At 37.9% G+C, this 72,089-nt stretch overlaps 1 protein-coding gene across 1 annotated transcript; it reads right to left on the reverse strand.

Moving 5' to 3' along the window:
• Nucleotides 1–13,053: 13,053 nt before the first annotated feature.
• Nucleotides 13,054–35,186, reverse strand: oprl1 (opiate receptor-like 1). The gene is made up of 4 exons (XM_058409286.1): nt 34,867–35,186; nt 34,355–34,574; nt 16,305–16,657; nt 13,054–14,759 (listed from the first exon to the last, which is right to left on the reverse strand). The coding sequence occupies exons 2-4, from the start codon at nt 34,561–34,563 to the stop codon at nt 14,230–14,232; spliced, it is 1,092 nt and encodes a 363-aa protein (XP_058265269.1). The 5' UTR covers nt 34,564–34,574; nt 34,867–35,186; the 3' UTR covers nt 13,054–14,229.
• Nucleotides 35,187–72,089: the final 36,903 nt, after the last annotated feature.

Here is a 72,089-nt window from a genome sequence, read left to right on the forward strand (position 1 = left end):
ATTATAATATATGAATTTGTCCTAACACATCCTACAACAGTGCAGTATCAGCAGTAAAAGAGACCTTTTACTTACTGAATGTTTAGTTGAGCTGACAAATCGCATTAATGAAATTCAATTTACTCTCACTGGCAGATGAGTCCCAGTCACTTCAGGAAGATTTGTAGAATATGTGGCAACAGGGAAAGTGATTTATTCATGCATGACATACACATTCTGGCTTGCTAGGATGAAGCAAATAAAATTGAAAATGGATTATTTCTTTCTAATTGGAAAACCGTGTGTAAGGGTAAAAGCAGATGTGCTGTCAAAAGGCTGCCATCTTTAATCAGTGTCAAGGTGGAATTTGATCCATAGAAACTTTTTTAGATAAAGTTTTTGTCGACACACACACACACACACACACACACACACTAAGAGCTGTTCCTATTTTGACCCCTTTGAAAGCTGTAAGAATCGAAAAAATAGAAAAGACAAGATAAATAGTGCCTGTACTGCTGTGCTTTAAGTTCTCTGGCTTGAATTCTCTTCTGGTAAGGTAGGCTTAACTAAGATGGATCTAAAGTTGTGAAAGTTCTCTCAGGTGGTTAATCAAGTAGTTTCAGTCTCCCTTAAGGTATCCATTGTGGACAGAGCTTACTAACATATAGTGAAGGTTAGAAGGATATTTCTATGGCTAGGGCTAGACACATCATTTTTAAATAGGAAGTGACTGAACTAGTGCTGTTTCTGTTACCATTCAATTTAATACTTAACCTCACTCTGTCTAGGCTTCAGACATGTGCCTCAAAACCATCTCTGTTGTCTCAAAGACAGATGCTTTCATCCACAAAGCAGAGGCTGCATTTCCAGTAACCTCGTCTACCCAGTTCTGTTGTCTCAATCTCAAACAGTAGAGGTAAGTGGGCTCTGAAATTGCCAGTCTGCTGAAGGACAGCTGATTTCATCTCAGGTATACCTTCCCACTACTTCTTTGATTTTCTGGCACTAACTAAGACCTGGATACCTTCATAGAACTTACATGTCTGGAAAAACAGGCAGGGCGGTGGTACAGGTCTGCTGTTGTCACTGAGATGATGTTTCACACCCCTCCCCATGTCTTATCTAACCATCTGTTCTTTAGAATTCCATGCAGTTTCAGTTACGTCTCCAAAGAACCTATTCATCACTGTCATTTACCACCCTCTTGGTACCCTTGGAGCCTTTCTGGGAGAAATGGAAACACTTCTCAGAGTTTTCTCTATTGATAGCACCTTCCTTACAGTCCTAGACAATTTCAACCTCTCCTTCAACAAGCTCCAGTACTCTTGCCTTCTGCCCTTCTGAATTCCTTCTCCATGACATTTAACAGCTGCCCTCCCATGCACCATGGAGAAATTTCCCTGGGCCTTGTCTTCTTCTAACTACACACCTGACTGCTACCCTACTGCACATCTCTGATCATTGCCTGGTATCTTTCACCATCACTCTCCCTATCCTGCCTAAAAGCAACTACCACATTTCTCTCTAGCCTGTCTGTTGGATTATGAATCAATGCTGGGGTTCTGTTGCAGAGATTGGTAGCAGAGATGAGAGTGGGAGAGATGAGAGCCAGAGAGAACCCACCCCCAGCACCCCCAGCCTTTTCCTCCCTAACTGCTGCCTACCTCTGCACTACACAACCAGTATTCCGCTTCTCCTTCACTGTCACGGTCAACCCTAGCAACAGAATAGGTCCTACAAGTCATCCTGTCCTGCAATCCTACCACCTGCCTACTTAATCCAATACATTTCACAATGCTCCAGACCATCTTGCAAGACCTCCTGTCCTTCATCACTACAATCATCAATGGCTCCATAATATCTAGTCATGTACTAACTACCTTCAAGAGAGCAAGGATTAGTCCCATCTTGAAGAAACATGCTCTGGATCCCTCAGACATCAACGACTACAGGCCAGTATTACTTCTCTCTCTCTCTTTTAACAAAAAAGACCATGTGCACAAACAATACCAGTTTGCCATCTCTACTGTGTGAGTGAAATACCCAGGACATCAGCAGTTTCTAAAATATTCAGACTCACTCACCAGCAACTATGCCATGGTCAAATCCAACAAGATCACGTTTTCCCTCGGTCTAACGTTTAATGTTAACATGAACCAGAATGAAACTCTTGAACTGTGTGAGCAGGATTTTATGCATTCTGCTGCTTCCATATGATTGAACAATCAAATATTCAGGTGTTCCTAATGGTAAGTAAGTGTATGATAACTCATTTTCTCTCTTGGAGCCAGATGAGCTGCAAAAATATTAATACATTAAGTTGGGAATATCTCCACAGAGTCACCCAAACCCAACTGATGAAATATGCATACAAAATAATACTTCAGTAGTCTCACACACACACAAACTGAGAGAGAGACCATTGTCTGTGGTCACAGTTCAATAGACTGTGGTCAATTATGTGAATTCTAACTACTATACATAATATAAAATAATGCTTTATAGCAGGTAAGCCTTTCAAACAGGATCTTTATCTGAGTCCTAACAACCCCTGTTTGATTCAGATTGTGGGACCAAGGCAGTTGCAGATTGAAGGGCTATTTTAACTCATCTCTACTAAACCAAGTTCTAAAAAAAAAAAACTGAACTAAGACTCTACAGGATTTACAAAAGTTTCAGAAACATTGATTTTTTAAATTAACACCTGAGTGCATACAGTACAATGAACAACCTTAAAGTTCAAAGCACATTTCTCACGATTATTTGCACAGAGTGATGCCCACAAAACTCTAAAAATTCCACAGGCAGCCTGTGAGCATGAACAAAATAGTTTCGAGGATAGAATTGGAAGTTATTTGTGATGAATTAAAGCAGCATTTCTTTTGTCATAATTCAACAATTAGTTTTATTTGTCTTAATTTATGGGCTTGCTTTCTTCATTTTTATAGCATATTATTTAATCAATAGTAATAATTATGAAATGATTGGGTTTCTTAAAGGCATTCTTAATCCATGATCTAGTGAATGTATTTCAGATAGCGATTCCAAAGCTCTTCTATGGATAAGGATGTAAATGTAATGAAATAAGCCATTTAAACTTCTGTTTCACCTCTCTATTTCCAATTTTATGCTCTCCTCCACCATTCGTAAACACAGCAAGGAGTACAAAAGTGTCTAGACAGGACATTACAACAAGGTGGAAACTGATCTATCACAGCTTGAAGTGGTGAGCTAAATCAATAAAATGAACCCCCTACCCCATTTGTCTCTCAAAATGAACTGTTTCCCCAATATTAATGGGGTTGCAAACCCTACAATGTTGCTTACAAACTTTGCTCTTGTATTAGCCTATATGTCACACTACAATAGATGTTTCCCATACCTGAATTTTTATTTTAGCATTATGCAGTTTTCACAAAATTGAGTTCATACTCCTGGTCCAGACAGGAAATGAATGCAGACGAGAACATAAGTCTTAGTCCAAATTTGGTGTGTGTGTGTGTGTGTGTGTTGATAGTAAGTAATCAATCCTTTCACATTACACATCTAAGGCTGAAAATATTAATGATCCAGTATGCTAGAACACTGACCGATTAAATGGCTTTAAATGAAAATTGAGCTGTTAAATAATGAAAATACACCGATCAGGCATAACATTATGACCACCTGCCTGTTTTGGAGATGCTCTGATCCAGTGGTCTAGCCATCACAATTCGGCCCTTCGTCAAACTCGCTCAAATCCTTGCCCATTTTTCCCGCTTCTAACACATCAACTTTGAGGACAAAATGTTCACTTGCTGCCTAATATGTTTATTTACACAGTATGTCAACATCTGAAGGTGCCATTTTGTTATTGTGATATACTGTGGTATTTTTTTATGAGAATTATTTTTGCATTGCTTAATTAGCTGAAGATATAATGCATAAAGGATACCTCATTTTTAAAACATCATTATGCCGATGGAATGGCACTGTCACAGACATTGCATAATATAATGCATAAAGAATATCTCATTTTTAAAGCATCATTATTCCCTATAGGAATAAACATTGGGCATTTTTTATTAATTCTAGTGCTGTCTATTAAAGCATGTAAGAATAATCGTGAATCTTATTAGCTTGACAACAAAACGTATTTCATGATAAAAATTCTTACCAGTGTCCTGTACCAGGACAAGATGGCATTTCCTGTATCTACTCCTCTAGCGGATATGAATACATTAATTTAGGTTACGATTATGATAGGAAACTGGCACACCTTAATAATGTAATACCCCTTCAGTGACCCCGTGTCACTGGTGGCAGTAGCCCTGAGCACAAAAACAATTATTGAAAATTTTATGTAGATTAGATGGGAAGACTTGCTTTATTTTAAATCAGTGAGCCATACTGACGGTCTAGTATGATAAAGAGGTTTTTCCCCTGTAACCCATAAACATCTTCTACATTCCCAATCCAGAGAAAACATCTCAAGAAGAACACTCACTCATTCGTCATTTTGAAATCGGGCTCTCTTCCCTACAGTATTTATTTGAGCTGTAAACAGTTTAAGACAGTGAACATGACAATAATTAATTCTCACAAAAATAAAAAAAGGAAATAATGATTGCTTGAACTGATTGGACTTCCACATGAGCCGATCAGAAGAGGACCTTCCTGCAGAGATGCACATATTCTCTTTCCTTTGTTAATGGTTAGTGACAAAGTTAAAATTAAAAGACTCGAATAAACTTGAATAAAGTCATATTAAGTTAAAATTACTACAGCGCACAGCACACACACCGATCAGCCATAACATTATGACCACCTGCCTAATATTGTGTTGGTCCCCCTTTTGCTGACAAAACAGCCCTGACCCATTGAGGCATGGACTCCACTAGATCCCTGAAGGTGTGCTGTGGTATCTGGCACCAAGATGTTAGCAGCAAGGATTGGATTGAGATCTGGGAAATTTGGAGGCCAAGTCAACACCTCAAACTGGTTGTTGTGGTCATCAAACTATTCCTTTGAGCAACAGTAGCTCGTCTGTTGGATTGTGGAGCACATGGGCCAGCCTTTACTCCCCACGTGCATCAGCGAGGCTTGGCCACCCATGACCCTGTCGCTGGTTCACCCCGGTTCCTTCCTTGGATCTCTTTTGATAGATACTGACCACTGCAGACCAGGAACCCCCCATAAGAGCTGCAGTTTTGGAGATGCTCTGATCCAGTGGTCTAACCATCACAATTTGGCCCTTCGTCAAACGCAAAGCTCAAATCCTTACACTTGTCCATTTTTCCTGCTTCTAACACTTCTTGCTTCTCACACATTTTGTCCTAACTTTGAGGACAAAACATTCACTTGCTGCCTAATATATCCCACCCACTAACAGGTGCCATGATGACTTCACATATCAGTGGTCATAATGTTATGCCTAATTGGTGTATGCTTTTATTATTAAATTAATATAATTATTAAACAATTCTTATTTCTATTAAATATAAATAAGAATGGATGATTGTGATCTACAAGCAGTGATACAGAGATGTATTCACAGTGGCACTTTTATGTAAACTAACAGTAACACGTTCAGCATCCAATGCTTTTTTGTTTTTGTGACTAGCGGACACCTACGTCCTATTTCTGTAAAGTATTACCAAATGTTTTGCTACAACTATGCCCGTTGTGCTGATATCAAACAACTAGAGTATCTTCAGAACAGGGACCATGGGTGAGAAATGCATTTAGACATCAGAGTGGGTAGGCATCCAAAATTCATTCACTACGTGGTAAGGATCTAGGAAAAAAGAGTAAGTGGAAAAAAACACAACATTTTTTTCCCTGCAATGGCAGCTTTTATGATTCTGTACAGTAACCTTTCCCACATCTTACAAAAGAGGATGCCAGTTAAAGGTCTCTACCTAAATTCAACAGAAAACACAGCCTTCTGAAAGTCAGGCCAGCATAACAGAATCTATAATATCCAACTTCTGAAGAAAAGAACCATGTTCACTTTATTTTATAAACCACTGATATTTCTTAAGTACTAGAATATGCATTATAGATAATTGCCAATAACATCTATCTATCTATCTATCTATCTATCTATCTATCTATCTATCTATCTATCTATCTATCTATCTATCTATCTATCTATCTATCTATCTATCTATCTATCTATCTATCTATCTATCTATCTATCTATCTACAGGGGTTGGTCAAAGAAACCTGGTTTTAGACCAGAATAATTTATTAGTATGGTGCAGGGCCTCCTTTTGCAGACAATACAGCATCTTGGGAAAGACAGACACAAGTCCTACACAGCAGACAGAAGGATCCTGAGCTATTCCTGTTGAAGAACAGTGTCCAGGTCACTACGTGTTGCTGATGTTTCCCTGACGCGCTCCTCCAAAACACCCCAAAGTGGCTCAATAGATTCACATCTATTCTCATTCAGATCTGGTGACTGTGCAGGCCATGGGAGATCTTCAGCTTCACTTTTATGTTCATCAAACCCATCTGTCCCTAGTTTTGGGATGTATGTCATCAGATAAGCACGCATTAGGAGCGGCATAACTTGATATGAAGTGTAACATGAGAGCGGTGATTTGCACATTTAGCTGTAATTCTCAGCATATCCACAGGGTGTCGCTAATTCCTACAGATTTTAAGGCTGTGTCTACCCATAGGTCATAACTTGCGTAAATATACATTCAGTTTCTCTTCAAGAACTTCTTTTTCAAACAATTGTAACTGTAAGCTGCTTTGGATAAATGTTGTCAGGCAAATGAGCAAAAATGTAAATATACCACTTAGTATTTCCACTAACTAATGAGAGTTCCTCTCATTTAGAGAATCAGTAATCAACATGCGTGCACACACACACACACACACACACAGAAATACATCTACTTTGATTAATGCTCAAAACTGTGCAAGTATCATTTTGTTGCAGCCATAAATGTGCAAACAATACTAGTTATTACTGCAGTTACGCTGGTTGTTCCACCTAGGAATTATTGGAGATAAGCGATCTCTCTAATTCCTAGCATGTTTGTCTGCACATGTCTGCTTGTCTTTAAGAAAATGTCCATAATGACCAGGATGTTTCTCTAAAAAGATCTAAATGTTAATGGACTCATGGTCCCTCTTCTAGTTGTACTAACCGTGAGAGTCCCAAAGACAGGCATTACAATAGAACAATAGCCTTTCCAGTTACTAAATCAAACAAACCTTCTTACAATAGTTCAAGCAGTAAAAATAGTCCACTTTACCCTTCATGCACAGGAAGCACACCATTGTTCCAGTAAGGATGAGAAATCTGAGTAACTAGGCAGCAGGAACTAGATTGTAGGGCCTCATTTGTGTGTTTAGTGTCCTTGTAGTCAAAAGATATTGTGGTGTGTATAATCTAACATATATTAAGTTTGTTGTGGATGCAGGAGAGTGCAAGGGATTGTGTTTGTCTGCACCAGAGATATGTCCCTTTCACATGGATGGGGCATCTCAGGTGGGAATCTGTTCTTCTCCCATATTCACCATGATTTGGTTTTTGCATTAACTTTTTCTAAGTGCTTGGTGATTATATAAGATTTTCAGGCAGATGTGCTACATAGCACAACCTTCAAATGCTGATAATGCCCCTGAAGACAATTAAACCTTGTCTTGGCAGGCATGTCAGATTGCCCTTTAGCATTGCTTAGTCTCTGCACAGTCAAGCCCAAAACTGATCTTGGTGGCATTACAGATGTAAATTGGAACCTGTAGATTCCTCTGATCGTCCGCACAAATGTGCCCTCAGGTTGCATGACTTGGAGATTATTGTGAGTATGACTGCGAGATGTTTTGTTTCAGATTCTACACATATATACACTGTATCCTCAAGAAATACGAATGGCAAGAGATTTGGGTCAGGAAAATTGGTGCATGATGTTAGACGTCCGCAATAACATGATGTTGTGTAGCAGACCCATCCCTGTGTCCAAGAAAGTGAAAGCACGTTTGTAGTGTGATCACAAATGTAAGTCACATGCAGCCAGATACTTCGAAAATGCCCAGCATGCGAATAAAGGCGAGAGGAAGGAACGGAACAACAGCCTTCAATGTCGCCATTTTATAGCTTCATATGATCTTACTACACACTGGGACACTGATGACTGATGAGATACATACTAAAACATCAGCACTGGCATTTTATCAACAAGAGACTACTTCAGCATTAAAATGTGATAGTATAATGTTACTCACTCCCAGCCATCTCTGCACTCTTTCGACTGCCAGCAAGCAGTCTTTCTTGCAGTTGCCTTTTGTCACGAGACTCTACATGGTCACCATGTTATGCCATGTCATCATGTGGCAGCGTGATTTAAGCAAAGCCGGAAGAGAGACAACGGAAGGGAATGTACTCAGCTGTTCACGATAGCATTCTGGAGGGCTACTGTCACACTCACTCAGGCACGTTACTGCTAAGGATTTCTGGTGGGACCATTTTGCCTTTTTACTTTTAGTGGGGTTATTCGATCTGACCAGTTAGGATGACCTGTCACCATGGGACAGATTTTCTGGTGATCTGGTGAGGATTATCCATTAAGACTGTATATATTTATCAAGCGAGACTGTGGGAGCAGGGGTTTATTGTTATTTTTGTCTGAATACGTACATACATAAATGTTTGGTCCAGGTCACTTTTACACAGACTGTGGGAGAGTAGGGGATTTTTTCAAATATTTGGTGGCATTTTTTTGTATTATACACTACAGGAAGGTATTTAGTGATTTATTGTGTTAATAATTTGCTCTTAATTGCAAGATTATTCTGTAACAATTAGAACTATAAATAGTGCTTCTCAGGGGTGAGTTGTTATACAAAGTTGTCCTTTTTTATTTCCATTACAATGATAATGATGTAGAGATGGCTGCGTTCATTGTATCAGGGAAAACATTTGTTTTAAAAGTAAAGATAAATCACGCTCTTATTTACCAAAGCAGGTCATTAATTAATTATATTGCCTGATGAATTAGGAAAGAAAAACAAATGAGATTTACAATTTTTGAGGAGCTTATTCACAGAATGAAATTTAAGGGCCATGTGTTCAGTGTTGACATAGTCATGAGTTCCATAACGCTTAGCCAGCCAGCCTACCAAACCCTTTTCCTGACACCAAGTAAAGAAAACACAATAAAAGTCAATCACCCATTGGACCAACCATTCATACTCCAAAATCTCTTTACCATCAGAAGCAAGTTCATGTCATTTTAAAATTTACATAGATGCACACATAAACCGATCAGCCATAACATTATGGCCTAATATTGTGTTGGTCCCCTTTTTGCTGACAAAACAGCCCTGACCCATTGAGGCATGGACTCTACTAGATCCCTGAAGGTGTGCTGTGGTATCTGGCACCAAGATTGTTAGCAGCAGATCCTTTAAGTTCTGTAAGTTGCGAGGTGGAGCCTCCATGGATCGGACTTGTTTGTCCAGCACATCCCACAGATCCTCGATTGGATTGAGATCTGGGGAATTTGGAGGCCAAATCAACACCTCAAACTGGTTGCTGTGGTCATCAAACCATTCCTGAACCATTTTTGCTTTGTGGCACGGTGCATTATCCTGCTGAAAGAGGCCACAGCCATCAGGGAATACCGTTTCCATGAAAGGGTGTAGATGGTCTGCAACAATGCTTAGGTAGGTGGTACGTGTCAAAGTAACATCCACATGGATGGCAGGACCCAAGGTTTCCCAGCAGAACATTGCCCAAAGCATGACACTGCCTCCGCCGGCTCGCCTTCTTCCCATAGTGCATCCTGGTGCCATGTGTTCCCCAGGTAAGAGGAACACCCGGCCATCCACGTGATGTAAAAGAAAACGTGATTCATCAGACCAGGCCACCTTCTTCCATTGCTCCATGGTCCAGTTCTGATGCTCACGTACCCATTGTTGGTGCTCTCAGTGGTACACAGGGGTCAGCATGGACACTCTGACTGGTCTCCAGTTATACAGCCCCATAAGATCAAGCCCTACACATCATGCAAATCTTATGGATAGTCCTTTTGTCAGTCTTTTTTTGAAATTACTTTTGCAGTAAATTACAGCAGGCTACTTCACAGACTCTCACCTCGATATTGCTTTGCTTACGATGTGGCTATCTCACTAACACCTTTTAACCAGGAATGGGAAAAAATGACACGAATTTGCTAATCCTGTTTCTCATCATAGCAGCTGGATGAAATTTGAAGGGATGCATTCATTAAAAACAATAACAACAACAAAACTTTGATTATAATCAGTAGACCTATAATACGTGTTGTTTCCTAATTTCTGTTAGCCCTTCCTTTTTCTAAAATTCTACTAATTTCAGAGCATATGTTACAGATGGTAATTGATAGAATATCTTAAATAAGTTTAAAGTGTAAAGGTATAGTCAAATATTTCAAATATTAATGATAATTAATGTGAGTTGTGGATTATTTTATGACAGCTGGATGCTAGGCTTTTGACTGGATGGTCATTATGGTATGGTAGCTTGTTATATGGTGGATGCTAGGGTGTTGTTAGGTGGGCTCTATGGTATTTGCTCACTTGATTTTAAGTGGTTGCTAGGGTGTAGCTGACGGGAAGTCTATGGCAACTCAAACAACCACTCCTTACTTCTCAGCCTTGGAGCGCAGAATAAGCTATTCCCTGATGCCCTGAATAAGCTATTTCGCATAACAGATGTTTACATTTAGTTCACAAGACAAAATAATAACTGAATTTTAATGGTGTGTGTTACCTGGATGATCAATGACTTTTTATGTTTTGGGATAGTTTTTCGTGAGTCCCTTGTTTGTCCTGAGCAGTTTATCTCCCCACAGTGCTTTAGAACAATCCTTCAGGTCCTGCAGATTCTTTGCTTTTCCAGCATGTTTAACTGCTTCCCAACAGAGGCAATATGATTTCGAAATCCATCACACTGAGGACGACTGAGGGACTTGTGCACAGCTATTACAAAAGGTGCAGGACGAGATGGACTGCCTGAGTAGCAGGTACTGTCTAGTGACAAGAATGCTAACAAAACACAAAACTAGAGACAACTGCTTCACAATCACTACATTTTGTGTGTGTGTTTTGTGTGATATGTATCTTAAGTTAGGTTTCATTATATTCCATAATGGACCCGGGTAAGACATTTGTCATTTTTTATTCATCTAACTATGATTCCTTAAAAATCTTTATTTTGTGGATTAACCTGAACGCTAGACTCCTCTGCAAAGTATAAAGTCACACATTAGAAGCACAACAATAAAAAGAGGCATATGCTGAATGCTAGGAAGCATTTGGCCCTGCTGCATTCGCCTATCAATATTTTATGTTTTCATTTTTGTTGCTATGGGAACCTCTTTCCCCGGCCCCTCCTTGACTCATTTTTGCATGTAGATCTTACAAAATCTGTGTGATCTAAAATTAGAATAGTGTGTTCCACAATTTGCTGTTTCACTAGTGACAAAAACATTAAATTAAACACAAAAAGAAACTAATGAAATGTGCAGAGATTTCATCAGATAAAACTAAAGCATTTATATAAATGATAGCTTTTTCACTTTTATAGTATTACAAAAAAACGGATGTTTATGTGACCTGGCCAATGTGATGTGGAATAATATGAAAGATATAATAAATGATATATCATACACTCAAATCTAAAAATGTTCCACAGCAAGGCCTTGTTAAAAATTTATAGGCCATTCAGGACTCCAGCATTTGTAGAGATTCACTGGTTTAACAGATTCATAGGCACAAGATTCTGTATGCATGTGTAAAGGTAGTGGATCTCTGCAAAGCTAAAACTATTTCCTTAGGCCATGTTTTTGTGATTATATACACTGTGGAGTTATAGAGTTTTATACTGCAGATTTTTTTTTTCTTTGTATTTTCATGGAAGCCTGTCAAAGAAAGAAAGAAAGAAAGAAAGAAACACAGAAATTTCAGATAAATGTAAATGGAACAGGGGCTTAGTGTTTAGCACTGTTGCTTCACCACAAGAAGGTCCTGGGTTTGAATCCCAGGTTTGTGTGTGTGGTTGTCTGTCTATATGTGTGGCCCTGTGATGGACTGGCTACCTGTCCAGGGTGTACCCCTGCCTTTTACCCAGTGTGCGCTGGGATAGGCTCCAGCAGATCCCCGTGACCCTAATTAGGAATAAAGTGGGTATAGAAAATGAATATATGGATAAATGAAACATCAGAGGTCCATCAGGCTAGAGTGCCCTTAACGACTATCCACATTACTGCCACTACAGTTAGCCCAATTATCACATTGCTGCCTAATCTAATTTTAAATATACTTCAGTTTATCATGCAAAAATGAGGCACAGCATACAATAAATTAAGAAATCTGGTTTTGTTGTAAACTGGCCTAATGCACACTGAGACTGTTTTAATGTTGCTGTAGAAATTGCAATCAACAGATGGGAGGCTGCCCATCTGTTCTTCTTGGAATTTTTCAGTGTTAAAGGCAAGCACTGGTGTGGAAATGTAAATGTGGTTGTGTAGACTTCAGACAACAGACACCTCTGCTAAAGAAAAGTCTGGCAAGATCAGAGTATTTGACTTCATACTGATGACTTGCATTTTAATGGGGCACACAGACAATAAAGCATAAGAATGTTCATAGCCAGATTCTGAATACTTTCCTAATGTATATATTAACAATACTTTTGGACTTCTTCCTACCTTATGTCAGAGAAAAAAGGTCTTCTGTCATATTCAGGTAGGTGAGTGAAGTGAGTTACATGGTACACACGCAGCAAAAAAAAATAAAAAAAGACAAGACTTTTAACCCTATTTAAAGGAAAACACCATTTTAGTATTGTGTTTATACAAAGGCACTGGTATAGACCCCATGTGCAGTAGAGGCAGTAAAGTGTATAGTTGTTAAGAGCACTCTAGCCTGCTGGACCTCTGATGTTTTCTTTCTTTCTTTCTTTCTTTCTTTCTTTCTTTTTCTTTCAGTTTTGTTCATATGTCGGCCACACAAAAGCCTTCATTTGCTCTTTGTTTTTGCTGCTCAGTGGGTAAAAAGAAAACCAGCTTTATAAAAAAAAGTGGAACAGATCTTTGCAGTACCATTTAATACGTCATTTAATGCACACACAGAGGAAAAAATTGATAGAATTTGCGATATTAACCTCAGAATATAGTAACCGTTTAGACCCCAAAGCGATAACTTACATGATGACGTCAGCATTTGTTTGTCCAACAATTCTCTTGATCAATAAATAATTCCATAAATAAACAAGTAAACCAATACGTTTCAGCAAGTGAACAAATCATTACAACATTAAATACAGCATACATGAAGAAGCTTTTACAGTGTCTTGTCTAGACTACTCTTCAGAGAACCTTTCTACCTTTCTATAACTTTTTTGTTTTGTTTTTTGGCTTCTTTAAAAAAGTCATTTGACATTCAGTGGTCATTGATGTAAACTGATGAGAAAGCTTACTCCTTGTTTCTGACTCACCGTGACACGAGGTAGCGAACCAAGATGCTGGGTACACTCAAAACATTCAAGAATATCAGAGGTATGATTGACAGATGACAGTAGGAATACTAAGACTCATGCTAATTAACTCCATTGTATGCACTGATTAATATAACACTGTATGCACTATATATTTTTTTTACCTTCTGTACAAATTACGCTAGAGCACAAAACTGCAAAAGAATATCTTTTTTCTTTATGTTGCAGGAAAAACAGGCTTTTCATCATAGCGATTTTAAAGAAATATACATCTGACTTTAACAGTGAAGTCTCTGTTTTATATGTTTTAAATGGAATGTGGTTCAATCCGAAGGTAACAATTTTAAAAGCATGTGAGTTAAGCTCCACCCATGTCACTCAGGCTTCGACTTGACTTTGACAGAGTTTATAATCTATTTAAGGCAAGGTAGTCCCATTGAAATAAACACTCAATGCTGACAATACTCAAAAGCATCTCTTTAGTGTCACCAGCAAGTGACAAAGAGATGATTGTTTAAAAAAAATCAAGCAAAAAATGAAGACTTTAATACCTAATCAGCACAAGACTAAAAAGTGAGCCCCTTTGTCCCCAAGATTAGGTGTGTCACTGATTTTGACCCCACCCTGGGTCCTTGTCCATTCCATTCCTCCACTCCACTATGCAGACAGTGCTATAGAACGGTGATCTGAGTGAGCTCTGAGTTAGAGTGTCCTGTCCCTGGATTTGGTGGCTGTTCCGGGCTGACCAGGGGCAGCTCCACGCCTAGTCATGCGGCATTACTGTTCGCCTCTGTTGTTTTGCAGTTGTAGGGGATATCTCTCGCCACGCTGTGCATGCGGCCTGACTGCTGCTGCGCATCCAGGCTGAAAGGTGATGGTGGTTGGCAGAACTCACGGAAGCAGCGCTTGAAGTTCTCATCCAGAAAAGCATAGAGCACTGGATTTAGGCTGCTATTGACATAGCCAAGTGCAATGCAGAAGTGCATGAGCACCACAGTGTGCACACTGCCCAGGTTGACACCCAGTGACTGTGCAAGTGCCATAATCTGGATGGGTGTCCAACACACCACAAATGCTGCCACCACCACCAGCACCATGCGCGTGATGCGCCGTAGGTTGCGATCTTTCTCCTTGGAACCAGACAAAATGCGCACATTGCGCAGGCGCTTCACCATCAGGCTATAACACACACTAATAATGGCCACTGGGATGAGGAAGGAGAGCAGGAACACACATGTCCCGAACACTGGGTCCCAATAACTGCGAGGATCTGGCAGGACCAAGATGCACTCGATTCCTGCAGAATGTAAGTCACATGGAAAAATCAATAAATATATAGCAAACAAGCAAACAAACATTCTTAAAAAGGTTGTGTTATGACAATGTAGTGTTTCAGAATATGACTAACTATATTATATTATTTTTTTTTAAATTAGGAAACAAAATGCATGTTATTAATAAATACACTATTGCAAGGTAATAAAGTGAAACCTAGTACAGTTTGTTATTTTCAATTTTCAATATTCCAAAATGTTTATGTTCTATTTTAGGGACAAAACAATATCAGCTACACAAACAGCTGTGGGCATCGTGTTAGAAACATGACCAATTGACTTACTGTCTGTTGAGACCCATTTAGCACCTTTTGTAAAAGAGCTTAAGTGAACAATGGCCCAATGTTTAATTCACTGTTTAATTTAATGTTGAATTATAGAATTAGAATTAGCCTTTATTTGTCACATATACATTACAGCACTGTCAAATTCTTTCTTCGCATATCCCATCCTTGGAGGTTGGGGTCAGAGCGCAGGGTCAGCCATGATACAGCGCCCCTGGAGGGTTAAGGGCCTTGCTCAAGGACCAAACAGTGGCAACGTGTATTATACTGTATGTAACCACATAAAAATAGGGAAAGCAGAAAATCAAAGTCACCAGAATCTGAACATGAAATTGTAATGCTTTGTGAGGAAAAATAGTTGGAAATTTGTAATGCCTTGGTGGAAACGATGCAAATTTGAGGTTTACATTTAAATGTCATTCAAGCTGTCAGAAATTCAACTCAGGTGAAAAAAAATTCAAGGAGTAAAAGATTTGGGTCATGCGATTCAGAGCATTCAAGAATCATCAAGCCGTTTTTTCTAACCAGAAATCTTGGACTCCAGGCCACAGAAGGCTCTGGTATTAAATTTTCTGATCTCATTCTGTGATTTTATTCACAAAAAACAATCCAGTCATGAATGAATAATCAAATACATCATTGATCTTTTTATACAATGGCCCTACAACACTCTTGCATGTAAGAATTCAGAATGCTACAACTCATGATAATTGACCAGGAGGAAGAAAATCAAAAGGAAAAGAAATTTCAATAGCACTTCATCAGAAGGACAGTCTGAGGTTGTCACAGGTATACCCAAGTGCTGTTCACATGCCCTATAATGCATCTGTTTCAGCTGGTGCTACGTTAAATATAACCCTTTAAACATGAGACACTTTGCAGTTGATGTACTTATGACAATATACACTATATTTCTGAGAGTCGAGCCATGCTTGATTTACTACTCCACACAAAAATAGGCATGATTTAAGACATGCTTAAAACAAAGACTGAAGAAAAGAAGCACTACGGTAAGCAATAAGAGCCTTAGAATTCTGTTGTTGTACTAACTCTTCTTTAACAGTCTTAGCGTTAGCATGACAGTTCCCTGACCTATTTGTGTTAGAACATATTTTTGATGGAGAAAGCAAAAGTCACAAGTTAAAGGTATGCCGTAATTATATAAATGTATTTCTACTCAACACAGCTGAATTTATACACAAACACACACACACACACACTTACCATGGTCATCCTCAATATCTCCAAGCACCATGGCTGGCACCCCAATGGCAGAGGCCAGAAGCCACACGCATATGTTGACTACCTTGGCCTTGTGGGGCGTCCTCATATCCAGAGCTTTGACAGGATGACACACAGCCACGTAACGGTCCATGCTCATCACAGTGAGGGTAAAGACGCTAGTGAACATGTTGTAGTAGTCGATGGATACCACTGCTTTGCACAAAGTATTGCCAAAGGGCCAGAAACCTAAAAACACATCTGTGCCCTGGAAAGGGAGTGTGGCCAGGACCAGTGCGTCAGCCAAAGCCAGGTTAAAGATGTAGATATTGGTGGCTGTCTTCATCTTTGTGTACCTGATAGCCAAATAGATTGAGATAAAGAGTAAGGACAAGAATTATGCAGGTTCCATTAATTCACAATTGTCAAGCACACAAAAATATAAGCAGATATTGCAAAGGTCCTTGTAACGTTGTGTTTAAATGATTGCATAAACCAAACCAAACTAAATTTCCACAAGATTTAGAAAAGTTTCAAACTTTCAAAGTGGGAAATGGCCATTTCAACTTTGAAAGACGATACCATGGCAAATAGAGCTGATTTATATACCAGTTTTCGATGGATGGATGGATGGATGGATGGATGGATGGATGGAAGGACGGACGGACGGACGGATGGATGGACCATCATTAAACATCGTTTCCTTCATGAGTGTAAGCATCCATCAGCATTTGCATTTATGGCTTATGGCTATGCAGAGACCAGCCATCATGGCATTTCTTTTATTATAACTAAATAAATGATTTAAATATATTTTTAAATATATTTTGCAGCCATACAGAGCTTAGCTAATATATCCTTTCAATATTATAATTCTTAGCTTGAATATATAATTTGCGTTAACCTTTTGGCTCATTCTCAAGTCAAGTCAAGTCAAGTGGAGTAGCTTTCATTGTCATTTCAACCATATATAGCTGACGCAGTACACAGTGAAATGAGACAATGCTTCTTCCAGGACCATGGTGCTATATAAAACAATACAGTGCTACAAAACAACACAGAGCTAAAAGTAAGTTGTCCTAGCCATATAAAGTGCAGCAACGTGTGCAGGACAAAAAGACAACGAAAGATACAGTACAAAACATAACATTACAGGACAGATACACAAGATGCTGACCAGTATACATTCTGTATAATATGTTATACAGTGCATTCTGCATTTAAGCAATGGATAGCAACATTCAGGTATGAGTAACTGGAAAAGATTGTGAGGCTTTCATTACAGTCAATTGGCATTTAACAAGATAACTCTATTTCATAAACCAGTTGCCTGGAAAATCTGCTTTGATTTCCAAGTAATTTCCTGGACTGACTCTATTTGGCATCAGTCTCTATGAGTTGGTGGAGTTCTATTCTAATGCAGATGAAAGCTGAGGAATCACATTTTTATGAGTAACTTTTTATGACTACATCATCATACACGTTTTATTGTTCTCATCCTCTCTCTTCTCTACTTTTTTGTTCATCCCTTTCTCACCTTTAGCTTCTTGGGGAAGTGTGATTGTGAATTCAAAGGACATCATCAGTTATAGATGAGCATCTTTCCAATCATAAACCATCTTTATGAAACAAAATGTGACAGACTAGGAGAAAAAGGTGGACATGGAATTTGTCTATGTGTCTAAGTGTACGTGTACATGTCCCAAACCATTGGCTACTCTAATGTGCAATATAATAATAATAATAATAATATTAAAATTGTAACTTATGTGTTCTTTGGGGTCGGACAAAACGGACTAGCTTTTGCTCCCTGAAGCATCAATAAACCAGTTCACCAGTTGTACTTTCTTGGACCACTTCTAGAAGGTACTATCCATTGCACTGACCACAAGAACTGCTATTTGTGAGATACTCCGACCCAATTGTCTAAACTTCACAATATAGCCCTTGTCAGATCCTTACACTTGCTAAGTTTTCCCTCTTCCAATACAGTGATTTTAATGTTATGCCTGATCGGGGTGTATTCTATACTGTATATTATTTAACCTTAATGACAATCTATTAAATTATACAACGTTATATACTAAAAAATTATACAGGTGTATGCATATGTTTACAGATACTTCCTAAAATATAACACGGTAAGGTTTTCAGTTTAATCGATTATTTATCCATCAGAAAATAACAAACAAGAACAGCTCTGTAGGAATATACAATATACAGATATATCTGATTATCATGCTACTACTTAACAATAACCTTGTTAGTAAATGTAAACAAAATACAGAGCAACACCTACGCAAAACACCTTTCTATCTCTCTTTGAAAGATTTATTCCCAACATGCTTCTTGGGTATCTACAGACATGGTCTGCATGTGTGGGCTGGTCTAAGGTCATTAGCGACTGCTAAAGAAGGAACAAAAGGGGGGAGCTGATGAAAGAGGATATGAGATCTGAATGATCTACTGGGGTTATAATAAAGAGCCAAGCTGTGTCCAGAGAAACCTAATCAGCAAAATAAACAACAAAAGCACAAGGAACCAATCTGGGTTAATGTTTTTAATCCAATTCATATCCTTTTGAAAAAATAAAAGTCTTCTCATATGCAAAATAAACCTTAGCAGTAAATTACAAACATAAATAAATGCAATGCTCCTGTTAATGTTCATCAAAACGAAGGAAAGGTGTGATCTATATGTGATATATACACTTTGTCTCACATGTCTAAAAGAAATAAAGAAAGTTATAAAAGAAGCAAGATTCTAAATAATACACAACCGCTCTGATCAGAATACACGTGTCAGATACAGTTACTGCTTCAATTGAATAAACGAAATGCTTAAAATTCGCACGCTCTGTTAAGCTCGTTATGAAGGTGGGAGTTATTCTGAGTGATCGGCTTTATCCGATAAACGCACTTATTTTAATGAGCAGACTAAAATCCTTCATCAATATGACACAACCTGTTGATTCATCAAGCTTAAAATGTCACAAAGGTTTAAGACAGTAGACAAATCATAATGCTTTAGAGCTGCTTGAAAAGAGAACATCAGTATTACATTACTGAACACTAATCAGCAGCTAGCTAATAGGCTAATAAGTAGTTGAATGCAAGCCATGTCAAGACAGATAGTATTCTCCAATAAACAAAAGACAGGCGCTGTGTTCGTGATCATGGAACACACACAAAATAAGAGTCTCACAACCATGTGCAAAGGTGCTAATATTGTGGAGAGGGAGTGCAAATGTAACAAGCTGTTATGAGGTAACATTATGAGGCCCATAAAAGGAGAACTTTTTATTGGGCATCTTTATTAGAACTCAATCAGCTGTTAATGAATGTGACAAAAAAAAAAAATCGCATATACTTCATTATTTATAACTGATTTATTCACACACTTACTTCACACACATCGGTTGTGTCGTGAAAGCAACTTGTCCAGTAATCAATGACACACACATGGCCCACACATTGACAGTGACGATGATACTGTGATTCATTTTTTAATCACAGAAAACTAATAAATGTACAACTGTATCAAATAACCATGGGATATGAGAACAGATGAACTTTTGCCAGCTGTAATTACAGCAAAGCTTAATAAAAACACTGACAGTGGGACATTGAACAGATGCCGTAGGCTTCATTTTAGGGTTTTCCATGAGTATTATTCTTGTATAACTCTGCGATGCAACGGCATGCTGCACAATCTTCATACACTGATAAGGTATAACATTATGACCACCTGCCTAATATTGTGTTGGTCCCCATTGTGCTGCCAAAACAGCCCTGACCAGTCGAAGCACGGACTTCACTAGATCGCTCCATGGGCCCCACCCTGCAACTTACAGGACTTAAAAGATACCAACAGGACTTACTTACAGGACGTAATGAATACTTTTGATAGATACTGATCACTGCTGACCGGGAACACCCCACAAGAGCTGCAGTTTTGGAGATGCTCTGATCCAGTGGTCTAGCCATCACAATTTGGCCCTTCGTTAAACTCGCTCAAATCCTTACGCTTGTCCATTTACCCTGCTTCTAACACATCGACTTTGAGGACAAAATGTTCACTTGCTGCCTATTATACCCCACCCACTAACAGGTGCCATGATGAGGAGATCATCAGTCTTATTCACGTCACCTCTCAGTGGTCATAATGTTATGCCTGATCAGTGTATATACAGATTGTGATTTTAATCGCATTCAATAGATAATCGATTTCAATATTCAATACAACAATTAAATGCAGCAGTGAAACACATTGGATCACATTTTAAACACCCCAGCTACCGTGGATTAAAATGCAGTGTGTGATGTGCATTGCAAAAAATGCTTCAGTGAGAAAATCAACAAATTATAACAAATGATAATACAGTTTCTGACCACTTAGTCAATGCTCTAATAAATTTCTGAAAGGAAAGCAAAGTATAAGTGTGGAAAGTGTGTCCATGATATAAAGAACTATTTTTAATTTAAGAAATATAGCAAAGACTGGAAGAGAGAACGCAGGATTACGAGTTTTGTGGCAAGTTTTGAGATGAACTTAAGTGGAAAATTTTGCTGTCAACCCAATGATACTTGCTTTCACCTTTCACATGAAACAATGACAAAGAGGTATTTCTAAAACCACTCAAAACGAGCTGTTAGTTGCTGGATGACTACATTCTTGAACTGCACATTCTCAAAATTCTCCATATAGTAGTCTATAGTCTATAAAGTGTGAATGCCTATTAATGTCATTTTGTTTGTAAAATAATAATGCTGCCCCAGCAAAATCTATGTTCACGAGCCACACATAAATGCAGCCTAAGATTTCCCTCTTGGCATAGTTACAGCTATAAACACTATAAAAGGTTTTTGCTATGTTAGAAATATGGAATTTCTCTACAAATGCAATTTCTGCCACCTTTTTTTCCTCCATACTGTGGTGAATTTGTGCCCCAAACTCCAAAGGATTACTATCAGCTCCTGCAGCAAAAACAACTTTACACTTTAAAATGTTTCTGTAGTATTTGGTGTCAGTTATCAGGTTCTAATTCCGTGTGTAAGACAGTAATCACTAGAAAATTGGTATGCATTAGACATGCATATGTAGTCTGTAAACAGTGGATGTTAATAAATCCTTTATTTTCTAAGTTGTGCACAGAGATGTGCTTTTAAAGCTCCTTTTAAAATGGATGATTTTATGGCCATTAGTTCCCAATTACAGGTGAAAATCTGCAACTGCATGAAAATCCCTCATAATTGCAGTCAATTTGTGCTGTGCTTTGGAATTATAATGTGCTGCAGCATGAGCTGTATGAATGCATGTAAGACAGGTGCCATTGCCTGTGTGACACATGTACATGGTGGAAAATATTTCCACATTTCTCGTTGCAATGTGCCCATGGTTAAGAATCCAAAGTAGAAAACGCATGACATGATATTGCTGTGTTTTGTTAGCCTGCTGGCAGAGATGAACTAAAATTGTACAAGGCAAATGAAATCAACTGTCAAGCCAGTCATCGCTCTCAGCACGAAGACGTTGAACTGTTATTCCTTGCACAAAATCTTCAAGCCTAGTGGCCAGTTCTTGCCAAGAACCATAAAACCCTAAAAAGTCTGTACATGAACATGTATAGTTTATATGTTTTACACTTATATAGCTCAATGCTAAACACAAAGACTAGGATTTAGGGCTATGGGAGACAAAATAACAGCTAGGTGTTAACATCAGCAGTCACTAGAGAAAGACAGGATGAAACAAAGGACGTTAAATAGGGTGACTAATGACATAACACAAAACAGATGAGCATGCTAATGAGGGGAAATGGAAAACAGAAGAAGAATTTCAGACGTGTGTATAGGGCTGCCCTCTGGTAGTCTGGCTGGGAAATGTCTGGTCTCCGAAAGGAACGGCAGCCATAACATTTATTGATTACCACATAGAAGCTTAACGTTCTTTTTGCCAAAAAACTTTGTGGTAATAGGTTATCATGGGTAAACTGATTATGAGAGAGTCTTGAACGAAGCATTTAATTAAGTATTTAATTAATTAGTTAGCTAGTTATATTGTTCGTTTGTTTATACATACCACGATTCTATTGCTGAACCTATATACACTTGCCTTTTGTATGATTCAGCTAACAAATTTTTGATAATTTGCATAGTTTGCTAAATATACTTCATAATATTGATGTTGAACTACTAGGGAGAGAGTGTACCTCTATTATTATCAAAACATGTTGTCATTTGTACACAGTATAAGTGTCCCATATCAATCAATTCAGAGGGGTAGAGCTAGTTTACTGAAATTTGTAATTTATGATTTGTCATATAGGTTTGAAGCAAACTGGATATATATGTGCAGGTTGGTATGTACAGTGGTGCTTGAAGGTTTAGAATTTTCTATATTTCTGACCCAAAACATCATCTGATTTTCACACAAGCCCCAAAAGTATACAAGTATACCAGTATTATCTGTGAGTAGCAAGAGTATGTGAACCTTTCCTTTCAAGGTTCTGGTATCTGGTGTGACTTCCTTGTGCAGCAATAACTGCAAGAAATTATTTGTTGATTAGTCCTGCACGACAAATTCTTGGAAGAATTTGATCCCATTTCTTCGCACAGAAGAGCTTCAACACTGGGATGTTGATGGGTGTCCTCACATGAACTACTTGCTTCAGGACCTTCTACAACATTTCTATTGGATTGTCAGGACTTTGACTATAACTTTGTTCCTCTTTAATCATCCTTTGGTATTCTGACGTGTGTGTTTCAGTCGTTGTCTTGGTGTATGACCCATTTTCCCTTGAGATTCAGTTCATGGACAGATAATTTCCTGTTCCAGATGCAGCAATACAAATGCCCAAACCATGATACTACCACCACCATGTTTCACAGATGGTATAAGGTTCTTATGCTGGAATACAATGTTTTAGTCTTTGGTCTCATCCGACCACAAAATATTTTTCCAACATTCCTCAGGCATGTCCACATGATCTCAGACCTCAGATGGGCAGCAGTGTTCTTTTTGGAGAGTAGTGGCTTTCTCCTTGCAACCCTGCCAAGCACACCAAGGTTGTTCATTGTTCTCCTGATGGTTGACTCACAACCTTAACATAAGCCTACATAAGAGAGGCCTTTAGTGACCAAACAAATGTCTTGTTTTTGGAATGATCTTTGTTGGTTGCCCACTTCTGGCGAGAGTAGCAAAGGTCTTCATTTTTTTTTCACATTTTTATGCAATCTGTTTGACTGTGATTTATGAAGTCCAAATTCTTTTAAGATGGTTTTGTAACCTTTTCCAGCCTGATGAGCAACAACAATTCTTTTTTCTGAGGTTCTCAGAAATCTCCTTTGGTTGTGCCATGATAAACTTCCACAAACACATGTTGTGAAGATCAGATCCCTATTATTTAAATAAATAATTAGCAATGCTTGTCAGATATGTAATATTGGAGCATTTTTCCTGATAGAATATTTTTGTCTGATTTCTTTGATTGGGTTCACTTGTCTACTTTTAGAACTTAAGTGAAAATCTGATGATGTTTTGGGTCATAAATTTGCAGAAAATCTAATCTAAGCGCAAAGCAATATGCAATGGCAACAACATACAAATGGAAAGAAATAGGTTTGTGCCCAATCAAAATACAGTATATATATTTAAAAAAGATCTGCAAAACACAGGTTTAAAAAGCAGATTTTACTACTGTAAAAAAAAAAACAAAACATAGATACATCGTCTATTTCATAAGATCTATTTCCACATTTAACGTGACATAGCAAGCAACAAAATTCAAGTGAAAAACAAATAGAAAATACAAAAAGAACAAACACAATAATCTGGTTGCATAAGTGAACAAACATTCTTTTTAATACAACACTCTATTTTGGAGTCTACCAGCGTAGCACATCTTGAGTTCTTAATTTTATTCAACTCTTTATTGCGAAATTGTGAGGAGATTGCATGTGCACAGCCCACCTCAAGGCACTGCACAGGTTTTCAGTAGGATTTGGCTTTGAATGGAACAGACATGTGAAAATTCGCAAAATAAGCGATTGTTTGCACATGACCAGGATTTGCCAAATATTCCAATTTTCTCTTCTTGTTAATCAAGACCTTCACAGTGTCCCATGGTACATTTAACGTTTTGGAAACTTCTCCACTCCTGATCCATACCTTTCCAAAATAAGATCCTGTTCATATTTCACAAGCTAAGAAGATGTCAAGAAAGTCCTATAGAGATCTTGGTTTGGGGTTAATCAGCAACAGCCAATTAATAACAGGTTATGGTAATTACTTTTGACATGAATTTCTCAAAAAACCTGTAATATTAAGGCACATGTACTCTTTTTATATCTACTTTAGCAACACAACAGTATTATGTAACCAGCAAAAAAGCTTATGCTGGCACATAGCCCAGTATAATCCACTATAACAATATTAGTTTAAAAAAGTCTTTATGCCTCTTCTGAGGTAGAAAGCCCTACGGGTTCCTCTTCTTTCACCATTTAATGGTAGTAAATGTCTTTATTCTATTGCTTCATCACATTTGACTTGAATAACATTTTGAAAAAACCACAACAGAAAAAAAACACGTGACCATGCCAAATGAGAATAATTGACCATGCTCTGGGGTTGGGATGTATGACATTATGCACCCTTGTCCAGTATAGCAAAATTGCACATGCTTTGGGCTGTGTATTGTCGCAGGCCATGGAGCAGTTTGAAAACATGTTATCATAGTGCTACACAGATCTTAAAGCATGCATAATTCAGCTTATGGTAATTACTTTGACATGAATTTAAGTGTGATTGGGTCATTCTCAGCACAGTCACATGCCCCATTATACCAGGCTTATTATTCAACCAGGTTATTGTAATTAAAAATTTTTTTTTTTTTGCTTGGATAGTTTTGTTGGTTGCTATATCACACTAAAAGTAGAGCAAATGTAAAGGTGAAATAATTTAATGAATCCCAAAAAACCTGTAATATTAAGGAGCATGTACTCTTTTTATGTAGTAACACAACAGGCCATGGAGCAGTTTGAAAACGCGGTGCTATTATCGTAGTGCTACACAGATCTTAAAGCATGCACAAATCTTTTAGCAAATACTCTTTTAGTAAAAAACCACAGGAGTAGTTTCACATGATGCGTAATTGATTATTTTCCTAATCAGAGCACAGTATGTCCTGAATTGTTCCATTTGTCATATAACACAGATATTAGCATTTGTTCATTAAACAAAAATAACTTCAACAATTTATATTTACTGTTATGCATCATCCATTACTATCCTTTCTTTTTATTTGTTTAGAACAAAAACATAGAGCTTACACAGGCCCCGTGAAGTCAATATCCTAGTCCTCTCTAGTAAAGGCTTCTTTACTGACCATTACAAAGCTCTGATCCCTGAGACATCCCCATAAATAAATGCAATCCACCATATCATTGGCCTTAGATTATTTAGAGTATCCTCCAGATAAGTGGACTGCACTCGACAGAAAACAACACTGCTCACATGCTCCCAATCACATGACTATTAAGCACATAGGAACCTTTCCCTACACTCAACCTTTTATAAAGAGACTTTCATTCCTTGTCCAGTTGCAAAGAAAACGCTCAGTTTTGTCAAGTGTACCTGAACTTTACCAAGTCTTCTCCGGGATATCTGATCCCTAGCCTGTGTCTTGATTCATGTATTTTGCCTTTGTCTAGCTAAGCTTGTTTTTTGACCTTGATCTTATTAAAGCTGATTTTTATTAAAGCTGTTAATTGCAACTGCATCTGAAAAATATCACCCACTCCTATACCATAACAGCTATAAACAGTCTCTCACCAGTCACTTGTTCTTGTTTTACCTTGAAGCTAATAGAACAAAAAAAGTCTTCTATGTTACTAAGAAACCAGGAAAGTACATGAGAGTCTTTCTATAAATGCTAAGCAAGGATCTTTTTACAGAAAACATAAGTATACCCGTTAGTACATTTTAGTTAAATAACTTGTTTTGCAATCCGCTACAAAACTATGCCCCTCCGATTATTTTCATTGTCCGCATTGTAAAGTTTATAAGAATGCGCCGTTGCTATAACAACAATAATATATTAGATTTTTTTCATTTGTATTTAGGTTAAAATAACTGCAATTCCCCAAAACAAAGCAAACCATTTACAATGAAAACAGGTTCAAAGTGGTTTCAGGTCTGTTCGCAGAAATTGTACGAATGTGATTTTTGTATTCTGAGTATACGGATATCAAGTAACGAGAATAAAATTATAATTGTCAGGTATTTGAGGATGAACAAAACAGCAAAAAAAATTCCACTAAGATGAATACTTAGTAAGTAGTACTTAGTAATACCTTAGTAAGGTGGGAAAAGAGCACAAAAATATTAGTGAACACTTATCCAAACATACGCCGAGCAGTTTAATTTTAAGACATCCCGATAGCTCTATCTCATCTGTAATTCATTCATCTTCCAAAGTTCTTCTGTGTTACTTTGAGGCATGAAGAGTAGAGAAGAGACCAAATGAAAATGTGCAGCTGCAGCTCCAATCAGTTATAAGCTTCATGAGGGGATGACTTTTAATTCTCCACCAGCAGTGAGCAAAGAGATTGGGTGGCAGCAGGTGGCAAGAGAACTTGTGTCGTGAGCAAAGATTATGGAAAGCTTTGTTCTTTGTGTTTTGCTAGGTTCAAAAATAGCAATCACAAAAAAGGGGAGGAGTTTGTAGATTTTTTTTTACCGCTGCGTCACTACTTTCACACTTACACGAGATATAAAATACATATTGCGAAACTTCTGGCTTAGATATATAAATAACAGATGGAGCACTTCAATTGTGTCTAGAATCACCTGTGATGAGATTGTTGAGATTGTATTTGTTCGTATCTATTAGATGAGATGCAGCAGATATACCGCTGTGTTAGGTTTTGGCTCGAGTGGCAGAATGGAATGGGCCTAGCATAAGTCTGGCACAGGATAGATTAGATAAACAGAAATATCACAAGGACAGTGGGGAACTGTAAGATTATATAAGACCCCTTAATGACATGTCCGATGCAAGCAATGATGGGTATTTGGTCTTAATGGAGTTAATGTAGAAACTGCTTGACAGAGGAAAATAGGAGTGCATGTATATCCATTGGGTGGTAAGAGTACATATACTACAATACTGGAGCAAGCTTTTTGTCTTAATGTCTAATAATGTATCAACAGTCTGATGAAGAGTATAAAGCATAAAAATAAGAACCGACTTACAGCATTGCTTCAGTTCTTTACAACATTGCTACAGTTCATACGTTTGAGGGCATTCATTTATGCACAGCTCTTTTCAGATCCCACCAAAGCATCTCACAGGGATTGAAGTCTGGACTTCGACTTGGCCATTTTTTCTTCTAGCCATACAGATGATGATATCCTGTTTTGGGGGGCTTTTTTTTGCCAAATAAGGCCCTGTGAATGATGACCAAACATCTCCACCTTGGAGCATATTTTTGATCAACTTTTGGTGTTTGTTCAGATGCAAATCTGCAAACCTAATTTATACTGCTGTATCCTATTTGGGGAAAAAAAAAAATTTCCCTCCTAACCACACTAGCATTTTATGTGCTTAAAAGCTTTTGGGTTCTTCTTTACATCTCTAAGCATTTAGTGGCCTGACTATGGACTGAATTTCCTAGGATGCTCAGTCTTTAAGGCGCTTCAATTATAAACAACCCTTCTCACTGTAGAGTGGTGAATTTCAAACTGTTTGGAGATGGCCTTATAACCATTCCCAGATCAATGCGCAGCAACAATTGCTTCTCTAAGGTCATAGTGGATGTCCTTTCTTTTTGGCATGATGAAGACACACACATAAATGCTCCAGAATACCAAATTGTCAAAAGCTCTGCTTATATAGAGGTAGTCACACTTCTTGATGATGAACTAATCTTGTGCATTTAACACGAGGCTGCGAATTTCACTATTAATGATTCTCACCTGGTTTTTGCTTTACTTTTTGGGGAAAAACGAAAGCATAATGAAATCTTTGTTGTTGTTTAGTTGTCTCCTGAGGTAATTTATAGTTGGGGAGAGGCGCAAAATTGTTATTACGCCTTAATAAGTAACACAGAATTGAAGGAAGGTACTGTATACTATCTCTCTACCATGACCATGATAATATACACAATATCATAAACAGACATCTAACATTGTCTTGTTAGAAGAGTCTAATGCATTTTCTATTTTGAAACAGGAATCAAGTGTATATAACTGTTTTACAATGCTAGAATGTAATTTTAAGAATGGCCTTGAAGAGTTTTCTGTGAGATTTGGAGAACACAGTGACACTCTGAAGATGTCATTTACTATTACTGATGCCATTTGGTTTCTGCACATAAACAGCTGTGAACACCAAATACAATGCTTGAATGCCACACAATTTATGCATGGACACACACAAGCTCACACACACACACACACACAGCCGTCTAAAAGCAAGAATTGCGCATTATAAGCATGTGCACTGGGTCCTGTGAACGGCATGGGGAAATTATCCTTGCAGACATAAATCTGCAACCCCATAAAACACCATCTGAGGGTTCATTAGTGCAAATGGTTGTGATGTCCTGGTGAGAGCAGCAGCACTATGAGCTCTTGTACACCAGCCATTTTATAGATGCAACAGATGCACCATAACCATCTCTGGCAGAAAAGTTCATAAATCCACAAAAGTTCATTTCAGACGTAAGAACCGTGAACAAATCTTGCCCTGAAATCCAATTCAAGTTGTTTCATGAAGCTGTCAATTAAAAAGAAATAAATGCACTACCGAGCATGAACTAAGTAATTAGCTACATTTAAGGTTTGCTAAAGCGAGGTTCTGTCGCCACTGCCGTTTTACACTTCAGCTACTTATGGTGAACATGTTTTGTTTTCACTCTTTCTACTTTCTTTGTAGTGCAAGAAAAGCCATCTGGAACATATTTTAAAACAGACACAGCTCACTGCTGTGTCCAGTCACAGCAGTGCAATAGAAAACCAGACATCCTTCCAAAAAGAATTTGGCTAATTGACTATAAATCTTTATGATCTGGTTAAAATAACTGCTAAGAACAAATAACCCACAAAAAAAACACTGAGTGTGAAACTAGAATTAAACCAAAAACTGCGCCTTTTCAAGTCAAATACAGTTTTATATGAAAATGCAATTAAGGATTTATTGATTTTGATATGCGACCTACTGAAATAGATAGTATTGTCTGTAACAAAGACATGTAATCACTCTGGATTTCACTGGGTTTAAATAGGTTTGACAAAATGTCCTCTTTTTAAAAAGACGTGCAGAGACAGTTAAAGCACAGAACAGGCTTAATGATCTCTGGCTCACGCCGCTTTCTTTTAGAAAACAGCAATGAAATGTACCAATTAAAGTTTGCTAATGTAATAGAAGCATTAGTAACTGCTCCCATTGCAAAATCAGTATATAATGCACAGGCTCTATCAATAATCTTATGCAACTACTGACACCACAGTGCCCCAGAGCCAACCTACAGACACCACCCGCCCCCACTCCTGCCTGCCACTTAATTGGCAGCAGGCAGTCTGATAACAGAGGGATCACCGGATGAGCAAAACAAATCATCATCTATATAAGAGGCAAGACTGTGGTCAAAGTTAGGCCACAATAAGCAAGTGCTCCCATTACTCATGTCACAAAAGACATAATATAATAACATAGTAATATATTTTGTCCTTTTTTTTAGTAGTTAAGACACAAATACAACAAAGCAATTATAGCATTATTCAATCAGGCCAATTTTTCAACTGATCATGTTCATAAAAATCTCAAACAGAACACAGTAATGAATAGTAAATATGCATTCATTATGTTCGTAATAATCATGATAAAGACTTTAAAGGTCTTCAGGAGTGAATAGCTTGAAGGGTCAGAGCTATTATGACAGCACAGTGGGGTCTTACACAAAATGGCCTATATGGCTCATCAGTATGTGTTTCCCACTTTTATAAGTGAGCAAAAGACAACTGGTAGATGTTCCAAGATCAGGTATGTGGTGTTTCCTCATTTTGTCACTTGTAAGTTCGTTACAGAGATCGTTGAGGCATTAGCGTTTACAATCAGCTGCTATTAATGCTCAATAAATCCAATGAAGTCCGAAGAGCTGTCAATACCAGATATGGAGAGATGGTAAAAAGTGTTGCCAAATCAACTGTGTGAAACATGCTTATACAAAAAAAAAAAATGCACTGGTGCGCCCAGGAGCACCAAAAGACCTGGACAACTACAAAGACCAAATATGGTGGGTGACAGGAAGACAAACACCTTCACAACAGTTAGCCAGATCGAGATCAGAATACAGAATCAACAATCAACAAGCCTTCATAAGAGTATATACAAAGGGTTTTTCACAAGATGTAAACCACTGTTAAGCCTCAAAAACACTAAGTCCAGATTAGTAAAAAAATAAAACTGTACCATTGTAAAATCAGTAAAAGAAACATGGAAAACCTTGTACCAGAATGAAGGTAAGAGAAGAATGCAGAGAAGCTTTGAACATGCTCATGACCTGAATGCTCCACTTCATGGCTGCCAATGAAATGGGTTCCCACGTATTTATTGATTATGTGGGGAAGGGTGAATTCTGAAGTATAAAGGGCTATATTATCTGCTCAAATTCAGCCAAATGCTCCAAACCCATTGGACTGGTGCTTCACAGTGCAGATGCATGACCTGAGGCATGCTTCAAAAGAAACCCAAGAATTCTATATGATAAGGAAGTGGAATGTTCTGCAAATGGCCAAGTAAAGCACCTGAACTGAATCCAACTGAACATGCTGAAGGCATTCCTGAAGGCAAAATGCTCCAAGAACAAGCAGGAAAAGCTGGAATTGAGAACAACCGCAGTAAAGGCGTTGCAGAGCATCACCAGGGAAGAAGCACAGTATCTGGTAATGTTTATGGGTTTCAGACTGCAGGCAGTCATTGACTGCAAAGGATTTGCCACCAATTATTATAATAAGCCAATTGAATTATGTTAGTTTGTCCAGATACTTACGGTCCATTAAAAAGTGAGGTTGACACACTGAATGTCTACACTTTGAGCTAAAATCCATTATTTAATTTCAACTCCATTATATTGTATGAAAGACAGCTGAAATAACAATAACTGCCAATGTCCAGATATTTATGAATCTGACTCTACCTTGAATAGTCTTATTAATAGATGTCAGTCATGTAATAAATGTTTTATTCAATTTCACTTGTGTTTCCTGGTTTTTTCATCATTACCATCAATATTTTTTCAAGCAGTAGCAGTAGTTGATTTGGTGATGCATCACATCAAGATTACCTTAAGTGACACCAATTAATGCATTCGTTAACAAAGTAAATTAAAAAACAATGGAGAATCCACTTAAGGTAAATAGTCCATTAGGAAGTAAAGTATGTTTCCCAGTGCCTAGAAATCTCACTCCACCTTGTGCCTACAAAGAATGTCTCTCAGATTAAATGCTTTAATCACCTGTGCCTCTGATCTGATTGCATAGGATGCTCAGAAAACAGTGACAAGGTTTGTGTGGCTTTTTATCCAGATTGGTCTGGAAATACTAGATACACCTTTATACCTTTGGTATATGTGCCATTCTGCTCTGGATAGAATTATGGAATAATGGAATATATTGTAATGCATGAAAAAGTATACTGAAATATATGTAATTGTCAACATAGGTTGTAATATACAGTATATTCAATATAGTAAACACTTATATGTGTATAGTCGTTCATACCATAATGAGAATTTTTATGACCAACTTTGTTAGTATAACTTTCCTTTCAAATATATATTTCTCCATCACTCCTTTTGAATACAACATTATTATATTGTATTATTATATTATTATATAATACAAAATAATTATTATTTACTCAAAGACATATCCATAATACATAATGCATAAGCATGCTATGTCAACAACTGTAAGGAACATGTATACACTCGAATTAGCATTTCAATTAAATACAACCGTTAGTGAAAATAAATGAGTGATTAAAGCCTAAATGAAGCAAATCATACTTCGCCTTCGCTCCCCACGTGCATCAATGAGTCTTGGCCGCCCATGACCCTGTTCACCAGTCACCACCCTGTTGGACCACTTATGATAGATACTGACCACTGCAGACCGGGAACACCCCACAAGAGCTGCAGTTTTTGAGATTGGCCCTTCGTCAAACTCGCTCAAATCCTTACACTTGCTCATTTTTCCTGCTTCTAACATCAACTTTAGGACAAAATGTTGACTTGCTGCCTCATATATCCCACCCAATAACAGGTGCCATGATGAGCAGATCATCAGTCTTATTCATTTCACCTGTGTATGTGATTTACAGTTAAACCAAAACCTTGCAATGAAGTGTTAACTCATGCATTTACACGTCAAATATTATGACTGTGTGAAAGTTTGTAGCAGCTCTGTTTCAGAAATAAAGAAACTTCAGTGTGATGTTATAAGAAAACCACATGCCAGTGTTTGCTAGGTACCTCACATGAGTCCGTTTTGAATTAGAAAATAAATTCAATTTATTTTCATATCTGCATGTCTAAATTCTTTCTTTCTGTCTTTCTTTACTTACTTATTTATTTATTGCATATATTGCAGGTACACATTTATATGCAACAAATTAACAAGGAAAAAGATGGGTTAGCAAAGAACCACACAAGACAGATTTAATGAATCCATACAAAAAGACCAACGTCTGTATAAGCACACATTTCAAGGCAGGATGAAGAGGTTGCAGCCTTCGACAAAATAGACAAATGTTGTGTAGGTGGGGGCGAGGGGGAATCGGGCTGTTTGCTGATGAATCATTCATAAGTCTTTGATAACCACACAAATGAATCAACAAACTGTTACTCTTGCACAACATAACTGTAAACATGGTCAGATAAGTTATAGGGTGAGTAGCCATGTAGTAATGAAAAACATTTTTTTTTATTTAAATAGAATGAACCAAATGGTAAAGAACAAGATCAGATGAGGCCTTGATAAAAAGGAAGCAGGTCTTCTCATACATCATCATTTATTTTCAAGTTATTTAAAAAAAAAAATGGAGGGGAAATATACACCAACCAAGCATAACATTATGACCACCTGCCTAATATTGTGTTGGTCCTCCTTTTGCTGCCAAAACATCCCTGACCTGTCCTGCACTGTGTATTCTGACACCTTTCTAACAGAACCAGCATTAACTTCTTCAGCAGTTTGAGCAACAGTAGCTCGTCTGTTGGATCGGACCACACGAGCCAGCCTTCTCTCCCCATGTACATCAACGAGCTTTGGCCGCCCATGACCCTGTCGCCGGTTCACCACGGTTCCTTCCTTGGACCACTTTTGATAGATACTGACCACTGCAGACTGGGAACACCCCACAAGAGCTGCAGTTTCGGAGATCCAGTTGTCTTAGCCATCACAATTTGGCCCTTCGTCAAACTCGCTCAAATCCTTACGCTTGCCCATTTTTCCTACTTCTAACACATCAACTTTGAGGGCAAAATGTTGACTTGCTGCCTAATATATCCCACCCACTAACAGGTGCCATGATGAGGAGATCATCAGTGTTATTCACTTCACCTGTCACTGCTCATAATGTTATGCCTGATCGGTGTACATTATATTCTTCAGTTTATAAGCAAACATAGTACACCAGCTTCACTAGCTTGGCCTGTGTTTTGGTAGCTGTTCAGACCAAGCTGGATTTCTTTTCTCACCAGGGTTGGCTTATACACACAAACACACACACACTTAATGGGGTAAGAAAAATCATTTTGGATTTCTGGATTTCACACACACAGACACACACACACACACACATATATATATATATATATATATATATATATATATATATATATATATATATATGTGTGTGTGTGTGTGTGTGTGTGTGTGAAATCCAAAATGATTTTTCTTACCCCATTAAGTGTGTGTTGCATCTTGTCAACTATTTCATTCCAAACAATTATTAATTAGCCATGTGGGTACACAGATAGGCTTCTTACCTGATAATGACATACATCACCAGGCAGTTCCCCACGAGTCCCACCGTGCACACGATCATGTAGACCAGTGCGATGGTGATCCTCACGCTACGCGGGAACAGGTCGTCCGTTTCATTGAACCCACTGAAGTTGTTTTGGTACAGGGAGTCGTTATAAAGGCGAATATGCCTCGGATCCCCAAAGCCCAACGACTCGTTTATGAACTCCATTTGGGGGACGCCTGTGGGTTAAGAGTGAAACAAGAGGGCTCTGAGATCCTGAGACCTTATCGTGTATAACGAATTAAATCACTCGTTCAGCATGCTCATATACCTATACATTGGGCTGCTGTCAATTCACCAAAGGCGTCAAAGAGACTAACAGTACTGCGATACACGGGCATGCAAATACACTGTAAACTAACATGCATGGAAGCAAACGTCGACGCTACACCATATTCCAAAGAATCATTCCTGATCGCTTTCCAGAGGAATGTCGCTGCAGTAAGATATTTTCATTTGAACGTTACATACCGTGAAGCAGGAAGGAAAAACAATGTTAAAGCTGTAGGATCTCCTGGAGACGACTACAAACACGTATGTTCATGCGGATGCATCTGAGTCCAAGAAGGAGTGGTTAAATGGCTTAAATGCATCTGATATCAATCTCGTGAGGTTTTCAGACGCTTGTAATTTAGCGGAAAGCAATCCCGAGATTACTGCATACGACTCAAGGATGGGAGCAGCGGTGTGTGGGGTTTTTATTTTTTTATTTATTTTTTTTTTGCCCTCTCTCGCGCAGCAACGGGTACCAAGGGGAAGGGGAGGTGCAGTAATGGGTTTTTGCTTCTTCTTGCGAATCTCCAGTCGCGCCTCGGATCTGCAGTCAGCATCTCTCTCTCTCTCTCTCTCTCTCTCTCTCTCTCTCACACACACACACATTTGTTTGTTAGATATTTAGTTATAACCTGTAGCTACATGTGACTCACAAAGTGCCTAGACAATTATATGGGGGGAAAAATCAGACCTTCTCTTCCTTTTAACCAACCTCTGAAAGAAACCAAAAAATGTCTGCGTTAAAAACCTCAATCTCAAATCTATCTCATTGAATCCTGGCATGGCAGATTTGCACTTAAAGACATGACGCGCAGGATGCCTTCACTATTATATTCTCAGTGCATCCGTTTATTGCAGTGCATCTGAACATTTCTTTTCAATACTCGCTCATAATTTATTCTCAGCAATATATTCTACCTGCTTCATCTACATATATGTTGAAAACCCGAAAGTAAAACCCTGCTTCCTGATGGAGAATCTACAGGGGGTGCTCGTGCTCAGCTATTAGGGATAAGGCAACTAAAACACCAACAAATTCCATAAGTGAGGGATAATAAACCCATCAGTGCTGTCTGAAGTAAAGTGCCATGTTAAGAGCCACTCACTATCTTTCCACAATTTTTTGGATCAAACATAAAGGAAAGGATTTTCAAAGTTCAGGTGGGTCTGAGTAAGGCTATGTTAGATGAAATAAAGACAAGAATTCATGCAAACGTGCAATAGTGGATTTTTAATGTATTACTTGTATATGTGGAGCATTAAAAAAAATGATAGTAATTGTTTAAGCGGCAACCTTTGCAAAAAGTGGATAAGAAAATCCATTTGGAAAACTGTCATGGTCTGGAATGATTGTATTTATGTGCCTCTTGTCAGTTTTCTTGTTTTCTGCACCTGCTGAAATCAGTAAGTGCCCAGAACAGTCAGATAATTCTCTGATTTAAAAAAATAAATTAATTAAATTAAATAAAAACATGCTGTGCTTTTACAACACGCGTTGAATGATAGAGGTGATCGAAATAAACACACAAGCACATAAAAAATTCAGCCTTTTGTGAAACCTTTTGTACTTTTGTTTATCAAGTACTAAGAAAAACAGGCACTCAACCACTCTCAAAAATCAATATGATCTGAATTTTTATGTATTTACTACCGTATTTACAACAAGTAGATGATTGGCCTGTCATGTAACTAACAATGCAAATAATGCTAATACTAAAGCTTTGAAGTTCATAGACAAAACAGGTCAGTGAAAACACTTTTGATCGTTCTTATGAACTAGTTTGGCCTGATTTTTGTGTGTTTATCGTATTATAACTAGGCTTCAAAGCACCCAAATTACCTGGCTAACAGTGTTAATGATGCTAACAGTACTGGTGTTTAAATGTCATGAGACCTTACTACAAAAAACAAAACAAAACAAACAAAAACCCAAGATGGAGACGGCACTCGTGACTATAATGTGCAGAATTTCATCTGTTTATAGTGTTACATGTTTCCAGCAGCCGAACAGTTGAGTGTGCTTGAACGTGATGTCGTAAAAGTCCGTGCTAATTTTATCTCGCATGTGGTGTCCGATCTTATCCACAAAGGCCTGGTTTGGGTGTAAGTTTTAATTCCAATCAATCATTCCGACAGTTTCATCACTTGATCTTTGCTTTCAGTAGACTCAGGTGTGGCTTCTGCTTGGTCGGGAATGAAAACCTCCTGCAACCACACTGGCACTTTCCAGATGAGATCAGACATCCCTGCTCTAGTTAACATGGAAGGGTTTAAAAGTTCTTGAACCCACCTACTTAACCTTTATCGACCTCTATTGTGCTATTTTTAACCTTCAGAGAGATTACAGACTTTAACAGCAACAAGAACCAATTAAATGTCTTTCCTTTTAGTCTAACATGGAGGTTCACTGGTATATACAGCCAGTATGGCACCTGTTTGTTTTTTTTGTTTGTTTTTCACAGCATATTAAATGGTGTGTGAGGAAAATCCCATGTCAGCAGTTTTTGAAATACTGAACTCAGCCTGTCTGGTGCCATTAACCATGCTATGATAACTGATATCATCTTACGAACATTAACTCCAGCTCTTGACCCATACCTGAATGATTGTGTACACTGTGCTGCTGCTACATGCTGTTTTCAGTCTGGTTATTTGACAGAAGTTTGACATTTGATCCTTTTTTGAAATTCTGGACAGTGCCATGGGCTGATACAGTATGTGCACAGTTCATATAGTGTAAATTTCTAGGTTGTTGGTTGAGAGTAGCACACATGGGGCTTGGACTCCCTGGAGAGCCTGAAAGAGCTAGAAGAAAGGTATCAGTAATTATAGTTGAAGCCCATTGTACAAGGCACTCAGAGCTGTCTTCTTTATCCCTCTGTCTCAGAAGAGGGAGCAATACAACAACAAAGGTTTGAAATTTTTAGAAGTTACAGAAACTGTATTTCCCTTTTGTCACATGCTTAGAGATTGATTTAGGAACAGCATCAGAAGAAAAAGAAAAAGTGTGAAATTATTAGAATCTCAGTGAAGCAATAATAGACATTGTACTTTTAATTTCTCATTCGTTTATTTGTGGCAATCTTCCTACCAGTGTATGACTTAACATAAACACAACCATGTGATCATACATTAATTAAGATTGCTCACTTATCAAAGCTGCAAAAAGAGCAGCTGTATTTAGTTAAGTGCTTGAATTATACCCATCAGTTTTTAAGTACCACTTTGTCCAAGGCTATTTTTTTTCTTTTCCATGTGGTGAAATAGTACACAATTTTGTGCTCACAAGCAATTAATGTGTGTAACACAACAGACAGTAGCTGTCCTGTGATAGGGAAGAGCTACACTCTATTGCCAAAAGTTTTGGGACACCCCTCCATATCATTGAATTCAGGTGTTGTTTTTCAGGGGTTGGGCTCGGCCCCTTGGTTCCAGTGAAAGGAACTCTTAATGCTTCAGCTTCATACCAAGACACTTTGGACAATTTCATGCTTGTAGAAAGCCTTCCTAGAAGAGTTGGAGCTGTTATAAGCTGCAAAGGGTGGACCAACTCCATATTACATTCGTGTGCATGTCAAGGCAGACGTCCCAAAACTTTAGGCAATAGAGTGTAGCTAGGTAGCAGGTAGGAAGGAAAAGAACAATGGGGGGAAAAATGGAGTAAAAATACTGAACAGAAAAATAAAAAATCAAAGGTTTGAAATTTGTTAAAATAACTTTAACTACCTAATATGTTACCTAAATGGCCTCATAGCCACCAGGGGGCCTTATAACAAACACTGGCCTATGACTATGATTGGCCTATATATACTGTAGCTGTGGGTATGTCCTGAATCCATTAAAGATGCTAATCACTGTCAATTGTATGACATACCACCATTATTATTACTTATAATGGTGTACTATTTAAACGTACTGTCCAGTGCAATCCTTTGGGACATTTCTTGAAAATAAGCACCTGGAGTAGAGACAGTTTAAAAGATAATATACTCAAGCCACTTCTCCTGTGTTTTACCAGGTTGTTCCAAAAGTAATGTCTTTAGCAACCTAAAAGTCTTTTTGGTCATTCAAACATTATGAAGGTGATACACTAGGAAGCTTTTAATGTAATGAATGGTTTCTAAATTATTTTTAATTTAAAAAAAATAGGAAAATGTTAAAACCGGTACAATAAACTGTCTATTCCAGTTAGTACTCTAGCTGTAGTGGGGTTTTTTTTTTAGCAAGCTATGTTTATGCAGGAAAAATAAAAGCATAAGAGGCTCAGTTTGAAGCAAACTGAAATTAAATATGTGCAGTAGTCTAAAACAACAAACTGGCTTAATGCAAAAATACAATTAGCATACTGCATTATGCTAATTATGTTTAGCATCATCACAAATGGATGCCACGTTGTAGTGTTCTGCAAGACATCTTGATGAATGATGAGAGAGTGACTGACAGACAAGAAAAACAGCAGATGGACGAATCCAAACTGACACTGAAGACCAAGAGTGAGAAGAAAAGGTCATTATAAACGCCTCTCCCCTATCCACATGGGGATGATGATCTGCCCAGTGTACAGAAGGCAGAAATTGCTCTCTGATGAACACATGCACTACCCCCAGTCCTCCTGTAGACAGGTCAGGACCTGTCCATCTGGCGGACCTACAACTGAGCTGTAAAATGGAAGAACCCTGATAAATATGAGCCACTGAATCCATTCACGGCTTTGACGGAAAAATGCTATGACATTATGATCTGTTAAACATATAACCCCACTCTTTCCAGAGATTTACATTTTCCACAGTGCAAACTACCTACAGGGCAAGAGTGTTACAGACAAAAAATAATAAAGTTAGTCTTATAGAGCATTACTAGCAATATAACAGGATAGGAGGCCAAGCTGCCTCGGGTTAAGTGTCATACCCAGGGATTTATCTATCACATAAAGGATTTAGAAGTGGTTTGAGAACTCTAATTTGATTTGTGAGGGAACAGGCTTTACTGTGGTATGCAAATGAACCTTTTCCCTCATGCCCACCTATAACCAATGAGGGAGATAGGTGCATATAAAGGTTAAATGCTTGTGTTAATCATGGTAATTTATTATTCTGACTCCAGCTTATAATTTAGTTTAACCAATTATTTGCTTCAATTTCTTATAGAACTTATAGGACTTAAAAGACCTGCTGCTAACATTTTGGTGCCAGATAATACAGCACACCTTCAGGGATCTAGCATGTCAAGGCTGCTTTGGAAGCAAAAGGGGGACCAACACGATATTAGGCAGGTGGTCATAATGTTATGCCTGATTGGCGCACATACAGGTACAATATACATAACGGTATCCATATACAGTACACATGAATAATCATATTACGAGATCATACATCTTATTACGATCATATTACGAGAATATACAATTACGAGATCATTTTGTTACTTGTTACTATTGTTCCAAAAAATAATAATATAAGGTCTTTCATTGCACAAATATATACCTAGTGGCATGGACTTTTTGATTTTCAATTTGCAGTATGTGATTTGGAACGCAGCCTGTGAATATATAAGTGTACACTGGACAGATGTGTGCACTGACATAAAACTTGTTTATAGCTTCACTGATTCTGCTAATATCTACTTGATCTACTGGTGGAAGTTAATATTATCTAGCAACAGGATGGATCAGGCAGATATGGAGGAGCCACAGCAGTGGAAGTAAGTCAGAATCAGCTACTGCCATCACATTTGACAGCAGGCATACAACATAAAGCACGATAGAAATGGCATGGAGTGTTATGTACCGTTTATTGATTTGAGCCATGCCCCACCGGAGACACGTATGCTGGATGAATCACACCTGGCTTATTAGTTTTTATTTTGCTCTCTGGTTTTTGTTGTGTTATTAGTTATACACAACAGGTGAAAACAAGCTGATATGAAAACAGATATGAGGAACTGATATGAGAACACAAATGATCATTATGTGTATCTATAAGAAACGTATCAAGCTACTACTCGTGAAAACCTTCAGGCACCTTCTCTCAGCTAACTGGCTAACAGACTGACTATCAGTTGTCAGAAAGACTTACGTCCATCTACCACTTCATCCTGATTATCCTGGTAGGCAATTCTTTCACATAGTCCTTGAAAACTGCCACTGGCAGCCATCAGATTAACTTTGTGGGGAAGGAGAACTCATGACTGACATCGAAAGGAATCATTAGCTAATTTGTTTATCAAATGAAGAGAAATATTGCAGAAAATGCAGGTCACATGCAGCCAGCTGAGTCGAGAAGTTCTTAGTTAAAATGGCCTTTACTGATGGCACAACCCACACATGGAATGAAAGCTGGTGGAACAAGATGTAAGAGACTTACTGTATTTCACACTAACAAAAGTACATCAGCCTTGAACTTCATAAGTACACGTGGTTTAGCATGCACCGAGACAGGAGTGTAACGTGCCGTCTGATCATGTAAGCAGATGAATGTGATTTATGGCTCATGGCTGAAATACGCCGTAAATCAGATGAGAGATGACACAAAGCATTTGTCAGCAAGAGGTAGCCAGGGAAACAGGGTCCAGTAATCTGTCTCTCCCTGAGGAGCAAATGCTTCTATTAGCAAGTGTCAGCAGCATAACAAGGGCTTTCTGAAAGTCTCTAGATAACAGTATCATGTTGTGAATAGAGACTTGGGTGCTTTTTTTTCTGCTGCACCGAATTCTCTATTATTAACCAAATATTTCAAAACATATATGAATATATTAGTGAACTAGTTTAGAAGGTACCAAAAAACTAGTCCCAAAACCTTAAACCCTCGGCTTTATATTTGTATAGCCAAGGTGTGTGAGCAATACAGAGTGTGTAAACTAAAGAAAGTAAAAATAAAAGGAAATCTGCTATTGCTAACTGCTATTAAGCACAGTAACACACTGACCACATTTTATTTTTTTTATTGGAGTCAGATAAAAGTCTACTCATTAGAGAGCGAGAGAGAAAGTAGTGACATTAGAGAAGAAATACTATTGGACTGACAGCTCTGAGACAAGATATAATTATGAAACAAGAGTGCTAAAAACATGTAATTAATTCACCCCCTTTTTAATCCCATCCATATATATATATATATATATATATATATATATAGATAGATAGATAGATAGATAGATAGATAGATAGATAGATAGATAGATAGATAGATAGATAGATAGATAGATAGATAGATAGATAGATAGATAGATAGATAGATAGTATTCTAAACAATAAAGTCATGGTGTTTCTTCAGAATGTGGAGTGGGAGTATCCAATAGGTTCAATTTAATTTGCCTCATCAACAATGTCTGGTGTCTCTATCTGCTGTCCAGTCACATATCCTGTAACACTATCTCTACGACAATAATGACATCACTCAGTCTGACAGGCAGTTAGTTTATCAACTTGTGCCTGTCAGACAATATTAACATGAAAAGTGGTCAGTGAAAACGATGTGCTTAACACTAATGCCACAAAGTAGAGTAACATTTGCTAATGTCTGTTTAAAAAGTATAAAATAACGTTTAGCACACATCTGGTTGAAGATTTGCGTAAGTAGAGTGATGTGTTTATTCTCAGAAGGCACCTAAATCATGACATAATTGAAGGACATTCAGTACAGCATAGTTTGTCCTCCCTTTACTCAATGTTACTCACTATGTAAGGAATAAAGCGAGTCATGGTGTGCTCTTATAGACTGCATTATAAAGTAGTCTATAAACAATAAAATAGCATGTATCTCTCTCTCTCTCTCTCTCTCTCTCTCTCTCTCTCTCTACCAAATGGTCATCACATGATTTACAAATTGCTTATGAGAAAAACTCTTGAATCTTTTGTTTAATTTCTTTGTTTTACCAATTAATGTTAGAAATATTGCACCAACACACCACCAAGACATGTTTTTAGTATGTATGTATTCTGAAATGCGACTGGGAGTCGAAGTCAAATGCCACATTAAGAGTGTACATGCTATTTTAGTTTAATTACTAACTATAAGCTTATAAGCTCGAGCTCGGAAATAACATAGAAATAAATGTCCTTGTCCATCTTCCCATGGAATTGCTTTCTTGTGTGCCATTCCAGACTGTCGGTGAGTGCAGTTTAAATTTCTCAAGTGTTCATTTTAGTAAATTGATTGAAAAAAACTTACATAGGTTTTTAACCCACTGCATTTGTTTTGCATATTAGTGTTCTTAATTTCTGGACTAGTACATACTTTTGAAGGTCAGAGTGTTTAATTTTGATTTCAATATGCTGTCTTTTTGTTCAAGAAGAAAACCAAACAAATACCAGGTGAGAAAAAAAATTCCACATTTGCTGTAGGATTTTTTCATCCTCTCACATACCTTCTGAAAAATTTCAGCCCGCTCTGTTTTATTACATTGCTTCAGTTCATTGATGCTTGAGGGCATTTTTTATGCACAGCTCACTTAAGGTCCTGCCACAGCATTTCAACTGGGTTGTGATCTGGACTTTGACTTGCATTAAGCTGCTGGACAGATGGCCTCAAATGCAATTTGCTAACTAAGTTGTGATTCCATTTTCTTTTAGGAAAGAAGGGTCTTTTTCCTAGCTACCTTTCTATGAAAGCCATACTTCATTCTTTATCAGTGTAGCTTGTATTGATGTGTGTCCGAATGTGAAACAGAGAGCCTAATAATTCATTATTAATAATGACTTCTGCATAATAATAATAATAATAATAATAATAATACTATTTCTAAGTCTGCACTGACAAGTGGTACAAGAATACACACTTGCACAAGTCATCAAAAGTCTAGGATTCCAGTGAATTATATAATTAAATTGTTTTCCTATGAATTTCTAATTATATCATCATGATAACTCTACTACCTCAGCCATTTCCCAAAAGGTAGCAATGCACTGCTAGCATAGTAGAGGCACTTATCTCTTTGTCAGTTGCTTTACGTCCAGATCCCTGAACCTCACCATTGATTAAAATGTACAGGGCCAATTACTTTTTAACTAGATGGGCATATGGGATGCCCATATGCTTTGCTTTGCATAAGTATTCACCCCTCTTGAAATTTTCAACATTTGGTAACGTTATTGGCTAGTTATTTTAGAGTATATATATGCTTTTGTTTGTTTTGGAGTGTGTCTTTGTTTTTGGTTCTGGACCATGTCCTATCAGTGGTTTCTTACCTATCATGTTTACATGTTTGCTATTGACTATTGATTGGTTCTCTACATAAACTCTGATGTAAACCTGTATCCAAAAATAGATTATATCTATACCAGAGAATTCTTTATTCTTAAAGTCATCTTACTGTCTGCAAGACCTGCAAAGAAATCTTGCACTCCCAAGTTGAAGTGCAAGTAGACCCCGCTCTCTTTTTTCTTTGTCCATCAGTGCCATCATTTGATTTCACTGAATTTCCCTGGTCTATCCTTATAGCTACACTTGCTCCCTAGGACAATATAGATTTCCCACTGGATGGTTTATTCTGCAATCTGACATATATTTTCATTACATAGTGGACCCCAAGCCTGACAGTTGTTTGAGGTTCATGTTCATATTGTCTAGTCAGCAATGGACGAGAAGTCTCCAGGACCCCCACAGATGGTTGGCTGAGCAAAGCATTCTTCACCAAGAGGTTGGAATTGTGTCTGGCCTGTTCAAGGATTGTACCAAGGCCTGTTCTGCCCTGCTCCAGGTCTCCACATTTGTACTGGGGCCTCTTCAATCTCACAGTGACAATATCTATCCATTAATTGAACATTCACTGGAACCAAATGAGATGTTGTCTTATTAATTAAAAAAGCTACAGGCTGCATAGAACAGCAAGCTACAACTAGGTAGCACAGGATGCTAATAACTAAGTAAGAGGCTAAGAATCCATGTTAAAAGCATACATATATACACCCTGTATTAACAATATTGAAATGGGTACAATATTGAAATATGTACTCAAGCATTAGAAATGGTTTGTAAGAAATAGATGAATTATTGGAAAAAATTAACTGTGGATCTGGGTCTAATTAGGCACTAAATATAGTTGTCTTACATTTAAAATAATGTTATCTACTATTAATTGTGAGACAAACCTAGGCATGCAAAACAAAAAAGGCTTATAGTAACTTACTGTCTTATAGAAAGAGGAAGAGTCCCATTAGATTTATAATTAGATTTATTTACTTTTTGTTTGGAATTCATTTTTGTCTTAATGGTAATATATGGGTAACTTATAATTATAAACAAAAAAGTTTAGAAAATTTTGAATGAGAGTGTGTGTTCCTGTTGAAACACTGTAGGTGGTTATGGAGTGAACAATAGATTGAGCATCCTGGTGTAATTATGTTTTTTTTTTTGCAGATAGTAGATTATGGGCAAGTTTATTATGTCTGTAATCAGTATGCAGTAAATGCAGTAATGGTTTCAGTGGAGCTAACTATTGCTTGAATTGGAATTTTAAGCAGCAAAGAAAGGCACATGGAGTTTATCAGTGCTGTTATAAAAGTTCTGATATAATCTCAGAATGTTGCTTGTCTAAATACACCGACCAGGCATAATATTATAACCATTTGCCTAATATTGTGTTGGTCCCCCTTTTGCTGCCAAAACAGCCCTGACCCGTCCTGCACTGTGTATTCTGACACCTTTCTATCAGAACCAGCATTACATTTTTCAGCAATTTGAGCAACAGTAGCTCGTCTGTTAGATCGGATCACATGGGCCAGCCTTTGCTCCCCACAGGCATCAACAAGCCTTGGCTGCTCATGACCCTGTTGCTGGTTCACCACTGTTCCTTCCTTGGACCACTCTTGATAGATACTGACGACTGCAGACCGGGAAGAGCTGCAGTTTTGGAGATGCAGTGGTCTAGCCATCACAATTTGGCCCTTCGTCAAACTCGCTCAAATCCTTACGCTGGTCCATTTTTCCTGCTTCTAACACGTCAACTTTGAGGACAAAATGTTGACTTGCTGCCTAATATATCCCACCCACTAACAGGTGCCATGATGAGGAGATCATCAGTCTTATTCACTTCACCTGTCACTGGTCATAATGTTATGCCTGATCGGTGTATGTCGAAGGGAACCATCTGCTGTATAACAGGTATTTTATAAACTGGTCACCTCAGACAGCTTAGATGGTTGAGATATGTTCGATTCCGGTGAGTATTGTCACACTCGTGTCAATATGTTGGCTCTGTGCTCAAGGTCAGTATGCTGGCTGGAGGTCTGCTCTCTGTTCATAAGAGGAGAGGGATTAAATAGATTACTAGCAATGCCCACTGAGAAAATTAAAAGACAAGCCAGCAGACAGGTGAAAATTATGGGCCGTTTATTGATTACAGCAAGGATTACCTGCTAGGAGGCATTGCAGGATTACTTTGGTTCATAATCCACATCGAGAATGCATTACCATCTTAGATGAAGCAATACTCAGAGAGGAAATGTTCTGGATAGACTGAGACCAACACCGTTCAGTAAAGGAAGTACTTATTTAATTATCTGTGTCAATGAAGTATGCATGTATATCGCATTATATCGCAGGAAACACTCATTAAGGTGGATTAATGTACTTTAAACGACTAAATTCATGCGCTCAACTAAATTTCCTGTGTACAATAATCTAAAGTAAAGTTTTTACCAACTTTATTCAAGGAGTGCCTTTTCTCATGAATTCAAGTGTATATGAATTTCTACAAGTATTACTCCATTAGTGTTTCAAGGTCTACACTAGCGCAGCTCTTTCTGTACAATGTGAGTTACTGCTGCAATGAAAGACTCTTTAAAGGTCATGAGAAAACATATCAGTGATTTTGTCTGACTGAATTGTAGTGGTCAGAGCTAAACTGAATAAACCTCTACACCCTTATTGTGAAAAGAATGTATAAAAAAGCTGTTAACACATAGATTTGGAACCTAGTGTAACCTAGCAACCTAGTAAAACCCAGTTAAGGTCATATGAATTGCAGATGGGGTCACAGGGAATGTTTACCAGCCAGTATGGAATTGTATGCAGATCAACATAACAACCTGGGCTATTTACCCAGAGCTTTTTCCCCTGGTTTTTTTTGTTTGTTTGTTTGTTTCTATCATGCTACATTTCAGCATGCAGCATATTTGGAGTCCATGCAGCTGCAAAATAAATAACTACCATTAAATACAGTGTTAAACTGCCTACTTTAAAATATGTGCATTGACTTTGATGAGCAGCATGGTGAAAGACAAGCACAGCCTACTCATTACTCATGGTGAGTGTGGATTCTCATGAACAAAATGTAACTGAAATGAATTCCCATTAATAATAATTTCAGTTGAGTGTATAGGACCTCTTAAATGATTGTCCATGACATTGTTTTTCACACTGAGGCCGAATACCATTATTCATTCATTCAAATGAGACAAAAGGCTGAACCACAAAAGTGTTGATCTCCAAAAAAAAAAAAAAATCAGGGTTGTCTGTATCTATAAAAAGACCCTAGTCACTGAATCACTGTCAGATCAGAATAAGATCATTGACTATATTGCCAAAGGTTTTGGGACACCACTCCAAATCATTCAATTCAGCGGTAGGGCTCGGCCCTTTAGTTCCATTGAAAGGAACTCTTAATGCTTCAGCTTCATACTAAGACATGGACAATTTCATGCTCCTGACTTTGTGGGAACAGTTTGGGGATGACCCCTTCCTGTTCCAACATGACTGCACACCAGTGCACAAAGCAAGGTCCATAAAGACATGGATGAGTGAGTTTGGTGTAGAGGAACTTGACTGGCCTGCACAGAGTCCTGACCTCAACTCAATAGAACACCTTTGGGATGAATTAGAGTGGAGACTGTGAGCCAGACCTTCTCGTCCAACATCAGTGCCTGACCTCATAAATGTGCTTCTAGAGGAAATGGTCAAAAATTCCCATAAACACGCTCCTGAACCTTGTGGAAAGCCTTCCCAGAAGAGTTGAAGCTGTTATAGCTGCAAAGGGCGGGACAACTCCATATTACATTCATGTGCATGTAAAGACGGACGTCCCAAAACTTTTTTGCAGTGTAGTGTAGAAAGAATATGCCTAAAATCCAGAACATACAGTCACATTGGTAAAGTACTGTAAATGTAGTGTCATAGTTTGGGCTTGCATGGCTGCTTCTGATACAGACTCACTAACCTTTATTGATGATGTAACTTATGATGGTAAAAGCACAATAAATTCAGAAGCATTTAGAAACATTCCATTCTCCTAATTTACAGAGAAATATATCAGAACTTCATCATGCAGCAAGACAATGAGACGAAGCTGTGGCACACTCAAGCAACAGACGCAGTTGCAGTTGCTGTAAGCAAGTTATTTCCAATCAAATATTAAATGTTATTTACTTCAATTTGCTTTAAAACTGTATGTTCATGTTCCAAACCTTTTGTGGTTGAATTGGCAAATTCCCATAGCCATGTTTATAAATCTATTGGGAAGCTTTCCCAGAAGAATGGAGATTATTCTTACAGCAAAAGGGGAACTTAATCTGGAATTTATAAAAAAGCACACGATGGTCAGGTGTCCACTATCACCAGAATATAGTGTAATATAGTGTAGCTAGCTAATGCTAGAGGTCACGTTATTACTGAGAGGTTCCCTGTAATACATGTTCAGCTAGCTAAGTTTGTTCGACAAGCAAATAAATTTATGGTATCTGTCTGGACAGCTCCTTGAATTAGCTTTCACAACATCCTCCATCTTGTAATTGGTCAGGGCTTTTTGCAACCAGCTTGTGTACACGTCTCTTTTTGTTTACTAAAGCAGTCTATAAATATTAAAATGGATCGTTCTGACAAATCAACAGAGTCTGTCAAAAATGGCACACAGCAATTTCAAATTCATTGGATTTTATATGAATAAATTCATAAGAAGGGCTCTGTCTGCTGAGCCCTCCCATTCTTATAGCCTTTACTTCTCCTTGTGTGGTGTGGTTTGAAATGAATTTCCAAATGAAAGCCAAGATGGCTGAACTGCAACCCCTAGCTTTTTATCATTTCAAACAAACAAACTGGTGCATTTCCCACCCTAATACAAAAACAACCTGTTACAGTAGCACCCCTGAGTAATGAGGCAGGGTATTTACCAGGACCCTTCCTAAGTTGGTGACAAGCAAAAAGCTCAAGGTTTCCCTAGATAATTTCTTTCAGAACATTGACCAGAGGTCAAAAAGTAGTATACTATATTTTTTGAAGAGTTTCCAAGAGTCAATATTCTTATGAAAGGGTTTTTCTTCCATATCGTCTGCATCATTTCCATGGACAGTGTTGTAAGAGTGCTGAATCTACATGAAGTCTGTGTAGCTGTGAAATTTTCATCAGTGGACAAATCCGAATAAAAACATCTATCAGTCTCGGCTGGCTCTTTGTCCTTCATGCATCATTCATGAGCATAAACTGATTCAATTAATTTGAAAGGACACATGGAATGGATGGGCTGTCAGAGAAGGTTGGATGGTTAGGACAAGACTTTACATACAAAGTGAATGAAACGCAAGCACTGTAATTGCAAATCTTGGGAGTGGATATACAAAATAAAGTGCATGTTTAGGAGGTACACTACTTAGCAAACGTCTGAATACATGTATGTTTACTTCCTCTGTGCATTTCTTCTCAATTTGTAATCTTTATTATTTGCCATTTTGTTATTGTGATATACTGTGGTATTTTTTTATGAGAATTATTTTTGCATTGCTTAATTAGCTGAAGATATAATGCATAAAGGATACCTCATTTTTAAAACATCATTATGCCGATGGAATGGCACTGTCACAGACATTGCATAATATAATGCATAAAGAATATCTCATTTTTAAAGCATCATTATTCCCTATAGGAATAAACATTGGGCATTTTTTATTAATTCTAATGCTGTCCATTAAAGCATGTAAGAATAATCGTGAATCATATTAGCTTGACAACAAAACGTATTTCATGATAAAAATTCTTACCAGTGTCCTGTACCAGGACAAGATGGCATTTCCTGTATCTACTCCTCTAGCGGATATGAATACATTAATTTAGGTTACGATTATGATAGGAAACTGGCACACCTTAATAATGTAATACCCCTTCAGTGACCCCGTGTCACTGGTGGCAGTAGCCCTGAGCACAAAAACAATTATTGAAAATTTTATGTAGATTAGATGGGAAGACTTGCTTTATTTTAAATCAGTGAGCCATACTGACGGTCTAGTATGATAAAGAGGTTTTTCCCCTGTAACCCATAAACATCTTCTACATTCCCAATCCAGAGAAAACATCTCAAGAAGAACACTCACTCATTCGTCATTTTGAAATCGGGCTCTCTTCCCTACAGTATTTATTTGAGCTGTAAACAGTTTAAGACAGTGAACATGACAATAATTAATACTCACAAAAATAAAAAAAAAAGGAAATAATGATTGCTTGAACTGATTGGACTTCCACATGAGCCGATCAGAAGAGGACCTTCCTGCAGAGATGCACATATTCTCTTTCCTTTGTTAATGGTTAGTGACAAAGTTAAAATTAAAAGACTCGAATAAAGTCATATAAAGTTAAAATTACTACAGTGATATGACTTTATTCGAGTCTTTTGGTGTTCATACACTGATCAGCCATAACATTATGACCACCTGCCTAATATTGTGTTGGTCCCTCTTTTGCTGCCAAAACAGCCCTGACCCATCGAGGCATGGACTCCACTAGATCGCTGAAGGTGTGCTGAGGTATCTGGCACCAAGATGTTAGCAGCAGATCCTTTAAGTCCTGTAAATTGCGAGGTGGGGCCTCCATGGATCGGATTTGTTTGTGCAGCACATCCCACAGATGCTGGATTGGATTGAGATCTGGGAAATTTGGTGGCCAAGTCAACACCTCAAACTGGTTGTTCTGCTCATCAAACCATTCCGTGCATCAGCGAGCCTTGACCGTCCATGACCCTGTCGCCGGTTCACCACTGTTCCTTCCTCGGACCATTTTTGATAGATACTGACCACTGCAGACTGGGAACACCCCACAAGAGCTGCAGTTTTGGAGATGCTCTGATCCAGTGCTCTAGCCATCACAATTTGGTCCTTCGTCAAATTCGCTCAAATTCATAAGCTTGTCCATTTTCCCTGCTTCTAACACATCAACTTTGAGGACATAATGTTCACTTGCTGCCTAATATATCCCACCCACTAACAGGTGCCATATTGGGCTTTTCAATTTCAGTCTTAATAAAGGCTCATGTTAGTGCATGTACCCGTTAGAGTCCTGGGGGGGAGCCATTTAAGGTGTTATTGGCCATTAAGTAGCGATGATAAATGATTTGTGAAATCAAACTTTTCCTAAGGGAAGAAGAAATGATGTTTAGATAATGTGTATTTTTGTAATTAATTCAAGCTTTTTTTTTGCATGACATAAATAAATAAACTTTAATTAAAGATGTAAAAGTAAAGTTAGTAAAACTAGCAAAAACTACGTTAGTTAAAATGCTTGTTGTATTTTCTTTTTTTTATTATTATTACCAGAAGCCAAAAAAAAAATTTTGTCTGTTTTGTGGGTTCCCATGTTCAGCATAAAATTTACTTGTGGCATAAATGTCAGATTCCACATGATTAGTCAATGTCTCATATGAAGATGAGATGAGAACTCCAAGATGTTGAGGTTCTCTTTGGGAGTGACACGGTTGGACAGGATTAGGAACGAGTACATCAGAGGGACGGCTCATGTTGGATGTTTGGGGGACAAAGTTAAGGAGGCCAGATTAAGATGGTTTGGACATGTTCAGAGGAGGGAGAGTGAGTATATCGGTAGGAGAATGTTGGACATGGAGCTGCCAGGCAGGAGGCAAAGAGGAAGTCCAAAGAGGAGGTATATGGATGGAATAAATGAGGATATGAAGCTAGTGGGTGTAAGTGTTGAGGATGCAGAAGATAGGGATAGGTGGAGAGAGATGATTCGCTGTGGCCACCAAAGAAGAAGAAGAAGAAGATTGCACAATTCCCATATGAGAGTTTTCCAGTTAGTGGCTAGGATCAGTAGACACTTAGGACTTTATGAAGGTTTTCATAAGAATTTCTTAATTTTCTGTTATATTATTATTGTGGCAGTTGTATACAGTGTTTAACAATTAATAAAGCTTCAGGTGATTTGTTTGTTTTTTTCTCTGTACCCCTCCCCTGTCCCATAGCTTTGCAGAAGTCCTGATACTCTACACACAGAAACCCATAACTAGTGTCCTTAACTAATCTTTTAACAGTTCATATCTTTATTAAAATATCTGTTAGCAGAATCGAACGCCAGTTAACTGAGAAAAGATTCAAATACCTTCCTAAATTTACTTTTGTACAAATAAATGTAAACCTTACCTAAATATGCTTTAAGTAATCCAATGCAAATAACTGAAATTTGCTAAGACTTTATGTTTCATGCATTTCATGAGTAACTCTCACTACAACAGTTTCAGTGCACGAATGCTTTCAATCAGCTTTTGATCATAATCACAAATTTGTATTTTATATCTAGATTTAACCATACATCAATTTTTTCATTTTATCAACTAGCTATAGGTGTCCATTAACATGTTTTAAATTTACAAGCCAGTTTTTATGTAGCTTCCACCAGCCTGGTCTGATATACTGTAACATTTAAGGTTTTGTCCAAGCCTACATGCATGTAATCCTCTAGCTCTTCTATCATGTAGTCGATCATACTATTAACGTTTATGATCTAAATGTTAATAACCACATGATAGAGCATTACATTTAGAATGTAGACTAACATTTAATGCTTCAAAGAAAGAAAGAAAGAAAGACTATTTATAAACAGGTGCAGACTATTTGAACCTTATTGTAATTACCCATCAATCATTTAAATTGAGCTTGCATATCGTTAAAAGAAATCTAGTAGCATATTTTTTTTCATTTTTTCCACAACTCATATGAGTCATATCCCCTATCCTGTTGTATTAATGTGTTCTCTAAAATGTCACTCAGATTTTCTAGTCCTAAGATCTTTTGGAAAGAAATGAAGCATAATTTGCAAATGTCATCTCCTGTCAGTAATTAGAACTCTACATACAACGAAAATAATGTCTTCTAAAAGTTCTTAAAGAATGCATGATGATAGATAGATAGATAGATAGATAGATAGATAGATAGATAGATAGATAGATAGATAGATAGATAGATAGATAGATAGATAGATAGATAGATAGATAGATAGATAGATAGATAGATAGATCTGTCTGACCATGTCCTGTCTATGAAACTGAAGATTAGTGAAACTAAAATGGCCCGAAAACAATGGGATACTTGAGAGAATCAGTAAAAAAAGGAGTTCACTAGTATAATTACAGTTTATTGCATAATATCCAAAGAGCAGAGCAGTCCTAGTACTTGGATAAATGAAACACTGTGTATCGAAGTTGGTGCTTCTTCAGAGTAGAATTCTGTCTAGGTCAGGTGTTTCAAATGCAGCTACTACCTGCGTACTAGGAGCCCTGTTAGTAGTGATACTGGCCAGATTAGACCAGTCTAGACAGTCTCCAACTCTCCCATCATTTGGGGCACATTACCAAAAACATCCTCCCCTGTCATAGTGACTTTGTAGGACTGCCAGCTCCTCGGCTCCTCTTCTTTGTGGAAGAAAAATTAGCAGCTGTGCTAATTAGCAGACTCACCACATTTAAGATGTGTTTCTTATTGGGCCACTCCTCCTCCACAACAGCATTCATACGTATCTTAACAAACTCTCCAATGGCCTAGCTCTGGTTGCAATCCGTTTAGTATGACTGGTTCAACTGGGTTTGGCATATAAATGTACTCCGTCGAGCAGATAGTCAACTTTGTCTGCTCTCATTTGCCTTGCAAGCTAGCATACCTGTCTCTGTGGTGGGTTTCATAGTGTCGGCACAGATATTGTATTCTTTGAACACAGACATCTTGACAGATGTGGCAAATAGCCACTTCTTTGCACTGAATAAAAAATAATCACTTGTCCACTTTTGGTTAAATACCTTGCATTCTGAATGATGTTTTCCCTTTCCCAACCGTTTGGCCAATTTGTTGTCTCTTTTTAATTTTCTCACTGGCTCACCAGTCACCTGTTTGCTGATGATGGTACTTTATGTTGAATGCACCATTTTGTCAGTAGGTGAATTTAACAAATAATTAGGCTACATTAACAATTATAGTTTGAAAGCCAACATTTATTATCAAATATAAACCATATATATATATATATATATATATATATATATATATATATATATATATATATATATATATATATATATATATATATATAAAATTACATTTTTAAAATATATCTCTGGCATTGTTTAGAAGGGTGGTCCAAATGTGGGGGCTGTAGTTTGGGGACCCCTGGCTTAGTAGATGAGTCCAGTAACTGTACCTGTGATGAAGCAGCAATTCTGTGAGCTAACATGGAAACCAGTTGGGCATCAGTGTAGTTTGGATCTTCAGAAGTTGCGCTAAAAATTGGCTCTGATGCTGAGTTTTAAAAACAGACTACAAGGGAAAAATGTTTACAGATATATACTGAGATACTGTGAATGCATTTGAGGCAGAAACCCACTTTCAAATCTCCAGCAGAATTACAAGCATCTCTGAGGAAAAGAGGAACTCTGAGGAACTCTGAGGCTGCGCAATAAGAGTAGAAAGGAAACTATTTATTGGTTACTCTGCACTTTATCTCTGTCTTTTTCTCTTCCCTTCTCTCTCTCTGACTCACACACACACTTACTTCTTCTCTGTCCTTCAACACATATCAGCCTTGTCCTTGAGTTTAAGTAGTGATCACCGATGACAGATGCTCGTCAGTAAAAAAAAAAAAGAGCCAAGTCTACAGAATACTAAAGTCTTTATTGGGAGGCTCTTATTTGTTACCAACATGTGGTTACATCCAATAAATGTGAATGTATACCAAATATGAAGACAGCTAATTTATCCCATAAACTAATTAATTTATCCTATAACTCAAGTTTGTAACATTCTATGTGTCTATGTGTGCGTACTGTAACATACATGCACTATATGTCCACAAGTATGTGGGCACCTGACCATCATACACATACACTTGTTGAACATTCCATTCCAAATGGGCATTAATATGGAGTTCAGCTATAATTTTTGCTACCTACACTATATAGCCAAAAGGTTATGGACACCTGGATACAAGTATGTGTCTAATGCAGAGCAGGCACTCTAGCAGACACTGCACAAAGTATCTGCTGTTTGCTTCATTCCTCTTTGCAGCCATATAGAGCAAGATGAAGCTGGGTAACAGACGATAGTTGAATTACTTTGCACTACAAACAATTTGCATTCATCCTGTTCATCATTCAGTTCCATGGGTGCTTGAATGGAATAAACAACTCATGCTTTTGCCTTAAAATACACAAAAGGTTGGAAACAGAATTTACCTTACAGTCTAACGACGATTAAATATTCAATAGTCTGATACAAAACAAAAAATCATCTAATCAGGAGGTAGGGCCTAATTAGGGACACTCAGACCAATCAGATACTGCCACAAGCAACATGATCTGTAATAATTCATATACACGATTAACCATAATATTAAAACCACCAGCCTAATATTGTGCAAGTCCCCCTTGTGCTGCCAAAACAGCGCTGACCCATGGGGACATGGACATGGACATGGTGTGCTGTGGTATTTGGCGCCAAGACATTAGCAGAAGAGCCTTTGTGTCTTGTAAGTTGCAAGATGTCCATGGATTGGAGATATTTGTCCAGCACATCCGACAGATGCTCAGTTGGATTGCAATTTGGGGAATCTGGAGGCCAGCACGTTCAGTCCTGTGTAATTTTCCTTAAACCATTTTGGGACAATTTTTTGCAGTGTGGCAGGGCACATTATCTTGCTAAAGGTTGGCACGGCCATTAATGAATACCATTGCCATGAAGAGGTGTTCTTGGTGTACAGCTATGTTTAAGTAGGTGGTATGTGTCACAGTGACATTCACATAAATGCCAGGACCCAGGTTTTCCCAGCAGAACATTTCCCAGAACATTGCACTGCCTCCTCCGGCTTGCATTTTTTGCATAATGCATCCTGGTGCCATCTCTTCCCCAAGTAAACACACACAATGCTATCCACATGAAGTACAAAAAGAAAGTGGTGTATCAGACCTGGCCATCTTCTTCCATAGCTCCATGGTCCATTTCTGCAAAGTCATTTATTGCAAAGTATTTCTCCTAGTTCTTGTTATGGTCCCAAGCCATTTGGTTGTTGATAGTGTTTTCAGTATTACATTTATTCATTTAGCAGACACTTTCATTCGAAACGATTTACAAATGAGGGATTTGTGTTTGTTTGTTCCCTTTCATTCTTGTTTGCCTAGCTCAGCTTGCTTGCCGATCGTCAACAAACCACAATATTGGATTTGCCATTTTGGATTGTCTGCTTTTAATTAAATACTACATTTACATCCATATGCCTTTGTCCAGGATAAAATCCTTACTGAAGATGAATAAATGAATGAATGTGTAGAAATCTATCTGGCATTATTGAAACATTTTCAAATAATTAGATGCCATTCTACCAGCCTATACATTACGACTAGAATAGTAAACTAGAAAAGTAGGTTAAAGAAACATTTTTCTTTAATAAAAGCCAATCTGCATAAACAGGAGAAGGAAACTGAGAAAGTATGGAGTGTAAGGGAATGGAGATGCTGAAGGGGGCAGAGCAAAAGAGACAGCAGGGTCACAAAAGGGGTTGAGTAAGAGAGAAAAATGATGGCACTCAGATTGTGTTCGGAGCTCTTAGGCGCATACTAATGTGCCCCAGCCATCTCTCGCATCAGTCATATTGTGGCCAGGGCTCTTGCTCCTTCTCTCTTACAATTTATCTGTAATATCTTTTATGATTATCCTATGAATATTCTATATTTTCTCAATCTTCTTTCTGAGTGGATCACTTATTTCTATCATCTCTTGTATCTGTGTTTACATTTCTTATCCCAGTCAGTATGTCTTTCTATCTTTTTTGTTTCATACTGTGCTTGTTGTTGTTTTTTGCAGAGGTTGTTTCAGATGACGGCTGCTTAGTTCAGTCATTGCATAATTTCCCCACCTCAAACAAACATTAAATGCTATGTCCCCTTTAAGAAATATTCAGTCAACTCTTGGAATTGTTTAATTTACCATTACAGTTACACCTCAATTAACTTTTTACCTATCCTGCATTACCTTTCTTGCTGTCCCTCTTCATCCAGCTGTTATTAGTTTCAGCATGTTCAAACCTGGTGTAGTTCCCTTTTGAGGGAACTCAATGCTGTGTCATTGCTGACGCTATGGATATGCCAATGCCACCATCCCCACATGCCGGGACATGTCTGACATGAATGTGCCAGGAGCAGAGCACCACTAACCCTATTAGACACAGGACCCATGAGTGGGGTCCAGGTCCAGGTTATAGAACCTGATATGGTTAAGCGGAGAGGACTAAATGGCTGCAGCACAAATAACCTGGAGTGTAACGCCCCCATCCAAAATGCTGGACAAGGTGATATACCCGGTGCAGTGAGCCTTAATGGTGCAGTGAGGCAAAGCTATACAGCACAGCTCATAGCCCAGGGAGATGGCCACCACTAACCAGCACAAGGCATTGATTGGAGACAAGATTGCTTTTGTAGTGGCTTCCAAAGCAGACAAAAAGAGAAGAGGACTTAGACCATGCACTAGGGCAATGGTCCTAAGTGCTGAGAACCCAGACTAGGCACAGCATAGTGGGGGTCGTGGGGTGGAGGGCAGAAGGCCTGCAGAAAGACTGAATGACCAGTTTTCATGGGTCTTTTCGGGAGCTCATCTCACCTGAGATGCAATGCAGCCTTGACTTTGCCAGGGGCAGACTCTAGGCAGGAGGGGGTGACTGACAGGGCCTGCAAAACTCCTAACATTTTTTTAGGGAGGCGAAGGCTAATAGCAGAGCCATTTTACGGTTAGAAACTCCTCAGAGGATGACTCCATTTGCTTCAAATGGGCTTGGAGTATCTGGTTCAGGACCACTGAGAGGTCCCAGGAGGGGAGACAAGAGACAGGTCTGCAAGAAAGCCTCAGCTACCTGGCACTGCACAGAAAGTAAGAGAACATCCACGTGACTCGCAGCAATGGCTGCCACATATACTTCAATAGTGGGGAAGATAGACCCTCAAAGATGCGGGTCTGCAGGAACTCCAGCACTGTAACAGGGCAATGAACTAAATCCTGACGATGCCGATTACTCCAAAGGTGAAAGTGCAACATAGTCTCCACAACCTCGGTTGGGAGACCAGAGTCTAGGAGCTGGTCCACTTCAGGGGCCAGACCAAGAGGTTCCAAATCTCAGGGTGGGGGTGGAGAATCGCCCTCTGCATCTGAGTGAGAAGGTTCCTAATGCTCAGTATGTTTAATAATGTTAAAATGAGGTAAAAAAAAAATATTTATTAAAAATTGATCGTATTGAAATAGCATAATGGAGTGCGGGTGTGAGATACATGAGTAACATAACAGGAAGCTTGACACATTTATGCTTTTGACAGAGAGAGATATTAAAGTTGCTGGGTGAAATTTTCAGGGATAAAATGCAGCCTCCTGTATAGATCCGTATTTCTTTTTTGGCAGGATTGCTTTATGCTGACACGTAAATATAAAATGTTTTTAATGAGAAAGGAAAAGCTTACTATTTTTATTTCACAAACATTAGGCCTCATTTAAAACGTGAAGAATTTGGTGGGTTTTCATGTTTTCATAGGAAACATTATGTGAGAAATTTGATATATTCATGAAAATCCTGTTAATTTGGGGAAGAAAATTAACTTCACTTATGAAGAGACTCAATTATGTAAAGCTTGACTAATTGACTTCAAGTCATGTAATTGGCATAGGTTATTGCAATTTTATATTTGCAGATTAAACTCTCAAGTCCAAATTGCTTATTTTGTTTTCATTTAATGGTATGAATTCGACATCAATTCTATTATTCATTACAGTGTAAATATCCATTTTCCTCCTTTTTCAGGTCAAGCCATTTTCTTTTCACCTTCAGCTGTGGGTTAAAAGGCTGATGATAAATGGCCAAATTGGAAATGTAAATTATGTCATGTTGTGACTATTGATTATTGCATCATTATTTAATACCATGCCTGAAGCAAAGGTTGATACAGCTAAGTTCCAACATAATCTAGTGATGCATTATGTTGTCAGTAAATGCTTAAATACTGAATAAAGGAAAACTGGGCACATCCTTTCAGATAGCATTGCTATAGTCTTGTTCAAGCCTTGGATAACCTAATGCCTTTCCACATTTAACCCATCGATACTGATGCGACTAAATAACTGTACATAAATGTGTGAATGTCTCCTTACTTACTCTGAATGTCAGACCAAGCATCAGGCAGTCAGAAGGAATTATTTATAAGACTAGGAGCATTGACACAACAATGATACAATATACCCACGAGACTCTGCAATCACTCTGCAATCTCCGCATGCAGACGTCATGCCTGAATAAGCCATTGTTAAGCCTTTCTGGGTTTGCATAACAATACTGAAAGTCAGTATATCTACAGTAACTATACAAATGATCTCTTTTCTTTGTGTGATCCAACTAATTTAAATATTTGAGCAAGACTAATTGCTCTGAATATATAAAGGAAAGCTGATTTGACCCCACAACCTTATTAATGTCTATATGTTTAGAAGCTGCTCAGATGATCATGCAAGGGAGGAACATACTTAAAGTCATTTAGAAATGAAATAAATCCATTTTGAGAGAGGAAAGGCAAATGTGAAAACTATCTTATAGGATACTGGTCATTCAATGGTTCTTTAAGTAGTATGGGGTTTTATAGAAAGGTCTTCCTAAACCTCTAATAAGGAATTGCTCTTGATATCCAGAAGGACATTTTCTGTGATTGCGCTTCAATCATTTGAAGGCTATATACTGAAACTAAGGTTTCAAAAGTGAGATTGTAAAAGATACTTTAATATGTTGCATCATTTCTGTCAGCTCACGTTCCATTGCGGCGCCCACTTCCAGATTCGCGACATCCGTCACCTCTGGGGCGGTGGTCATTGCGGACGGAGCACTTCCGGGTCCACTCTTCAGCACTATATAAACACGCTGTCGGCATGCCTTCCTCGCCAGATGATCTCTCTGCTTTGCTGTCGAATCATCCCTCCTTGGCCTCTGCCGTTCTTCTTTTTGTTTTCGCTTCTCAGCTGGATTTCGGACTGTTTTTGCTCATGCCTGTGTTTGGTTTACCCTGTTCAGATTTGTTGCCTTGAACTCTTTCTTTGCAAGGACCTTTTGCTGTTTTGCTTGCTCTCCTTGGTTTTTGTCCCCGGTAACTATTGGTTCAGATTTCTCCTTGTTCAGTGATTTTGGCTACTGTGTGCTTTGCCTTTGTCTCTGTATTTTGTGCCGGAGTTTGTCGGGTGTATGTTATTGGCTGTCTCCTGTCTCTGTTCCTCCTTTCATTAAAAGAATCTGTTCCTGTCGCGTCTCGCATGTGGGTCCTAAATCCGTGCCTCCTGACAATTTCTGCCCAGTATAAAAATTATGTTGGTGCTTTATATGCTCAAATAGAGCTGTCTAGTCATTGTGTGCTCAGTATTCACAGTGGACACATTTCATAATTCTAAAACAAAGCACACCATAATCTCACAATTCATATTACGAAATTCATCTTCAATTTCAGGGTCAGGTTTAGGGGGAGGGTTAGTGTTCATATCTTTACATGCAGTTTTAATCATATGAAACTGAACAAAATGAAACCAATTTAATATAATCGATATTATGTTTTCATTAAATCTGTTTTTTTGGACAACTTTGAGGTTTCAGATGCAAAATTTACCAGAGTCCTTTAGGTCTACTTTAAATACATTCTATACGATTTCCCATTTCCTGTATGTGTCCTTGACTGAGAACAACTTATTGGACAGTTATAATGATGTGTGGAGACTATAACTATGGGATGTTAGTGTTTATGTTTAGAAAGCAGACCCAGACATGCTGAAGTTGCCCCTTTAAGAAGCATGAAATATGTGTGGCAGTCTGAGAAAACGTTTTATGTTGTCAATGTCTGACATTTTTATTATATAAGGTATTGAGTGACCTATTGAGCTGTCAGAAATAAAGGTAGGACATATTATAGTCAGGCGATCCCCAAAAGTAAACAGGGAGACAACTGATTTTAAAGGTTCCATTTAAATTGAACTGAATTTAAAGGCTGAGATGCTTGTAAACCTAGTCTACTTATAGAAAAAACTATTTTTAGCCTATACATTTACAACCGCCCTGCGATGGACTGGTGACCTGTCCAGGGTGTACCCCTGCCTTTCGCCCTATGTGTGCTGGGATAGGCTCCAGCAAACCCCCGTGACCCTAATTAGGAAGAAAGCGGGTATAGACAATGGATGGATGGATGGATGGATGGATGGATGGACATTTACAACCAGAAATGAATGATCACATTGGTTATCAGCATCACTTACATCACCTGAGGTAACAATCATTCATCATTTGAATACAATCCCCCTCGTCCTATCTTGACTTGGCCGATCTCTGTTCACACTAACACTGGAGGGGAGAAACTGGATCGAAGTCCATCACACAGAATGCACCACAGGCTACAAACATCACCACTGGTTTCCAATTCTCATCGTCAAACTAACTCCTTAATTAGTTATCAAGCACAATTGGACTCACACACAGACATTCGGCAGCAAGGGAACAGTCAGTTCTAAAAACTGATATGCTAGAGTCAGGATAAATGTAGGTTACTTACATCTCTGCTGCATTATTTTAAATACAAGAAAGCAACGGGGGAAATGTGTGTAACAGAAACTGGTCTGAGTTAAATTATAAACATGAGAAAATGTTTGTTTGTATGTTAATAGGACCAAATCACCCAAATTGCTCATTTAGAATGAAGTGATCAAGTGCAGCCTTGGTGTTGTACGGATTTTAGTGTAACCTCACTGCATCTTTGATTGTATTCCCTGTTTGCAGCATGCTAGTTAATTAACACATTTGCTTATAATGAGTCTGTAAGTGAAGAGAAAACATTAACATCTTTAGCATGGCACCAGGATATGAAAATGCTTTCTTGATTCTTAAGTGTTTGATTAAAGTGCTTCATTTGTGTATGGTAAATGCTGATCACATTAATCCCTGTGAATACACCTCAACATCAACTCCAACAACTTTTCTAAAGCTTTGTCTTGGATCAGATTTTGGCAAACTGCGGTTGGAACACTGCTCGAATCTGCCAAGATTCAACATTCAAGAAGTTTTATTGTCATTTCAACCACATATAGCTGACGCAGTACATAGTGAAATGAGACAACGTTTCTCCAGGACCTGGTGCTACATAAACGTACAACACAGAGTTCAAACACAAGAACAACACAGAACTAGGACCGAAAGTTTGTCCAAGCCACATAAAGTGTAAAGTGTGCAGCTAGGTGCAAACAAAGCCAGTGCAAAAACAAGTACAAAAAAGACAACACAAAAACACAGGACACTTAGCGCTGAAAAAAGAAAAAGAATGTGCAATGAAATGTAAATGAAATGAAATAAAATGAGATGATGTACAACTTTGGGACCTGACAACATGTATTGTGCAAAAATACAATAGCAGCAGTTGAGAACTCATATTTATACCACCATGAGTATTAACTGGCACTCTGCAGTATTAACTGCCTTCACAGAATACTCCCTGTGTCCCTAGGGCTTGAAATAGTTGCTTCCATCATGCAAGTAGGCCCTCCCCACCAGAATTTGTGCGGGAAAGTCCAGAAATGTCCAGAAGTCTAACTTTTCTTCCAGTGTGCCCAGGTAAGAGGAGTCCTAGAGGTCGGCAGGATGACCTGAAGTGTCCATGAGGTCTGCAGCAAGTTGGACGGCTTTGACCAATGAGGTGGACTGCACAGTAGATGGCCTTCTCTTGTCTGGCAGGGTACCGTCACAGCCAAAATTTGCAGGTGCAGGAGTATTAGAGTTGCTAACACGTTCTCCAACAGGCATGAACTGGAAGTGCTGGTAACAGTCCATCTTGCAGTTCCCAATCTTTTCTTAGCATCCAAGTATGCCTCAGTATCACTCCTGGGCAGAGAGAAGGAACTGAAGGGTTGGTCACTGTAGGAGGAAAAGGACATTAACAGGCTCTGCATGGTAGCTTGGTTTGCATCTTGCCTGTCCACCACTCTGGCCAGAATCTCCCGCTGCTATGGTTGTAGACTCATGAGAGCTTAATGCTGTCACTTCTGCATCTGTGCTAGAGACTGGGTCACCTGAGTAAAAGGACATGAAAACCTTCTCTGAGCTACAGGTACTTACTCCTGGGTTTTGGCAGCAGTGTGATGCTACACTGCTCAAGGACATGGTACATGGAAGGGTGAGATAAATGGGGAATGTTTGTTTTTTTCTTTTGCCACAGAAAAAAATCCATTTTTTACATTTCATTTTAGTTCTGTTCACATCCACTGTTACAGCCACAGAAAATTGGCACACATTATAACCACACATACAACCAATTACAGTTGGGCTTCACTCACTGAGAGAGAGTAGGAAAAGGGGGGGGGGATAAAACAGCATCTCCAAATGAGATACAGGTGTGCCATGTTAATTTGCTCATGCCACCCTACTCCTGCTGCAGACTCCTTCTAAACCATGCCCCCACCTGCCACAAATACAAACAAACTAACAAATGTTAGTCCAAAATGCATGCAATGTCCTGGACACTTATTGCAAGCTCAAATAGAAATGATTAAAGTGGCCTTTTCCTTGCTGAGGGTGAGGCTCTGAGGGTTAGATGTGACTTAGCAACAGGGCATTAGCAGACAGCCAGACATTCAAAGACACTTGAATATGTCACCATTTTTGGTCCCAGCATGGGAGACTAATGTGAAAGTCAAAAAAAAAAAAAAGGACAAAAATGTTTGACTTTACAGCAGATTGAATGCAAGTGTTATTATAATAAAGGTTATTAATAACCACTGCAATTTATTGACAGCTTTGGTAGAGAGACAAGATTGACTAAAAAATTGGTTATCATACTAACAATTTTGTTGTCTGATTTGGTATGATTAAGCAAAATGGGTTAATTACTGTACTGTATATCCACCTTATGTCTAGTATAATTGATGTAAATGATATTGAATAGATATACAGGCAAAAATGTTCCTTACAATTGCCTAGCACTACCAAGTCAGCTACAAGTAATAATGAGCATGCTTTTAGCAAAAGTTTTGCTTTTAGCAAAAAATTTCAGATTAGCTAGTACTGAAACTCACGAAACAGCTTCTAGAAGCTCATAAGCAGCTTGCATTTCTACACCTAGTCCACAAATTTTACCCAAGCCAACTGCTGATGTCTACAACTTTGAAACTTTCAGGTTCTTTATTGACTTGCTGACTTATTTACATTGAGTAAGTGTCAACGTGCAAGTTTGTGACTAGCAACATTGATTTCTGAACCAGAATCTGCTGCAGTGGTCACACACAATAAAACTGGAGAGTTGTTTCTCCACTAGAATATGCTGTGCAATCTTTTTGCCTACATTTACATTGTAAACCTTACTGCTTAATTATGGATTTTTATTCAGACCTAAACCATCTACCCTGATACTTAACAGTTATGTTTGTACGTGACATATACCAGCATTTAGTGAAATTAAAATTAGTAGAAATGATATTTTTATAGAAATAGAAATGTCTAATATTCAGTGTCATACTTTTTTCATGAACAAGAAAACTGAGACAATCCATTATAGACTTGAATACCCTGGATTTCAGATCTCTGGAGAATTGTAGAGTTTGTACTTCAACCAACCCTTTGGTCTTGGTAGTTTATGCTTAATTTATTGTGAGGAACTTTAAAGATGTGTGAAAATAAATCCGCAAGTGTGAGAGGAAAAGATTTTTTATTGTTTGCTTAGAATTTACTTTGACATATCTGTTTAACATCAGTTTAACAACATAAATGTATATGCAGTTTGACTAATGGTATCTAAAACCTTCGTTAAGTGTGCTTTTCTTCTGATGAGTTTATGGGTAGTTATGTAATGTAGTGAAATGGATATTATCCTAATCATTTTGGATTGATAAGATACCAGCTGTCAGAATGTCTGCGATTCCCCTGATCTGTCACATCACCCTCAAAACAGAGAAGACCACTTAAACACTGTACAGAGATAAAAAAAAAAAACATCATGCACTGTGTATTCTGACCCCTTTCTATCAGAACCAGCATTAACTTCTTCAGCAATTTGAGCAAGAGTAGCTCTTCTGTTGGATCGGATCACACGGGTCAGCCTTCGCTCCCCACCAGAATCAATGAGCCTCGGCCGTCCATGACCCTGTCACCGGTTCACCACTGTTCCTTCCTTGGACCGCTTTTGATAGATACTGACCACTGCAGACCGGGAACACCCCACAAGAGCTGCAGTTTTGGAGATACTCTGATCCAGTGGTCTAGCCATCACAAATCTTCAAATTCTCTCAAATCACCCATTTTTCCTGCTTCTAACATGAACTTTGAGGACAAAATGTTCACTTGCTGCCTAATATATCCCACCCACTAACAGGTGACATGATGAGGAGATCATCATTATTTCCGCCTAAAGGTTGCAAACATTCCCTTCAATGTGTCAATCTCAGCTGTCTCAGGCCATTTTAAATATACTCCTGAAGGTTCATTTCACACAAAACTAACCCAAATATTTTGAAATGCACTCTAGCTGAATTTGTCTGTGGTTGACTTAGCTGACATACAGTGCAGTACTACTTCTTTGTGTCTATGTTAGCACACCAAAAATTCTCGCAAGAATCTTTCTCCTGACCAGTCCTAAGCACTATTCCTGTAGTTCTGTTAACACTCAACTTCTTGATGTGTTGGGACGAATTACTCTTCAACCTCATGGAAAGCAATCCATCTAAACTTTTCATTACATCTAAGCCAACAGGCTTTTAACCATTCGTTTATTACATGTTTTGGCCAGCCTGTCAGAGTAAGATGCTGTACTCTATCATGGATCTCATCCACTCTGGATGTTTCATTTTTTTTCCGACTGGGCAAACTCAATATTGATCTAGTAGGCTGACAGCAATAATTCCTAATCCTTGCAGTCAAGTAGCTGCCACTGCTGACTTAATTTTTCATGGGTCTAAGGCTTATGATTAATGCAATTGTACAGATATTCTCAAAATTTGAATAATTTAAATCTAGCTAGTTTAAGGTACATAAGACATACACATTTATTCTGATCCTTTAGGCAATCTTAATAGAGATTCCTACCTATATGAAGAAGCATCACATACTAATATTATGGGAAGATACAGATCGATATCAAATGCAGAAGCTTGGTGTCCAATGCCCTAATTAAACTTTCTTTAGTAGCTTGGTTAATCAGTGTAGAAAGGATTTTTGAAAATAGAGAGCCCTTCATTCTCTTACATTCTTAAGAGCATCTGGTCATTCTCAATTCCAAGTGTAGTACTTCTTTGTCATTGTGAAGCCCTGGATAAGTTCTACCAGAATTATCCCAATGTTGCCCTTCTTTTATGAACTGTAATAACCTTTAAGTACAGTATGTTCCCACTTTTTCCACTCATGTTGCAATGTCTTTTAAGTAATACATTATGCTTGCAAAACTCTTCTTGTGGCAGAATCGGTATTGAGATTCTTTCTATTTGCAGGAGGCAGCTGAGTGCCCATTTTCCAGACAAAAGGATACTCATTTCGTGTTCTTTTATGTCCACTGTGACTTCCATGGCTTTGACTTTTTGATTGGTCCAACCTTCATTATGTTTTCCTTGAAAATGTTTTCAGATTAGTCACAGTGCACTCAAGCAATATTTCTCAAAGACAAAAGTCAGTTCGATTTGCCTCAATAAAATTAAAAGCACAATTATGTTGTATCAAAGCAGAAGCATGTATCACTGTTAGAAACTTCGCTATTATAAGTTTGAGGACTGTGTCAATCCTGGACTACTCTTCTGACTTTTAGCATTCCGCCAAAATAAAAGGAAGTTACTGTGCATTATAATGGATGTCACTGATAAATAATACACTTATTCTATCTCAGAACAGTATATTAGTCTGGCTTTCTATTCCACAAATCCTTTTTATTCTTTGTTTTATTTTTCAATAAACCTTACCAGTCCTGTTTGATCTAGATCGATCAGTTACATATATTTTTTTAATCACATGACTACAATACACTGAATAAACATGAGCCTTTTTTTTTTCACTTGTTCATAATACATTTTTATGCATAGATCGTTTCTTTCTTTCTTTCTTTCTTTCTTTCTTTCTTTCTTTCTTTCTTTCTTTCTTTCTTTCTTTCTTTCTTTCTTTCTTTCTTTCTTTCTTTCTTTCTTTCTTTCTTTCTTTGTTTCTTTCTTTCTTTCTTTCTTTGCTCTTATCTCTAGTTAATGAATTTGAATGTCATGCAATAGTAATTTCTGATGCCCCACACAATATGACAGCATGTCAATGGGCAAATTATATCAATTAGTGCTCAGTTTCTCTTGAGAATTTAGTTTGTTATAACAGAAAGAAGCCGTCGATGCCTCAAACACAATAAAATATTCTATCCACAAAACATACTGAAAAACTCATTAAGTAATCAGGGTATGTTACTTAGTTACTGAGTCCATATCTGAAATTATATGTGGGTTAGCTTGGGTGCTAACATAGAACATAGAACTATTCAGTGTTTTTACAGGTTTTATTCTCATCATTTTTTTATAAGTTTACACTATATTGCCAAAAATTTTGGGAAATGCACATTAATGTAATATGGAGTTTCCAAACTCACTCATCCATGTCTTTATGGACCTTGCTTTGGTCACTGGTGTGCAATCATGTTGGAACAGGAAGGGGTCATCCCCAAACTGTTCCCACAAAGCCTGAAATTGTCCAAAATGTCTTGGTATGAAGCTGAAGCATTAAGAGTGCCTTTCACTGGAACTGGCCGAGTCCAACCCCTAAAAACAACACCTGGAGGGGTGTCCCAAAACTTTTGGCAATATAGTGTAGTTCAGAGTGAATTTTTGAATAAATGACTTAAGGTAGAAAATACAGTTAAGGTGCTGAAGATCCTTACTCTATAACAGAACTTACTGCTGCTATAAAGTCCATGAAAACAAGGTCCACCCACAAATAGGTTTCCAAATGAGAACTTTGCTAATGAACTGGCACCTTTGCCTTCTGTCTTTGAAGAATTGTTCTATTTCAAATTCATCACCCAAAACAACTCTCATTCTTGACAAAAAAGATAAGATTCAAGATTTTATTTGTCACATACATCGTCTTGTACAGCATCCAACATGCAGTGAAATGAACGCCAGGCCAGTCCTGCTTAGAATGTCCATATAAATCAACTAAATTGAAGAAACTAAGCTCAAAATGTTATGCAATATGTTACACATCCCTCCACCCCTCTGAACCCTTCTTATCATGCTTGCTAAAATTAGATTGTAAACCATCTTGCCATCTAAAATATCTGATTATCTGACTGGTTTCATAATTTTTTAACATTTAACATTGTCTATGATCCTCCTCCACCTGATACTTCAGAAGTGTTGATCTTGCTGGATGCTCTGAAAGCTTTTGATCGGGTGGAGTGGGACTTTTTTATGATCTAAAGCAATTTGGTTTTGGTTCTAAATCTGTACAAATGGATCAGAGCAGCGGTTCACACAAATAATAATCACGCAAATCTTTTACATTTTAATCCCTAAAACTGGGCACTAGACAAGGCTACACCTTACCACCCCTCCTGTTTGCCCTGGCAGTTATGTGGAATGAGACCTTCATTAAGGGCATACAGAGAGGAGGCTCTGAACATCTATATTCCCAAAATCCTGATAATGTCTGATCCCTTAGTAAGTCTCCCAGAAAATGCTAGAGCTGCTGGGTAGCTTTGTCAAAATGTCAGGATATATGTACGATTATAGGACATATTGAAGTATCTCCCTTTTTAAAATATATCCAGAAAAACTGAAATATGATATTTAGATTAGCCACCAATCTAAGGATCTCTACATGGCAAATTCCCCCCCTAGAACTCTGGAACCTAGTCATGCTATCATTAGGGGTTAGGATTAATATTATTAAAATGAACGTACTGTCTAGATTCTACCTTTTTCAGTACCTGCATTTTTTTTTCCAACAAAAGTAACTCAAATGACATGCCACTGCCCCAGAAAACAAGCAGGGGCAGTGAATATCATCTGAATTCCTTGTGTGTGCTCTCATTCTGAGACCTTTCAGCAAAGTGATATATGATATAGTATTTTTAATAAATATTGTTGTCATACAGCCAACCTTCTCTGGAACATTCCTGAAAGTCCTGAAAATATAAGCCAGTATTCATAGAATTACAGTCTATTTTAACTGCCATGGTTGCCAATAATCACCTGGATAACATGCCACAAGGAATGTACACAAGTGTACAACTGGCTGAAATGGTGTGATGAAAGGACTAAGCAATGTTCACAACATCCCTCACCCACTGAAACAGTGTCTGTTTAAACAGGAGAGCTCTCTCTGTGAATGTGACCACAAGGGCTCCTCTGAAGGTTTATTTTTAGAGACACCAATTTCAACTGAAGCCTTAACGGCCTTAATGTTTAATTAAAATTATTTGACTGAATTAATTGTGTTCAGATTAGAAGGGAGACTTGGCATGTACGTTATATTGCCAAAAGTTTTGGAACACCCCTACATATCATTGAATTCAGGGGTTGTTTTTCAGGGGTTGGGCTCGGCCCCTTAGTTCCAGTGAAAGGAACTCTTAATGCTTCAGCTTCATACCAAGACATTTTGGACAATTTCATGCTCCCAACTTTGTCGGAACAGGACTCCTGGCTGTATGTACTCTCTTGAAACACGCGTATAAACATTGTTTAATAGTTACACTCACAACAGACGTGTTTTAAAATAAATGATTAAGTTTGCTAAAATACTGGTTTGATAAAATACTGATAAAAGAGTTGTTTAGAATATTGCAGTATAGTGCAAAAAAACTTAGAAGCAAAGAGCAAATGTCACATTTGACACTTTTGTATGCAGAGATGGTTTGCTGTCCACAAAAAGTCTTAAGGTAATTATTTATTTATTTAGTTATTTTTATTTGAAAGCTGTCTAATGAGGGGAGAATTCACTCTGAAGGGTAGTTCTAGCAACCCTGTTGGGCTTTTTATGTCTTTAACATTAAATGACAAAGTATACGCGATTAGCATTTTAGTATGTTTATCATTTAATTATCTGCATTAAATTCAGCTAGCTTACAAATTCAGTAGTGTGGGCACGAACAGCAGTTACACAGTATACATTTTTTATGAACAATATCTTGGTGTAGCAGCTTAAGCATAAGATAGAAGTACAGTGGATTTGTCGGGTATATCTTCTGTGTTATAATTTTTGTGGTGTGAATATCCAGTTGGAATGAAAAAGTGCCAATTTTTTTTGACTAATGAAAGATTGAGTGATGTTGCATATGCTTCCACCTTTTCTCTCTCTTTTTCTCTGTATTTTTTCTTGTTACTGCACTGCAGGACAGAGAGAAATGCAATGTCCTGTACATATAGCAGAATTGACAATAAAGTTGACAATTTTCTGAGCTCTTTGCATTGCTTTTCTTTCCAATAAATTGGTGTGTGTTAACAGTAACTTGACATGACCTAATGAACACCTAACAGCAAAATGGAATGGAGTTGGTTACAATATTTATTATAAATGCAATGAGCTATAAAGCCTGTAGCTTCCTGTAAAATTGCATACTTTTTTTTACACTGCAACAGACCTTGTTAAAGATTGTTAGGGTCACAGCTTTTGTGCCAATTGAACGTTTAATTAAAATTATTTGACTGAATTAATTGTTGTCATATTAGAAGGAACACTTGGCATGTACACTATATTGCCAAAAGTTTTGAGACACCCCTCCAAATCATTGAATTCAGGTGTTGTTTTTCAGGGGTTGGGCTCGGCCCCTTAGTTCCAGTGAAAGGAACTCTTAATGCTTCAGCTTCATACCAAGACATTTTGGACAATTTCATGCTCCCAACTTTGTGGGGACAGTTTGACCCCTTCCTGTTCCAACATGACTGCACACCAGTGACCAAAGCAAGGCCCATAAAGACATGGATGAGGGAGTTTGGTGTGGAGGAACTTGACTGTCCTGCACAGAGTCCTGACCTCAACCCCATAAAACACCTTTGGGATGAATTAGAGTGGAGACTGTGAGCCAGACCTTCTCGTCCAACATCAGTGCCTGACCTCACAAATGCGCTTCTAGAGGAATGGTCAAAAATTCCCATAAACACACTCCTAAACCTTGTGGAAAGCCTTCCCAGAAGAGCTGAAGCTGTTATAGCTGCAAAGGGCGGGACAACTCCATATTGCATTCATGTGCATGTAACGGCAAAACTTTTGGCAATATAGCGTATGTACAGTACTGTGCAAAAAGTCTTAGTATCAAAGAAATTCTGTAATGTAGTGACTTCAAAAGTAATTAAATTAAACAATTCTAGAAAAAAGAGCTATAAATAATAAGGAAACTGGCTGGTAAATGTTTCTAAGCATCTTCTGGAGTTTGTCAGGAGACAGCCTTCATTATGTATGTTGTCTGAAAAGCGGTGTAATTATGTTATTATGTATTTTGCTTTCTTTGCTGGCATACAAACATCTCTCTGTGACACAGTATTTTTTTGTTTGGGAATCTAAAATGATTTTGTTCTGAGTCAATAATGCAGAAGCTGTAAAAAGAACATCTATAACAAATGTAATTGGATTAAATCAGTTCCTAAATCCATGCTAAATCAAGACTTTTGCATAGTAATGTATTTAGTGTCCAGGAAAGCTTAGGCTCCTATTTTAATCAGCAGCTGCATTTGACCTACCTTGGCCACTTTCCTTGATGACCGACATACCTGTCCACCATGTAATTACTAAATCAGTGTATAGATAGACAGTTTTGTTGGTCTCTTATTTTATCTTCAATGATTTCTTAGTCTAGATTCTAGATTTTCTGGTTTTGACTAATACACCCATGTTTGATGATGTCTTAATGGATTTGCCTGAGATTAACTTGACTTCTGGTACTCTAATGCCTGCTCAGGACTTGTGTTTACATGAAACATAATCTGGTTCTATTACAATGTCAATTTACCATCTACCGAACTCATCTCCTTAAGTACAGCAAAGTAGGGTTGGTATGAAATTAAATTCAATGTCAATGACGGTGCATGTAATGATCAGAAAAGTCAAAGCATTAAAATTTCTGGCTTACTCCCAGTGGCCAAAAACATGCATTTGTATGGTTTGATTGAATAAATGCACATAGAAGCAGTACAATCTTTTTAAAATATCAAGATATTTAAAGAGTATATAGGAATATAT

This window comes from Hemibagrus wyckioides, linkage group LG15 (assembly GCF_019097595.1).
Source record: "Hemibagrus wyckioides isolate EC202008001 linkage group LG15, SWU_Hwy_1.0, whole genome shotgun sequence".
Lineage (NCBI taxonomy): Eukaryota > Metazoa > Chordata > Actinopteri > Siluriformes > Bagridae > Hemibagrus > Hemibagrus wyckioides.

Coding starts and splice junctions, on each gene's coding strand:
- oprl1 (XM_058409286.1), bottom strand. CDS start 34,563: ATGGAGTTCATAAACGAGTCGTTGGGCTTTGGGGATCCGAGGCATATT. Junction 16,658..34,354: donor GTGATGTATGTCATTATCAG/GTAAGAAGCCTA, acceptor TTTGGCTATCAG/GTACACAAAGATGAAGACAG. Junction 14,760..16,304: donor AGATATTGAGGATGACCATG/GTAAGTGTGTGT, acceptor TACATTCTGCAG/GAATCGAGTGCATCTTGGTC.